At 37.0% G+C, this 72,089-nt stretch overlaps 1 long non-coding RNA gene across 1 annotated transcript; it reads right to left on the bottom strand.

Moving 5' to 3' along the window:
- Positions 1 to 18,645: 18,645 nt before the first annotated feature.
- LOC129895725 (uncharacterized) lies at positions 18,646 to 50,996 on the bottom strand. Its single transcript, XR_008767838.1, has 3 exons — positions 50,591 to 50,996; positions 20,181 to 20,251; positions 18,646 to 18,901 (listed from the first exon to the last, which is right to left on the bottom strand). It is a non-coding gene; the product is annotated as an uncharacterized LOC129895725 (long non-coding RNA).
- Between the last annotated feature and the right edge of the window lie 21,093 nt (positions 50,997 to 72,089).

Raw genomic sequence — 72,089 nt, 5'->3', positions numbered from 1 at the left:
CCTGTTTGGCCTCATAATCACTATCTCTGCTCTGGGTAAATAAGTTACTATAAGAAGGTTGTTGCCTACTATATCAAAAGAGAAAAAGTAAAAAATAAAAAAAATGGAAGGTCATTTCCTACTATTGATGGCCATTTTATGAAACCATTTGCTTAGTTAGCATAGTTTGATCCTCTTTACTTAAACTTCAATGAAATATATCCATCTATAATAGTTAGACTGATTTGGAATAAATGCAAATTAATGAAAAGATGAATAACTCTTGAAAATGAATTTTTTGATACTTCTGCTATGGAATTTTGTGAGAAAATTGATTAGGAATCAATACTGAAGGCTAGTAATGGCTACTAAACTTATTAGATTTGAGAAACAAGTTTTGAGCCGAGGGTCTTTCGGAAACAGCCTCTCTACCTCCATGGAGTAGTGGTAAGGTCTGCGTACACCATACCCTCCACAGACCCCACTTGTGGATTTCAGTGGGTATATATATATATATATATATATATATATATATATATATATATATATATATATATACATACATCTTTGCATTTATGGTCTTAGGAGTGTAATTTTTTTGGCATAACATAAGACGTCTGTCTCATTTAGATTCTCATGGTTCCAAATCCTTTGACATAAACACAACTAAATATATAAGAGGACACTAAATAAATGCCACTAGTTGAGTAGATTCTTTTCCATAAACTCATTCCTTCATGGTTGTTCCTAACATAGTGGTGCAGAATAAGGAGGACATTTGCATGACGACCAAAATATGTCTATTGCTATTTGAAACACAATTCAAACAAGTAGCATTTTTCCATTTTGGGACCCCAATGTATTCATCCAATAACACTTTTTGGACCCTAATGCAGGGTCGTCTCAACAAGATTGGGTGTCTAAAGTCAAACTTCATAGAGAGATTTTGATTTATTTTTTTAGTTGACACATATAAATTGAATAACAATAACATAGATAGTGTAATCCTACAAGTAAGTCTGGAGAGGGTAGGATGTACACAAACCTTATGAAGTAAGAGTGTCAACAATGCAAAATTTCAATAAAAAAAGTATAACATTAGAATACTAAAACCGGGTTTAAGAATTTTAGAAGTTGATATAATGATATATCAATATAATATTACGCTGAATTTGATAAATTGATATAATGATATTGAAATAGTGTTGACTTGTTGTTGTTCTTGGAATTTGAAAAAGACGCATGTCTAGGTGATAATTAGTGAGGTTGGAAAGAGTCCACAAATTTGATCTTTTGTAAACAAAAAAAAAAATAATAGATTTTGCATAATGTAGAAAATTTGACCATTTAGAAGATATCTGAATATCCAATAATAAGACTATAAAAATAGTGAAAGGGGGATGAAAGGTAAATATAAGAATAATAATGTGGGTTCATATTAATCGTTAGAATATAAATGAGACACAAAAATATGCAGTAACCTAAAAACTATTCCATTTTTTTATTATAACAATGATCCCCACATTAAATAAGGTAAAAAGTTATCCTGTATTCTACTAAAAAGATTTTTTTCAATGTACCGGTGGATGGCACGCGTGTTATTCCACCATGAATTGCTTGTTAGGGTCTATGTTTTTTTCTTCTATAACTCATGACATATACACCGTAACCCTATCCTACAAAGTGATACACAGTGTTTTGACGCTTCTTAGCAATAAGAAAAAGCATCAATATTTAAAAATGTCAATAATGAACAAAGGCCCTTGAATGTCCCATTTCTCACACCTTCCCTATCACGTTGGCACACTAGCAATCAAACAAAATAGGAAATAAAATTTGATGGCGATCTTCTTTATTCATGTTCTGCCACCTCTCTGTTCACTGCTGCTCATTCTATAAATGTGGTTATAGGTGAAACTCCTAGAGTTGATGCAACTATTGTTGATCCTGCATCAACCGTATATGATATATATTCTCCTTCTTCATTCACAAATCCCACCTAGCACATCTATGTATAAAAATGTTAATAAAGCTACACACACCTTACCAGTGTTAAAGTCATGACTAGGACTCAATCAAATGAAAATTCATATTTTTTTTGAGTGTGCCACATAGAGATTATCGCAATCCTACTAATATTGACTCGATTTAAATTATGTTCATACATAATTCTAATTTTCGATTGTCATTTTCAACTTGAAAACAAATACAATGTTTTTCCTTTTTAGAATTTCACAATTTCATGTCCAAAAGCCACGATTGATAGAAACTGTGCAAGTATATTGGGATGCCCGCATAGATAATATCATAATCCTTCTAATATTGACTCAATTTATATTATGTTCATATACAAATGTAATTTTTTGAATATCATTTTTAACTTGAAAACAAATGTTATTTTCTTTTCTTTTTAGAATTTCACAATTTTTATGTCCAAACTTCACTAATAAAAGTTGTGCGGGTATATTTGTATATTGGGATGCCCGCATAGATAATATCATAATCCTTCTAATATTGACTCAATTTATATTATGTTCATATACAAATGTAATTTTTTGAATATCATTTTTAACTTGAAAATAAATGTTATTTTCTTTTCTTTTTAGAATTTCACAATTTTTATGTCCAAACTTCACTAATAAAAGTTGTGCGGGTATATTTGAGTGGTCAACATATAGATTATAGTAATCCTACTAATATTGACCTAATTTATATTATGTTCACATACAACTCTAATTTTCGACTATCATTTTCAACTTGAAAACATATACTTTTTTTCTTCCTTTTTTTAAAATTTTGCAATTTTTATTTCCAAACACCACTTATAGAAGTAGTGCACATCTGTTAAGTGTAATACATAGACAATATCATAATGTCACGCCCCGGGAGGGTACCCTAGGTGTGGCCGGCACTCGAAAGCCATTTCTGACCTTCAAGCGAACCACCTGGTCTAGTCACACTTTCATTCAATCACATTCTCTCTGCGGAAGACTCAATCACAGGAATATTATTCATAATTTAGGGCCGAAGGCCAAACAACTATCAAATCAACAAACAGCTTTAATAGAACTACTCAAAAGAACAATATTCTCATACTCTAGTCTATGAAGCCTCTATCAACAATTTGGGAGGTGCCAATAAAAAGTCCATGGCTACCAACAATCAAAATAAAAAAGACAAAACAAAGCTGTAAGGAAGATCTCGGTATCCTCCGGAAACTAGGAGGACTCATCAACTAGCTGGGAGTGGGTAGATCTTCAACGGTGTGCCAGTTGATGATCTCTAGTACCTGTCTCTGCATCATGAAATGATGCAGGCCAAATTGGGTCAGTACATGGAATTTACGAGTATGTAAAATGGCCGAATGAAACAAACACCAAGGAAGTATCAAATCAACTCGGAATCTCGACTCAAGAGAAATAACAACTCAATCAAGTGCCCTAAGTCTAAACAAGAATATGGTTTAGACGGGACCAATCACATATCATTCAACTCAATCCGACTCAGAGTACTATCAAGACCTATATGGGAGTTTCTCTTATCCGATAACCATCACTTATGAGCCAATGATATTACAACAAACCGACGTTGTTGCCGCGTCCGTTCATACTTTGTCAGGGTATGAATGAATCAACCAATCATGGATCCAATCCAACCAAGTCTTATAATGTCAGGACCATAAATTTGGGGAAGCATTCGATTTTAACGGTTTAATCCCCTCCTATGTTTGGCGACGTAGTTATTGGATTCGAGATATTACTTATTCTTACCCAATTTGGTGCTCGATACTCCTCCCAAGACTCAATGCTCATAAAACTCCATCCAATCAACTCAATCAAATCATATCGACAAGTCTCATTTACGACCATGTCAACTCATCAACTCTATCACAATCAAACCTCTCCCAATCATACAATCCGATCAATCACAATCATATCTTTCAAGAGTAGATTAAATATGCATTTATAACAACATACAAACATATCCAATTATTTCTATATTCATTCAACACGTCTTTGGAACTCATCACAACTTCAAGGTTTTAAACCAACAATTCAAGATGAATAACATATCGAGAAAATTAACATCTTTATCATAATCAACATGGTTAAGAAAATCAATAAAGTATGTTTAACAACTCATCTCTATCAACTCATACTCACATGAAGGCTCTTTTTAGAAATTTCTTGACTCAACAACATCAACATAACAAGAATCAAATTAATAGATGACAAGACTCATTTGGATATAAGCCTATCATTAAACTCCATTCTTATGAACAATAAATCTCAAAGAAAGTATAGGGCACATGGGTGGACTCAACCCATGTTTTGAATAGCCTTACATACCTTATTGAAGACTTTGAAGAAGACCTTGATGTTGGGTCTCCAATAGAAGGCTTGAATTCTTGAAACTTTTGAAGGCACTCTTTGTTGGAGAAGGATTTGGAGAAGAAGAAGAAGAAGAGAGGGAAATGTTAAGGCTTTTAGAGAGAGAGAGAGAGGGACTGAAAATGGTCCCAAAAACGTCCCAAGGCAGATACATATATAATTTGGGGAAATTCCCAAATTGCCCTTTCTCCAAAAATCTGAAAAACAGGCTAAAAACGCTCCTGGCGCGATAGTGGCGCATCGCGCCACTGCGGCGCCAAGTCAAATAGGCTTAAAAACCCTGCAACCCAATAGTGGCGCGTCGCGCCAGGGACCAAACTACTAAGGATTGTTTGTGGCGTGATAGTGGCGCGTCGCGCCCTTACAGCGCCAAGCCTATATTTTCTAGGTTCTGGAAAATAGGCTTGAAAACCCTACACATATCGTAGTGGCGCACTACCCCAGGGACCAAACTACTGAGGCTTGTTCCTGGTGCGATAGTGGCGCGTCGCGCCACTGCGGCGCCAAGCCCAGGTTTTCTGCAGTTACAACCCAGGCTTGAAATTCCTGCAGTACCCGTCCGTCTTAGGATCGTCATATATTTTGACTTCGAACTCCAAAAATTACATTCTTGGTGGCGTTGGAAAGAAGACTCGATGACCTTTAATTTAATAGGTCGTGGGCCACCCAGATCGTCATATTTCAAATGATATGGCCGTTAGAAGTCGACCCTTATACAAACTCCCTCAACAACTTACCCAAGACGAATCCTTTTGGACTTAGCTTGGCTCTAAGGATCCCTTATGACCCCACATCACCTCTAACACTCTTTAATTACTTAGGAACTCATCCTAACTCATGCATACGTTTCACAATAATCGAATTCGATCCTACACGTATACAAGAAAGGTCCGAATCTTAGGGAAAATATTTGGGGGGTGTTACACATAATCCTACCACTATTGACTAAATTTATGTTATGTTAAAACACAACTCTAATTTTCGAATATTATTTTTGACTTGACAATCAATACTCTCTTTTTTCCCCCTTCAAATTTCACAATTCTTATGTAAAAATGCCACTAATAAAAATTGTGCACATGTATTGGGTGTGTCAAATAGATATTATCATAATTCTAATAATATTGACTTAGTACATATTATATTCATACACAAATCTAATTTTTGAGTATCATTTTCAACTTCAAAACAAATACTATTTTTTTTCTTTTTTCAAATTTCACAATTTTTATGTCCAAACACCATTACTAAAAGTTATGCACGTGTATTGGGTGTGCGACATAGAGAGAATCATGATCATACTAATATTGACTCAATTTATTTTATGTTTATACACAACTTTAATTTTTTTAATATTATTTTTAACTTAAAAATAAATACTATTTTTTTTTCTTTTTCAAATTTCACATGGTTTATGTCCAAACACCACTAGAAAAAGTTGTGCACGTGCATAGGGTGTGTCACGTAGAAAGTATCGCAATCCTATCAATATTGACTCAATTTTTATTATATTCATACACAACTATTTTGTTTGCTCACTCTCGGTTTTCCTGTTTTTCAAATTTCACATTTTTTATGCAGCACTTGCTAATAAAATTGGTGCACGGGTATCACATGTAGAGATTATTATAATCCTACTTATATTGACTCACAATAAACATATTATGCATGAATATGGACAAATAAAAAGAACAAAACTTATTTTTTTCTAGGATAGTGTAACAGAGAAAGCTCTGCTACTTGAACCAAAGTGAGAAACTGATTCTGACCCAACGAAGATTTTTGCTTGCTCTCACTTTGCTCTTTCCTCTGTTTTCAGATGGTACTAACTTTTCCTTTACCTTTACTTTTTTAAATTTTTGATCCTCCTCGTGAGTGTATCAGACTGAAAATCTGTGTATTTTGCTTGTTGTTTAGGTTGTTTTCAAATATTGTTAATTTGCACTTCTAGATATGCGTCTTTTCATTGATTTTAATTTGGACTTGCAAAAATATGGTTATGTAAAAAAATTAATGCTAATAATTGATTTGAGTGATTAATAATGAAAGGATCGTGATTGCATCAATACATCTATTCGATCAACAACATTTATTGTTTCTGCTCTTGTTTGATAGCATGTGATTTTTCAATAACTAAAGAAAGGAGAACTACACTGACTTTTCTTTTTCAAAATGATTGAAGATTTTTTGTTTTCCTGCACAAGTCATAGTGATGGCATTAGAAGCCGTTTTCAAACGTATAATACAAAAATTATATTGCGAGTTAAACCATATGATATTAGAGTATTTTATAAAAAAACATTAATAATAATGGCTAGTTTTATGTGTCCATGAGGGCATACATAACGTAAAGACATATACATGTCTGTATAAAAAGTTTTGGTGAGTTCCTAAATTTATTTTCTATATATGTTACAGAAAAATCAAATTGCATTTAATTAGTGGATTTGTTTATGTGACATTATTTTTCTATAAGTTGGTGTATTTGCATGATATATAGAACTGTTGGTGTTATTGTCACAATCCAAATATCAGGTGTGATGACACATGTCCTATCCCATCAAGACAGATCATCCTAGCGACCCTCAACCAGGGTAAATGCAAAAGAAGAGACAATATGATAAGAGTTAAACATAACTTAAACATGCGAAAAACAGAATATAATTCAACTACCTCCAAAACCTGGTGTCACGTGTACAAGCTCTAAGTATTACAATATATTTAAAGAAACACAAGTCTAAATGACTTTGTTTCTATAATAGAACAAGGATACAGTGAAAGAATCAGTGACGTCTGCCAAAATGACAAACAGTTAACTCACGAACTCTAAAGGCAAGCCTCGAACGAAGATAAGAAGGGGAAATCAAGACGTATCGGGCTCGTAACCTACATAAGTGTAGAAAGAAAGAGAGTGAGTACAAAAAACAATGGTACTCAGCAAACAACCCTATCTAACCCTAAGTAAAGCAATATTAAACACATGTATCCCTAACACACTAACCGAACCTGCACATACTATAACCTGCAGAGAAGTCAGACTACCCAACCTAGCCATTCACAATATACAAAATAACATAGTAAATATAACACATCACGATCTGTACCTCAACAAATACATATTATCATCACAAGATTTCATATTCAATAATCACAAGGTCATTACCATTCACTCATAATGTTCAAGAAGTCAAGGATGAAGTGTAATGTAATGTCATATAGAGTGATGCATGTTTGTTCTAATGATACACACCTGCTGAATATATGGCCGGGACCTATGAGAGACTTGTCCTTCTGTGCACCTACAACGGCGCGTTGCACATTTCCTCTTTCTCTACCATGGAGCATGGCACGTCCCTTTTTTCTCAATATGAATCTATCACCGCGTGTGACACGCCCCCTTTTTCTCATCACTTCCATAGAGCACATCACAACGATGTCATAGAATCAATGCAAATAGATGTGTACAAATGCTCAATGAGATTATGGTAACTTTCACACCAACAACCATTCATAATTAATCTTAACACATTATCTACAGGGAGTCAATATAACCACTGAACACATTCTTGGCACACCATACATTACTATATCAACAAATTCCTTTTTATCCCACAATATCATTACTAAGATTCAATCAACATTTAACAATGAGCATTAATTACTAAATCCTTCACCAATTCCCATTATTTCCATTCACACTAATAAAGCATACAAGATTCAATACACTTAATGAAGGGCCAAAAAGGTCCATTTACCTTAAAAGAGAAAGCTATCAACTCGGCACTTGAGTCTTCCCTCTACGATGGTCTCCAAATCAACAAAATCAAAACAATTATAGAATCCTAATAAGAAATCACTAACAATGATATCCATATTGATTATTTTGGAAATCGGGTCCAAGTCGACCCAAAAAGTCAATTACGAGAGTTGGGGGTAAATTTGGAATTTTGTGTAAAATTGTGATACCCAAAGGTTTTGGAACTCACCAATGAAAACCAATTCGGAAAAGAGTTGAAGACGACCTTGAGATTCCATAATTTTACTAAAAATTCATGTTCATGAAAACCCCTCATTTTTTGGAATTGAAAACACTAATTTGATGTTAAAATCATAAATTGATAAATGTGTAATGAAGGTTTGGAGTCAAAATCACTTACCCAATTGACAAATCTCGAAAAATCCTCTTTAAAATCACCTCAACCTGGTGTTTAAAAATGGTGAAATAAGGAAGACACCCCGACTTTTGGGAAATTTAAGTCTGCTAGGTTTGTTCTTCGAGATCGTGCCATCCCTCCACATGATCGTGAAAAGGAAGAGTAATTCAAATCAAATATTTACTTGTGCAATCGCGATCAGGGCTACATGATCATTAAGCACAAGGGAAAAGATTACGACAACCCTCACATGACCACAAGGCACACACTCACGAACACTTACGCGATCTCGGTGCACACTACTCCAGACGCCAACAACACAACAAACACCCATACACCAAATACAATGAATGAACCCTCGGGATTTGTTCGAAACCCCGTGCACACAAATCATATATGCTATTCAATATAATTTGACATTTTTGACTCAATAAAATCATCGGAATATGGATCCGAGGTCTCCTTTCCCTAGTCCCGATATAAGCCACAATTTAACTAACTTTCAACCAAAAATCAAAATCCCTCAAAACCTCCCAAAAATAAACTAAAGCTCAACCTAGCCTAAAATCAGCTCTTGAACCCAATGGAATTGACAGATATCCAATTCGAGTGTTCGAGCTCAAAATGTTGACCAAAGTCAAACTTTAGACTGACTTCCACTCAAATCACAACGCAAGGGTCCAAATCACCATAAAAAACCTGGAATTGAAGACAACCAAGATCAAATTCCACATGTCGAAGCTGATGGAATTAACATAATTTCATTTCGAGACTCATAGCTCCGGATAACGTCAAAACTCACTCTTAACAACTTAAAGGTTTTAAAAACTCTAAAACTTTCAAGAATATCAAATTTTCTATCGAATTTCAGTTTTAACCTCAGATACTGATCATACAAGACTCGGGGCAACTAACAAGAGGGGTAAAATTGTAATTTTCTAAGAATTTTCAAAAATGACATTCAGGATCATTATAGTTATATGTCGCTATTCTTATTTAAAAATTCTATGTTTGTAATATATTTTTTATTGTTGATCTTGAATTTAAGTAAGTTTCCTGACAACGTTTACTTGTTGCCATAGATAATAAATGTCTACTTCTTAATATTGTCTAGCTAATAATAAATACAAAATCATTTGAAAAGGTTATTCCATTTAGTATCAATGATACAAGCAAATATAATTCCTTTTAAGATATCTAATGTTATTTTATATGAGATGTGGAATAAAAAATCTTATTTGAAACTTTTTAAACTACTTCGGTTTGTGCCACTCTTGTTATATAGTTTTTCGCCACATGGGAAATTGGGTCCAAGAGGAAGGGCATATATCTTTCTATGATACTTTGTGCGGTTCAAGGGGTTATGTGCTCATAGGTACTACTTGTGACTTTAATATGTAGTTTGTATTTCATAGCATATGATCACGTTATCGACTAGCTAGGGAAACAAACAGAAAGTATCTTGGGAGAACAGTGTGTGCTCAGTTGATTGTTTTCCTTCAACTACTTATTTTACTTTAATCTTTTTTGAGCCTTATATAGCTTTATACTACATATCAAGATTCAATCTATTATTGTGTGGAATTTTTATTTTTTTCCCCTTTGTTAGCTACTTGTGCATTTAAAGCTCTATTTGTAGTTTAATGTTGTGTGTATAGTATAAGGTTTTGTTCGGGCCTATGAAACTAGACTACATGGGTCTATTCTTGAAAATAAAAAATGTAGTTGAAAGATTTGCAAAAGGAGATGGACAATCAAGTTGAATTTTACTAAGTTGCCTGGATAGTGTTACATCTTTTATTTTTGACATCTTAGTATGCTTTGGTCCACTATTTTCTCCATTGTTTTTATTAGTATTTATTTCTTAACTTGAATTTCTAATTGATATTTTCATATACTTTGTCGGATTTCGAAGTTGTCGGGAAAGCAAACTCTGTATAGGGAGAAGATGGAAGCATGCTATGATGAGTGCAAGAAGGACTGCTTGTTGATCAATGAAACGAGGGTTCTTTCTTTCTTTAAAGTAATGATTGAAAAAGGTTTCTCAGAAGTTCTGGTAACGTGAGATTCTTTGTGTATGCTTGTTTTCTCTACTTAGTTTAAAGTACTAGTTTTTGATGTATAGTTGGTTTGATAACCATATGCACAATTAGTTATTACAGTAGTTTATTGTCTACTTGTCAATGTGAATTTTTGTCATGACCCGATTTCTTGAGTCATGATGGCACCTACTCTAACCCACCGGTAGGTAAGCTAGTCCGTAACCCAGAACGACAAGTAATGGGTGTAGGGCGGAGACAAAATGGAAGCAACAATTTAAATACAAAAATAGGATATAAAGCGGAAGCAAACCAAAAATATATGTACAATAAGATCCCTTCCCAGAATCAGGAAGTCACAAGTACAAAGTTGCTAAATAAAAAAGTACAAGTCCTAAACGTGGACCCAAAATACAAACACTCGTCTCAAAAGGTAAAATATTAGCAAACAAAATACATACGGAGGCAGGTAAAGTCCAGAACGCCATGTGCTCACCCTCACCTCCGAATCCAACAACTATAGACTCGATATCAATACTGGTAGCTAGTGCTTGGACATGCATCACAAAAAAAGATGCAGAGTGTAGTATAATTACCAAAACAACAGGTACTTAGTAGGCATAATAGGCCGACTGAAGAGGAAAAGTAATTATAATATGAAGTGCTAGAATCTAAACACAACAAAGGTCAAAGAGAGGAATGTGAAAAGGAATTCACACGAGTATACTAAGATTATGAAAGAAGTAAGTAAAAGCTAACTAAACCTAACTGACCCTATAAAGCTAGAAGGTATACTCATGCGCAAGAAAGGACCCCTATAAGCCTGGTAGGTACACAGAAGAGTTAAGAATCACGAGAAGAATCTGAGGATACTTCCAACATTACCAATACCTTTCACAGACTCAAACTAAGTCGATTGCATGTCAGGGACTTTAACTGCGGTGAGATAGCAGCCCATGACTCTTACCAAGGTGAAGAATAAGCTAAGGACTCTAACCAAGGCAAAATATATGCTAAGGACTTTAACCAAGGTGAAAGATATGTCAAGGACTCTATCTAAGGACAAAGATAATCCAAGGACTGTAACTAAGGTGAACGATATGCCAAGAACTAATTGAGGCAAAATATATGTCAAGGACTCTAACCAAGGAGAAGGAGTTAAGGCAGGGACTTTAATCGTAACCTGGAGGAGTGAATCAAGGACTTAAACCAAGAATAAGAGATGAGTTGTCTAGATTTAGGATCAACTGATAAACGAGCATAAAGGGGAGAACCCACACCGAGTGCCATCAACAAATCACTCCAAGCCCAAACCAAATCCAACCTGAATCGACGAGCGACCTCCAAAATAAGAACCAAGTACACTACAACCGACGTAAGAAGGGGATTGTGGATAATATGTCGCAAGCGCTGGGTTACTACTTAGTTAAGGCTTAGATAATTAGACCCAAGTCTACTACATCAATCTACAGGGAGCTAAGTCATTTAAAACGACGTCAGAGCAAAACAAAGGCCTACCGATTCCAAACAATGCAAGCCTATGGAAATCACTAGGCTAAGCCGACACTAAGGCCAAACATGCTCAATATCAACCAATAAACACATATCAAACACACCACAAGGTAAGGATGATCTCAAACAACAAAGCTGATACGCTTTTAGTCTCGAAAACCTGTTAAAATAGCCTAAAACATGAGTTCTAACTAACTAAGCCTGAACAACTAGATTTTTCACCTCAAATTCCCAAAAAAATCAACATACATTTACATACTCATGTTCAATCTAAGAATAGAAAGTTGTAGCTTACCTCAAAGCAGATCGCGCGCGCTCCAAATTACAATTTTGGAATTTTCCCCTTCCATACGACCTCTTGACGCTGCCATGCTATCAAATATAGAATCACAAAACCAAGACAATCATTTAAACACCAAATTGCATTAAATGGAGACAGACCAAAATTGGAGTCTATAATGGGAATGTGGGACCCATATCAAAAATCTCAAAATGGACTCTATAAAGAGTCCTCTTTACCTTCCCAAATTTGTGTCCCAAAATGGGACACAATTCGGGGCTCAGAACAACCCAAAGTCATAACATTCATAAAATCACCATTAAAGCTAAGAACAAGAGGGCTGGCAACTCCTTCAGGGCAGAAATTATCTCAAATGAGTGATCTCTGACAATCCCCAAACACTCTCATGCTGTTACGATCTAATTTCTCAGGTCATGATGGTGCCTGCTAACACCCACCATAGGTAAGCCTAACGCTTAACCCTTATACTGGGATCAGAGGCAACGTGCTACCAAGCGGAAGATGAACAAATAAACTGGAAGGTAATAGCAATGAGAAGTAAAAGAACAACTGAGATAAAATACAAGGAACCACCTCAAGACTTGGCATTAGTCGATAATCGAGCATCTAAATTAAAATACGAGTACAAGGCTTTTATAGATACAATTATAAGTACAAACAGTCTTCGGAAGCAAGTAAAGATTGGTCTTAATCCAAATTAGATGGAAATCGGCAACTTTGAACGCCGGGTGCTCACCAAATCTTTGAATCAAGCTGCTCCACACTAATCCAAATCAATGGCGATAACCCAAACTATGATCTATAGTGGGTATAGTATGAGTACCAAATAAATAGTACTGAGTATGCATAGACCGACTGAGCTCCACATATAAAGCAAGTATAAATCACATGTAATCAAGTAAATATAACACAAGTAAGCAAAAAAGATCTAATACAAGATAAGGCAGGAAATCATAGTAAAGAGCTGGAATATATATGTATATATAAATAAATGAGACAGAGCCAAAGAACACACCTGCATGCGCAAGCCATAACCTATTTAAAGCAAGGAGGCACTAAAGGAGTCAACAAATCAAGGACGGAAGCACTGACTGCTACTACTAATCACAAAGCCACCTAAGGACTAAACCATCTGAATCTAGAAAGAAATTACCAACAATAACCCAAGCTAAGACATCCTGCAACCCAACTACAAATACGACAAGAGATAAGTACAGGTATAATCAGATAATAACTGACCAGACGCCCATACCCTTGGAAGGTACAAACAATAACAAACATACCCCTGGCCCCCATAAAATTAGGGGACCACACCATATAAATATACTAGTGATAGACGATGCTAATGAATGCAAGTTTATAGTAAAACTCAGTAGCATCATCAGTGGCTCTCAGCAATCAACAACAAGTATATAGACTCACCCGGGCCCTCAGCCACCGGTGGGACACATGCAACTCCCTCATCTAGTTCCATGGTGCACTAGAAAAAAGGGCCCATAGAGGATGCGGGAAGTTTGTATATACTGCATGGGCCTGAACCAGGTCTTACATAGACATATAGTATGCCGTAGTAGTACGGGAGAGTGAGTGTCCAAGCCGATGTAGAAAAGGGCGACGCTGTGCCGGATAATTAAGTACAAACTTAAGGCATCCCAGATGCAGCCATAGTATAAAAAGGGAGATGCCACGTTGGATATCAATAGACACTGAGTGCATTCTCAATGCCTCTGAACTATCAGTACAAAACAGTGCACGTCCTCGATGCCTCGTAAATCTCAAACCATTTTATCAAAGTAGTCTAGGTGGTATGACTCCCATTAAAAAGCAGTTTAAAAGTAGTAAAAGTATGAGAATGTCCTCTCAAAATGGTAGTGAAAGCCCATAAATAAGTTGGGATCGTACCACAAAATGAGTGAATATGCTCAATCAATGCAAGCATGCCATCACCTGTATTCAAACAAGGTACATGCGGTCTGAACAGTAAATCAAGTCATACCATACTAACAAGGAAAAGGAACTAACCTAGGGTCCAATTGCTCAACAAATACATCCTCGGTCCAAATAATGAATAATAGATAAGAAGGCATCATAAGTCTATTGCTAAAAAAAAAAGCAAAACAATCGATACATGGCTCAGAATCAGATAGGGGAGAAATATCTCTAGGATCGATGTCTTACCCTAAAATATGCCATCTCATCTCCCAACGAGCACAACTAAGCCAAACCTACGGGTACAACCATCCACAGAGGTCTCCAGCACTAGCACTAAAGTATGATATCCATAGCCCTACCGAAGTTATGCCTAGCTATAAGGGAAATAAAACACCTGCTAAAGCACCTAAGACTCAAACCTAGCCTAAGGCTATCAATAACAACCTAAACAGGATAATAATGCTAAGTCAACACTCAACCAAAGCCCATAGCCTAATCTAAGGATTTCACGGGACTATTCTTGCCGAAAGCTCACTTGGGAAACAAGAAAATGGAATAGGATAACGAGAATGCTAATATCCGCAAATACCAACCTAAATCACATGAAATATATACTTAGTAGTATCTAATAAAGCTCAGCTAAGGTGGAACACCGTAACCTACCTCGAAGCCGATCACGCATGCTTCAAATCCTTCAATTTAAGCTTTTCACCTCCAAATCACCTTCAAATGTCGCCAATCAAACAAAATATTGATCACAATGTCAATACAAACATTTCCACACCAAATTCACATTTTTCAGAGATAGACCCAAAATTGGGTCTAAAATGGGATTGTGGGACCCGCACTAGAAATCCTGAATTCGACTACATGAAAACATGCATTTGATCTTAACGAACTTGTGGTCAAACTTATAGCACGATTCAATGCTCAAAAACACCGAAATCAGGCTATGCAATAATTTCACCATTAATGGAGAATTCAAAAAGGAGTGCATTCCCTTTGGAATGGAATTTACCTCAAAAAAATGACTTACGAAGCTCCTTGAGCAATCCCATATGACACCATGACCAACACGAACCCATCCGACTTGGAATCGCTCAATTTGGAGTGTCTTAGCTCCCAAAATCGCAAGAACAAAATAAGAAGTCGGGGTGGTTCATGACTGGTCTTTATTTAAAATACCAGTCCCAACAAGCCATCCCGATCCCAGGGTCCAAGGCTTGCAATCACGGCCCACATAGGTCATAGACCATAGGATTGTGGGAGGCACCACATTAAGAAGAAGGGTCAAAAGACTTATCTCTAGCGATTGCGTAGGTCTGGATGGCTGTGCTTCGCGAACGCGACCCCTAGGGCTCGCGAATGCGAAGGGCAATGGTGCTTGCACCAACTCAAACTTGAGCTTGAAAAAGCTCCGACGGGGTGCTCAGAATTCATTTGGAATCCCGTGCGCGTAAATAGACTAAGCCACCCCATAAAAATTAACGTTCTGACTCGATAATGCACTCAGAATTTCCATCTGAGGTTGTCTCAACAAAAAGTGAGTCTCACACCTAAGTATTATTTTAACCTAAAATCTACAAGGATGCTCGGAATGAGATAGAAAGCCTTGAGAACCATACGAATGGTCATTCTAGACCAAACTCGACGTTCCGTAGCTAACCGCGCTGACGCAATTTCAATCCGAGTACATTTTCCAAGAATGTTGATCAAAGTCAAACTTTGGCCAAATTTCAAAGACTAAGTGCCAAATGGCCTCAAAATCGCATTCTAAGGTCATTTTCCTAGATTTTTGACAAAAGTTAACCATTCAAACTCTAAGGTAGGGAAATGAGCATAAAACCCAAATGAACGATCAAGCAACCGAACAATTAATGCCAATAAGTCATAAATTACTTGAGGTCACTACAGAAAAGCTTTGAACACTAAAAAGATCAGAGAATGGAGAAAATAACCCAGAGGGTCATTACAACTCCTATGCGTAGCCATGCAATTTTCGAACAACCCAGGCTTGGAATCACCCAATTAAGACCATTGTAGCACAAGATATGGCCAGCTAATGTGTTCTAAGAAGAGCGAATCACGTTTGGTCTTTTAAATAAAAGATAAGACAAAATTGACCTTCATGAACGCGGCCAGAGGAGCACGCGAATGCAGAGGATCGACACCTAGAGCTTTGTGAACGCACCGCCTGGACCATGATAAAAAAGAGAAAGCTAGACACATCTGAACGCGACATGGGCCTGCAAATGCGGAGACCAAGTTCACAAGCCTCTGCGAATGTGAAGGGCATTTCATGCCTTTACCAACTGATGCACATCAACTGGTTTTGGCCAAATCCAAATTTTTCGATGGGGTGCTTAGGATTCATTTGAAACCCCATACACACAAACGGGATATGCTACCCCAACAAATTTGATATTCTAGAATCGAGGATGATGTCAAAACTTCCAACTGAGGTCGTCTCGACAAAAAAATGGATCCCACACTCAAGCACTATTTTAGCCAATTTTCACAAAGGGGCTCGAGATTAACCAAAAAGCCTCGAGAACCTTACAAAATGTCCTTATATAACAAACTCAATGTTCCGAAGGTAATAAAACTATTAGAATTCTATTTTGAGGCCATTTACCTGATGTTTTGATCAAAGTCAACTATTCAAGTTTCAAAAGCTCCAAAAAATACAAAAACTTGCATAAAAACCTAATGAACAACAAGGCGATCAGACTGTTAATGCCAGCAAGTCATAAATAACTTAGGATCACTACAAGAAAGCTTTAAACGATGAAAATAATGTATTATATAAAAATAATCTGGAGGGTCATTACAACATCCACTACTAAAAAAGACTTTTGTCCACGACAGTAAAAGTCAAGAAGTACCTAAAGGTTTAAATAATTCAGGGAGCTACTCACGCATCTCTTGCTCTATCTCCTAGGTAGCCTACTCGACTGGACGATGTCTCCAACAAACCTTAACTACAGTAATGACTCTAGATCTCAATCGTCTGACATCTATGGCCAAAATAGCAACAGAATCCTCCATGAAGGTCAAGCGATCATCCAACTCAACTAAATCATACTTGAGCATGCGAGACTTTTCTAGAACATACCGATAAAGCATAGGGACTTGAAAAACTGGATGAACAACTGAGAATGTAGGAGGTAGGGCAAGTTTATAAGCGGCATCACCAACAATCCTCAAAATATCAAATTGCCCAATATACCTGGGGCTAAGCTTGCTCCACCTCCCAAATATTATCAGGCCCTTTATGGAGAAACTCAAAAGAATACCCAATCACCAACTCCAAAACTCAAAGGCTGGCGCCTATGATCCGCATATGTCTTATTCCTATTCTGAGCCTCTCTAAGTCTGTCTTGAATCATCAGGACTCTATCCAAAGCCTCCTAAAGAAAGTCTGTACCACTTAGCCTAGGCTCTAAAAACTCAAACTAACCGATTAAAGAGCAACAATGTTTGTCATATTAGGCATCATATAGGGCCATTTGAATACTCGAGTGGTAGATGTTCTACGAAAACTAAACAAAAGCCAAATACTGGTCCTACTTACCTCAAAAATCTAAAATACAAGCACGCAACATATGCTACAGTACTTGGGATAGTACGCTCTGACTGCCTATTGGTCTATGGATGAAAAGTTATGTCAAGATCAAAACGAGTGTCAAACTAGTCCTGAAAGGTCCTCCAAAAGCTAAAAGTGAACTAAGAACTCTTATCTGAGATGATAGACACATGTACCCCTTGAAGACGAACCACCTCCCGACTGCAGATACGATCCAATCTCTCGGCATTGAAGGAAGTTCGAATGGGAAGAAAGTATCCTAACTTTCCCAATCGATCCACGATGACCCAAATATTGTCAACACGTATAAGAGTCTAAGGCAATCCGACAATAAAGTCCATGGTGATACACTCAAACTTCTATACTGGAATGGGTAATCTATGAAGCTCACCACCAGGCCTCAAGTGCTCGGTCTTCACCTACTGACAATACAATCAATGGGATACATAATTCTCGGAATCTCTTCTCATGCTGCTCTACCAGTAATGTTATCTCATATCATGATACATATTCACTATGCTCGAATGGATAGAATATCTGGAATCATGGGCCTAATGAAGGATCAGCTGAATTAAGCTTCCAACTCTCTGAATACAGATATGACCAACTTGTCACAACCTGATTTCTTGAGTCATGATGGCACCTACTTTAACCCACCAGTAGGTAAGCCATCCCACAACCAAAAATAATAAGTAATGGGTGTTGGATAGAGACAAAATGGAAGCAAAAGTTTAAATACAAAAATAGGAGATAAAGCAGAAGAAAACTAAAATATATATAATAATATCCCTCCTAGAACCTGGAAGTCATAAGAATAGAGCTGCTAAATAAAAGAGTACAAGTCCCAAAAGTGAATCTAAACTACAAAGGCTTGTCTCAAAAAACAAAAGACTAGCAGACAAAATACAGATGGAGACAGGTAAAGTCCAGAACTCCATATGCTCACCCTCGCCTCCAAATCCAACAACTATAGGCTCAATATCAATGCTGGTAACCGGCGCTCAGACCTGCATCACAAAAATAGATTTTGATTGTAGTATGACTACTGAAATAATAGGTACTCAGTAAACATCATAGGCCGACTGAGAAGGAAAATTAAAGGTAATATGAAATACTAGAATCTAAAAACAATAAAAGTCAACTAGCAGAAAGCAAAATGTAATGCACACGAGTGTACTAAGAACAGAATGGAAGTAAGTAACAACTAGCTAAACCTAACTGGACCCCATATTGCCAAAAGGTACACTTATGTACAAGTTTAAGTAAAACACAAACGGACTCCCATAGCGCCGATAGGTACACTGCAGAGTCAAGAATCACGAGGAAAATATGAGGATACTTCCAGTATTACCATGACCTTTCACGGATTGAACATAGTCAACTTTATGCCAGGGACTTTAATCGCAGAGAGATAGTAGCCAAAGACTCTAACCAAGGAAAAGAATAAGCCAAAGACTCTAACCAAGGAAAAAAATAAGCCAAAGACTCTAACCAAGGCAGAAGATACGCCAAGGACTCTAACCAAGGTGAAAGATACACCAAGGACTCTAACAAAAGAGAAAGATACACCAAAGACTCTAACCAAAGCAAATGATATGCCAAGGACTCTAACCGAGGCAAAATATAAGAGAAGGACTCTAACCAACGTGAACGAGTTGAGGTAGGGACTTTAACAATAACCAAAAGGAGTGAATTAGGGACTTAAATCAAGAATAAAAGATGAGTTGGCTAGATTTAGAATTATTGGCCAAATGAGCATCAAGGGGAGAACCCCAAATTGATAGCCCTCAATAAATCACTCCAAGCCCGAATCGACGAGTGGCCACTAAAATAAGAACTAAGTAACTAGAGTCGACATAAGTAGGGGACTAGGGATAATAGGTCGCAAGCATTGGTTTACTGCCTAACTAAGGCATAGACTATCAAAATCAAGTCTACTATATCAGTCTACAGGGAGCTAAGCCATCTGAAACGATGTTAGAGCAAAACTAAGGCCTATTGGTTCCTGACCATGTAAGTATATAGAAATCACTAGTCTAAGACTAGACTAAGGCCAAATATGCTCAATATCAACCAATAAACATATATCAAACACACCACAAGGTAAGGATGATCTCAAACAATAAAGCTAATACACTCTCAGTCCCAAAAACCTGATAGAATAGCCTAAAATATGAGTTCCAACAAAATAAGCACGATAAATTAGGTTCCCACCCCAAATTCACACAAATCAACATAAATCTACATATTCAAGCTCAATCTAAGAAATGTTAAGTTGTAGCCTACCTCATAGCAGACCGCGCATGCTCCGCATCATAATTCTAGAGCTTTTCCCTTAGTATGGCCTCCGAATGTTGCTATATTATCAAAAATACAATGTCAAGACGGCCGTATATACACTAAAATCGCATTAAATGAAGACGTACCAAAATTGGAGTCTAAAACAAAAATGTGGAATCCGCACTAAGAATCCTAAAATTGACTCAATTAAAAAGTCCTATTTACCTCTCAAAACTTGTATTCGAAAATGAGATACAATTTGGGGATCAGAAAATCCCAAAATCAAGACATGCATAAAATCACCATTAAAGCTAAGAACAAGAGCGCTGGCAGCCCCTTTGGGGTGGAAATTACCTCAAACGAGTGATCCCCAACAATTCCCCGAACACTTCCATGCGTAGCCACACAATTTCTAAACAACCTAAGCTTTGAATCACCCAATTTAGACCTTTGTAGCTCAAGATATTGCCAACTGAAGTGTTCTAGGAAGAGTTGATCGCATCTGGTATTTTAAATAAAAGACCACAAAAAATTGAACTTCGTGAACGTTGCCAGAAGCGCCCACGAACGTGGAGGGTCGGCACCCAGAGCTCCTCGAACGTGGTGCCTGGCTTGCGAACACGAAGGAGAGAAGGCCAAAACCTCATGAATGAGGCATGGGCCCTGCAAATGCAGAGACCAAGTTCACTAGCCTTCATGAACATGGCGCATTGCCCGTGAACGTGTAGGGAATTTCATGCATGCACCGGCTGGTGCACATCAGCTCGTTTTGGCTAGTCCAAAATCTCTAACGGGGTGATCGGGATTCGTTCGAAACCCCGTGCATGCAAATGACATATGCTACCCCATCAAATTCGACATTCCGGACTCAACAACGATTTTGAAACTTCAAACCGAGGTAGTCTAGACAAAAAGTGTATCCCACATCCAAGCACCGTTTTTAGCCAATTTCCACAAAGAGGCACGGGATTAACCCATAAGCCTTGGGAGATGCACATTTACCTGATGTTTTGACTGAAGTCAATAATTCAAGTTTCAAAAGCTCCAAAGCACAGAAACTTGCATAAAAACTGAATGAACGACTAGGAGGCCGGACTGTCAGTGCCAACAACTCATAAATATCTTGGGGTCGCTACAAGAAAGTTCTAAATGATGAAAAGAATGCATTAATATAGAAATAACCCAGAGGGTCATTAAAACTTTTCAGCATACCCACTAGGTTCTGGATCATACTTCTACCATTTTCCACCAGAATCTGAAGACATCTGAGGGACTCAATCTAAAGTCTTAAGTCTTTTCCAATGAAGAAACTAGGCTACAACACCTAAGCTTAGGGAAAACATTCTCTTTTTCTCCCATAGAAAACCTTTCAAACACCGTATTTAAAGCAACCCCATGCACAGAAGACAATTATGGTATTAAAATTCATCCTTACTTGCTTTTTTAGCTCCGTAAAAGCAGTGAACTCAAAAAAAATTATAGGTTTCTTCTCAGCTAGGATAGCCAACTCTAATGAAATAGAAATACATCGTCATATTTGAAAGAAGACGTATTTTCTTCAAGTAATGAGATGAGAGTTCCTAGAGTCCATAGTACTTTGAAATGGTCAAGTGTGCAGGAATATATTGTTTAATAGAGGTGGACTTACATTGGGGTTAGGGAGTCACCCGTTAACCTTGGACATATTCCTAATTACATTTGTATATACCTTAAATAAGGTCTATATGGTATCCTGGGAACCCTGATGTACGAATGTTGTCTGGGGGCACATGAATTACAACTTCTGAAATAAATAAGTACACAATTCTTAACGAAGTAAATGTTTGGCAAGTGTCATCTTGCTCTTCATGTCCAAATAATCATGTTATCTCTAATTTCTATTACTTTTATGATCTCTTTAGGACTCATGATCACTAATCCAGTTTTAAAAGGCCACTTTCCAGTTTTCAAAGAGGTTCACACAAAGATGAAATTCTTCATGCTTGTAGAATTTAGAAAGAAAAACTGTTTATGGAATTTGTATTATAAACAATTGTACCATCAAGAACCCAAAAGACTTCCAAGGATATGGTCGTAAGCTTGTTGCTTTAGCTTAGCATGTGAGTTATGTATCAATATGTGGTAGTTTATAGTTTTAATTTCATTAAATTTTTTTCAGTTTTTCCTCCAAAGTTTGCTCAATCGGTTCCATACCTTACTGATTGGGAGACTTATTTGGAGGACTCACTGGACAGCGATGGAGGAAAACGGTGTGTAACCATAATGGTTCACTTGCTATCCGGCAGGGATGGCCTAAATTTTCATCTGAACATGATCTGGAAGTGGGCGACTTCTTGGTTTTCCACTATTTACCGGATGATCAACACTTCATTGTTCAAATATTTGGAACAAGAGGTTGTGAAAAGATCAGCTTCTGCAGTGACATTAGCAAAGGAAAACAAAGGGAAAGGACTTATCCGGAAGCAACTAACCCCCTGCTTCAAATAACATCTAGTGCACATTTAGATGTTGAAATCGACTCAGAAGAACCGTCGCCAAAGTTCGTGGCTGGAACTCATATGGTTAGTGAACTAGCAAAACAATCCACTGGCGGGTCCAAAAGATGAGAAATCAAAAGAAGCATCTCAGTTTGGTAAGCTTTCTGTTCACAACAAATTGTTAGGATTCTTTTGTTTTTATTGCGTTGTGTTGTCTTGATTATACATATTAGGGCTATATAGTTGAGGCAGTGATGAATTGGTTTCGTTGACTCTATGTTGAGCTTGACTTCAGTCTTTTGCTGGTCAAAATGTAGTCTCAGACATATCTAGTGCAATCCTACAAGTGGGGTATTGGAAGGGTAGTGTATACGCAGATCTTAAACCTACCTTGAAAGTTAGTGAGATTGTATCGATTGACACTCGGCATAAGGAAAAAGCAGTTCAGAAAAAAAGAAAATAACGGGAGTGAAGAAGTGTTTGTTTTTTAAAAGATGACGGAGCAACAAAAATATTATAAGTCTCTAAATAGCCAACTTAAAACAAGAATTTACATAATTTAAAATTAAGGAAAATAAAACATCACGAGGCTTTGCATGAGATTAGAATCAACTCATAGAAATTTGCAAGTTGGTACTGTGCTCTGACAGCCTTTGAGAATCTTCTTACTGTCCTTTTTTGTTGTTATTGTTGTTGTTGTGAGCCTGCAGATTCTGGAGATGCACTGTTCCTTAATGCAGTCATCTTTTCCTGTTTGGTCGATGTCGATGGTCAAGATTGTCTGGTAACATCTTGTTTAAATATAAATCCTTCTGTGATTTTGGTGGATTGTAATATTCTTACTATTTGATGGATTCTCTATGAATATTTATCAATACGGGCATGTACGGGCATGTCAGGTCTGCGTACACTCTACCCTCCCCAGACCCCACGATGTGGGATTTCACTGGGTTGTTGTTGTTGTTGTTAGTTTGCATGCATTTTAACATTCTTTTCGTCAAACTTTTGCATTTAATAAGATGTTATATAGGGAATATTTTTTAGGACACTTTTGGGCTTAAATACTATAAAATATTTTTGACGATTCATGATGATTATACACACGATTGGGATTAAAATTTTTCTTTTAATTTTGAGTCTATAATTTTTCTAAAATAAGCATCTCCGAGATCACACTGGACACACTATAACTTATTATTAACATGTTGATCAAGTATAACTACGTTTTAAATTTTGCGCCTTCAAAGCAGGACATGTCAACAATGACATCTAAAGTGAATGAGTATTTTTCTGATTGTGAGGTTTGATTTTCTCGAAATATATGAATCGGTTGGTTAGTTAGACCTCTCTTTGTCATACTTCTTTTTTTATCAAAGAAACAGAATGATTTCCATCAACTCTTACGTGTGCAGACATTCCATTAGGTTTCTCTTTGTAAATAAGAAATATTGCTTCTTCGGTTTATAATCTAAAGAGGAAGATTTCGTGTAGAAGCAAGATCTACGTTAAAATGATTTTTCAGAATGCTAGTCCTTTCTATTAGAGGGAGAAAACACCACAACTAAAGTTTGATATGATAATAAATAATGAAAATAAATTGGACATGAAAATTTTACATGGAAACACCTCAAACAGATAAAAGGAAAAAACCACGGGGTAGAAGGATTTTACTATTATAATATGGGAGTACACTTCTCTAAAATACAAGGAAAAAACAACAATAAGCACTTCTCTCTTGTAAAAGGAATAACTCACTAAAGAGGACACTCAAGACTACAATATTTATCTTGGTGTATAACTCTCTTTGTATTCTTACTGTTTTGGATTGTATTTTTGTGGGATGATCTAAATGAGGGAAAGATGTCCTCTATTTATAGGAGACTGAAAATGCATGAAATACGCATTTTTGTGTAAAATACACATTTTCTTGTCAAAAGTTGCTAAAGGAGTCAACAACTTTTGAAACGCGTAAAATATGCGTTTTGTTCTTGAACTGTGCATGTGCACCTTCCTTTTTGACTTTCTTGCATTCTCCCACTTGAAAATTTAATTGATAATCAATTAAGTCTTCACACCATCATTTCTACCCAATTACTGCAATGCTACGTTTCTTCTAGGCTAATAGAAGATCAACAACATATAAACTTGTTAGTGTTGATCGGTTTCGTAAACATATCTGCTAGGTTGTAATTAGTGTGAATTTTCTGAATATCCACACTAGCTTCTTCCACCTTCTCATGAACAAAGTGATACTGAACTCATATGTGCTTTGTCCTTAAATGGAATGTCGGATTCTTTGCAAGATGCAAAGGGCTCTGACTTTCACAAAACAGAGCAACCTTCTCTTGTTTGTGACTGAGCTCCTCCAGTAAAATCTGCATCCATATTGCGTCTTTGCTAGCTTATGTAGATGCTACATATTCTTCTTTCGTCGTAGATGTAGCCACGATAGACTGCAATTTTGAAATCCAGCTTACAGCTCCTCCAGCAAGAGTTAACACCTAACCTGTGGTGGACTTTATTTTATCAAAATCATCTGCATAATCTGAATTAAAATAACCTTTAATAGTAAAGTCTGATCCTCTATAACACATTGCAACATCTGAGTTACGCTTAATATATCTCAGGATCCTCTTAATAGAATTCCAATGCTCTCTACCAGGATTAGCTATGTATCGACTAACCCCTCCTACTGCTTGTGTAATTTCAGGTCTTATACATACCATGGCGAACATTAAACTTCCCACTGCTGATGCATACGGTACTCGGGACATCTCCATCCTCTGTGCTTTGCTAGGACTCATACTTGAAGATAACTTAAAATTAATAGGAAGTGGGGTAGAAATTGACTTACAGTCTTGCATCTTGAAGCGTTGCAAGATTTTCTTCAAGTAGTTCTCTTTTGAAAGCCAAATCTTTCTATTATTTCTGTCTCGGTGAATTTGAATTCCTAGAATCTTTTTTTCTGGTCTCAAGTCCTTCATTTCAATCTTCCTAGTCAAACGTTCCTTTAAATTTGTAAGACGATCTTTGTTGGGACCTTCTGCCAACATGTCATCAACATACAACAACAAAATAATAAAATCGTCATCACCAAATCTCTTGTAATAAACACAAGGATCTGAACTATGTCTGTTGTATCCAAGACTTATAATGAAGGAATCAAATCTCTTATACAACACATCGGCGCTTGTTTGAGAGCGTATAGAGATTTGTTCAACTAGCAAACTAAGTTCTCTTTTCCCTATTCTTCAAAACCTTCTAATTGGAGCATGTAAATTTCTTCTTCAACCTCTCCATGAAGAAATGCAGTTTTGACATCTAACTGTTCCAAGTATACAAGTCAAATGTAGCACACATTGCCAGGACCACTCAAATTATTTTGAGTCAAACCACCGGAGAAAATATCTCATTTAAGTCTATACCTTCTTTCTAAGCGAATCATTTTACCATAAATCTTGCATGATACTTCTCCACTTGATCATAACAATTGCGTTTGATCTTTGTTATATCTCATATTTTATACAGTTGGATATTTTAAAGTAGCTAAAGTGAAGGGAATGACCATCTTCCAAAATTTATTTTAATATACAAATTGGTTATGAATATTATTTATGAACATTAATAGTGTAGAAAGTTGGGAAAGGCAAAGGGCAAAAAGAAAAATTCGCAAAATGGCCTATGGTAGTATTGTGGAAGGCTAGGGGTAAAACGTGAATTTCACAAAGTGTTCAAGAATGTTCTTGAAAGACCAAAGTGTTCAAGAAAATTCATTTAGGGGTGCACACTTTTATGTCCATGTGATGAATATATATGAATCAAAGTGTACATGGCAAGACAATTAAGTCATCTTTATTTTTATTTTTTTAAAGAAAGTTTTAGAAAAATAGAGAAGGGGGTCATGTGTCTATATTGTTAATTGAGGGCTTTAATTATAAATATGGATAAATGTTGGAATCTATATATATATGATAGGTCATCTTTTTAATTCAAGAGAGTTCTAGAGAAAGAAAAAAGAGAAGAAACTAGAGAGAAAGAGAGAAAGACCTACAGATTTGGAGAAGAAAAGAGGTAAGTTTTTCGATTTCGTTCTATGAATTAATTATCTAGGGTATACCATGATGTTATGAAGGTATTGTTAATGTAAATTTATGGTTTGGAGAAGCCCAAAATATTACCAAACAGCCCCAAAATTTTAGCCGTGCTACGGGAGCTTCCGAGGTAAGTTTTGGTAAATTTTGAGCAAGGTAAGGTTTTCTCTTTCAATTGAAGTTTATGAGGTCGTTATGGGGTATGTTAAATGTACTAAATTATGCGGGAAGTGGAAAAAATATACAAGGATGCTTGACGTTAGAAACAACTAAATAAAAGTCGTAGTAGTTAAATCGAAGTCGCGTAGTGTGTTGTTGTTGTGGTGCTGTGGTTGCATCTGGTCGGGTTGCATTTGGCAAGGCTTTAAAGTTTTTTAAAAAGGGTGTGGGTACTTCTGGTTTCAGCCACACGACCCCCTGTTTAGTATGGTTAAATAATTTACGAAATAAATGTTAAAAACTCTATTTTGGTATCGTAAATTTTGAGCTAGTTGTTTGAAGTTGTATTGTGGAATATTGAAGTGATTTAATGGTATATGTGCTGCTTGTTGTTGTTGGATGATGGTTTTTGATATTGTGGCCGAGTTGAAATCTCGGGGATGGTGTATTTACAGGGGAAGTCCTGCCGAAATTTCGATAGACAAAATGTTAGTTTAGGATGAGAATCTTGGATATCTACAACTAATGTTTGCATTAGTTAACATTGTTATAAATTTTTAGGAAGGCCAAGAGTTAAGTGGGATTGACTAAAAAAGCGGACAAGGTATGTGAGGCTTACCCTTTTCTTTCAAGGCATGATCCCGATGTTATGGTTTCATAAGTGCTTCCATATTTTCTTTGTTTTCAAAAGCTAGGTGTGAATGGTCCCAAGGAAATGACTACTTTTCCTATAACCCGTCAATGTTTTCCAAAATGTCTATAGTTTCCCAAAACAAAGGTTTACAGTATTACAAGCTTTTATGGCAATAATGATGGATATGTTTTACAACGACATTGATGATGTCGAGGATGAGAATATGTCTATGATGGCTATGATAAGAACGGCTTCATGTCTGAAAGGTGCTTGATATGACTCTGGTCTTGATTTTTGAATAATAGTCTCATCTTATAGCAATTGTTCATTCCAGGTGAGACAAAGCGACCATGGTTAGTCCATAATACAATCGGAGGTTACCGACCTTCTATCACTCCGATAGATACATGACTTTCGTTGGGCTCTCATGCATGCTGTCTATATGTATATGTATATGGGGGATATGGGGAAGGGCCATATGTTGCGCTATAGACGCATTGTTACCTGGTCAGTTTGCGTAATTTTTATCCCGAACGCAGGATGCCCGGATGCGGGACATATATGGGCGATATGACATGTTCTATTTTCTATTATATGAAAAAGAAATATTTTTAAAGAAAAAGACTAGCATGCATGGAATCTGGCCTAAAAGGCACTCATATGTACAGGATACTCTCTTATCTCACTATATGTTCTATGATTCTATGATATGGTTGTTTATACCTTACGTTCTTTATTATGCTGATTTGCATGCCTTACATACACGGTACATTACTCGTACTGACCCTCTTTTCTCCAGGAGCTACGTTCCATGCTGCGCAGGTACACCCAGACGAGTAGAAGCTATTATAAAAGATGTTAGCAACTCCACTTGATCCTAGAGTGCTACTGAGTCAGAGTATATGCGCTATGGTGTTTCATTCGAAGTTAGAGACTTTGCAGACAGAGTCGTGGGTATAGAGTGTCAGCTTATAAGCGGCATCACTAGCCAATATGTTATTATATCGTATGTCATGAGTTTTATGGGATAATGGATTTTGAAAACCAAGATTCACAAAGCTTAGCTATGTTTTTCATTTCTTTTTGATGTACAAGTCTAAAGAGATTAAGTATGTAATATGAGGTAGCGGGTTCGCTCGGCTCCGAGCATGGGGTCAGGTGCCCATCACACCTTATTAAGATCGGGATATGACAAAATTGTATCAGAGCAGGTTGGTCTAAGGATTGTCTACAAAGTCGTGTCCAGTAGAGTCCTTGTTATGGATATGAAGCCAGACACATTTATAAGCAGGAGGTTGTGGGGTATCTAGGGATTGTTGACCTTCTTTCCATCCTAGATCGTGCGATAGAGTCAAGTCATAGGAAAAGAGATTCCCTATATGAGCCTTATACGCGATAGAAGGAGGTGAGTAGCGATATGGCGAGTTATAGAGGTAAGTCTGGATATATTTGCTTTGCTACCTGAAACTAGAAATACTGGATGCCTGGAATGTGTCATATAGCTGTATGTTCTGTGAGGTACTGTTGATGTTTGCTACGCACAGATTTTGAATAGTAGGCGTGGTGAGGAGATCCTGCCAGATTGGGTATGCTTAACATGAAGAAGAGTAGGAAGGAAATACTGTAAATAAATAATAAGTGAGATGCGTTATTTCAGATAGGTTATGGATTTGGCATGGCGATGAAGATGCGATCACTACCCTCGAGAATCTGGGAGTCCAGGACGAAAGATAGTCATGCGCGAAAGCGAAAGGTGAAGATTGAGGATCAAAAAGGGCAAACTAGTAATTGTAAAAGAAGGACGTGTTAAGAAAGTGTCTCGGAACCTGTAAGACGTTGACTTGCTCCCGATAATGTAATAATGGTCATGCGAGGGAATGGACGCGATTATATCGGCATTAATGCACCAAATTCTATCAAAGTTACGAGGTTAAACGTGCTTAGGTGGGAGCAATTTTAGGATGTGTGACCTCCCTGGAAAGGATGCAAGAATTCTATATATTCAGATGTAAGAGACAAATGAGAGGTTAGAGTAACCTAAGGAAAAACTAGAGTTTATATGGAATGGCTGGAAACCTTAAGAGGCCGTGTAAGATGAGGTAGACTAGGCTGGTGAAGAGACAGAAAGTGCATCACAGCTTTGGAATAAGAATATGCTCGAATAGCGTTTGGAAGTATTTTGTGGGCTAGTTGATAGTAAATACATACATGTACATATGAATGTGTAGGATGTCCCACATACGATTGTATCGGTGAACATGTGAGTTCCAGCAATTGGTGTCACGGTAAGGAAGGCATTAATCACACAAGGGTACCGAAGATCGAGCGACACCAAGAATAAAGGGTACAATTGTTGCAACGTACGCTACTATTATTTGACTATAGGTTAAGATTGAAAATTCTAGTGGAACGATATTTGGAAAATAAAGAAAGTAAGTGGATAGAAAATAAAGAGATCAAAGTATTAGAAGGAGGTGAAAAGTAAGGAACCCTCAGTAAGTGAAACTTCGGAGAAAAATCACCGTCAAAGCGCGAGACCATATTATATTAGGCCAAAGAGGGATCACAATATTATCAAGTACCAGAAAAGGAAACCCATAACATGGATGAGGACTCGTGTAAGACCTAGGAGTTCGAGTATAAGGAGAATGGAGTACGGGAGAAGGAATGGGCATGAAAAAAAGAACAACAATAAGGTCAGTTGAACATTCAAGGACGAATGTTCTAAAGGGGGAAAGATGTTATATCCCGTATTTTATACAGTTGGATATTTTAAAGTAGCTAAAGTGAAGGGAATGACCATCTTCCAAAACTTATTTTAATATACAAGTTGGTTATGAATATTATTTATGAACATTAATAGTGTAGAAATTAGGGAAAGGCAAAGGGCAAAAAGAAAAATTCGCAAAGTGGCCTATGATAGTATTGTGGAAGGCTAGGGGTGAAACGTGAATTTCACAAAGTGTTCAAGAATGTTCTTGAAAGACCAAAGTGTTTAAGAAAATTCATGTAGGGGTGCACACTTTTATGTCCATGTGATGAATATATATGAATCAAAGTGTACATGGCAAGACAATTAAATCATCTTTATTTTTATTTTTTTAAAGAAAGTTTTAGAAAAATAGAGAAGGGGGTCATGTGTCTATATTGTTAATTGAGGGCCTTAATTATAAATATGGATAAATGGTGGAATATATATATATATGATAGGTCATCTTTTTAATTCAAGAGAGTTCTAGAGAAAGAAAAAAGAGAAGAAACTAGAGAGAAAGAGAGAAAGACCTACAGATTTGGAGAAGAAAAGAGGTAAGTTTTTCGATTTCGTTCTATGAATTAATTATCTAGGGTATACCATGATGTTATGAAGGTATTGTTAATGTAAATTTATGGTTTGGAGAAGCCCAAAACATTACCAAACAGCCCCAAAATTTTAGTCGTGCTACGGGAGCTTCCGAGGTAAGTTTTGGTAAATTTTGAGCAAGGTAAGGTTTTCTCTTTCAATTGAAGTTTATGAGGTTGTTATGGGGTATGTTAAATGTACTAAATTATGCGGGAAGTGGAAAAAATATATAAGGATGCTTGACATTAGAAACAACTAAATGAAAGTTGTAGTAGTTAAATCGAAGTCGCGTAGTGTGTTGTCGTTGTGGTGCTGCGGTTGCAGCTGATAGGGTTGCATGTTGCAGGGCTTTAAATTTTTTTAAAAAGGGTGTGGGTGCTACTGGTTTCAGCCACACGACCCCCTGTTTGGTATGGTTAAATATTTTACGAAATAAAGGTTAAAAACTCTATTTTGGTATCGTTAATTTTGAGCTAGTTGTTTGGAGTTGTATTGTGGAATATTGAAGTGATTTAATAGTATATGTGCTTCTGGTTGTTGTTGTTGGATGGTTTTTGATATTGTGACCGAGTTGAAATCTTGGGGATGGTGTATTTACAGGGGAATTTCTGCCGAAATTTCGATAGACAAAATGTTAGTTTAGGATGAGAATCTTGGATATCTACAACTAATGTTTGCATTCGTTAACATTGTTATAGATTTTTGGGAAGGCCAAGAGTTAAGTGGAATTGACTAAGAAAGCGGACAAGGTATGTGAGGCTTACCCTTTTCTTTCAAGGCATGATCCCGATGTTATGGTTTCATAAGTGCTTCCATATTTTCTTTGTTTTCAAAAGCTAGGTGTGAATGGTCCCAAGGAAATGACTACTTTTCCTATAACCCGTCAATGTTTTCCAAAATGTCTATAGTTTCCCAAAATAAAGGTTTACAGTATTACAGGCTTTTATGGCAATAACGATGGATATGTTTTACAACGACATTGATGATGTCGAGAATGAGAATATGTCTATGATGGCTATGATAAGAACGGCTTCATGTCTGAAAGGTGATTGATATGACTCTGGTCTTGATTTTTGAATAATAGTCTCATCTTATAGCAATTGTTCCTTCCATGTGAGACAAAGCGACCATGGTTAGTCCATAATACAATCGGAGGTTACCGACCTTCTATCACTCCGATAGATACATGGCTTTCGTTGGGCTCTCATGCATGCTGTCTTTATGTATATGTATATGGGGGATATGGGGAAGGTCCATATGTTGCATTATAGACACATTGCCACCTGGTCAGTTAGCATAATTTTCATCCCGAACGCAGGATGCCCGGATGCGGGATATATGTGGGCGATATGACAGGTTCTATTTTCTCTGTATATGAAAAAGAAATATTTTTAAAGAAAAAGACAAGCATGTATGGCATCCGGCCTAAAAGGCACTCATATGTACAGGTTACTCTCTTATCTCACTATATGTTCTATGATTCTATGATATGGTTGTTCATACCTTACATTCTTTATTGTGTTGATTTTTATGTCTTACATACTCGACACATTACTCATACTGACCCTCTTTTCTCCAGGTGCTGCGTTTCATGCCGCGCAGGTATATCCAGACGAGTAGAAGCTATTATATAAGATGTTCCAGCGGGGTTAGCAACTCCACTTATTCCTGGAGTGATACTGAGTCAGAGTATATGCGCTATGGTGTTTCGTTCGAAGTTAGAGACTTTGCAGACAGAGTCGTGGGTATAGAGTGTCATCTTGTAAGCGGCGTCACCAGCCAATATGTTATTATATCATATGTCACGAGTTTTATGGGATGATGGATTTTGAAAAGCAAGATTCACAAAGCTTAGCTATGTTTTTCATTTCTTTTTGATGTACAAGTCTAAAGAAATTAAGTATGTAATACGAGGTAGCTGGTTCGCTCGGCTCCGAGTATAGGGTCGGGTGCCCATCACATCCTATTAAGATCAGGGTATGACAATCTTGTAGACCCATTTGTTTCTAATGGAATTCCTTCCTTGTGTTAATTGAACAAGATCCCATATTTTATTTTTATGAAAAGCTTTAATTTGTTCTCGCATTACTGCCATCCACAGAGATGATTCTTGACCTTTCAAACCCTCGTGAAATGTTGAAGTCTCTCCATCCTCTGTTAATAGATAGTATGCAACATTGCCCTCCATAGAATAATCTGAGTGCCAAGTTGGTTCTCTTCTGTCCCTAATTGACCATCGAACTTGTGGAGTTTCGATCTCTGCCTACTCTTGTTTTTCGTGCTCTGGTGCTGCTTTAGAAAAAACTAAAACTTCTTCTATTTCTTCGATTTCAACAGTAGTAGTCTCTGATTTTTCTTTCAAAGTGATACCTTCTTTTGCATGTATTTTTTTTTCAACAAATACAACATCCCTGTTGATTACCACCTTGCGGGCAGTGGGATCCCACAAGCGATACCCCTTGACTCCATCAGCATACCCTAAGAAAATGTATTTCCTGGAATTTGGATTCAACTTTGATTTTTCTTAGGTGTTGTACATAACATAAGTATGACTTCCAAATATATGCAATCAAGAATAATCAGCTGGTTTTACTGTCCACATCTCTATTGGCATTTTCAGATCAATTGTGGTTGATGGTGACAGATTGATCACATAACAGGTGATTTTGAATGCTCCTTCCCAGAATAATTTTTCCAATCTTGTAGTTTCCAACATAGCTCTTGTCAGTTCCAACAAGGTTCTGTTCATCCGCTCTGCTACTCCATTTTGTTGTGGAGTATATGCCACTGTGAACTGCCTTTTAATATCTCTTATTTACAGAAATTATCAAATTCATCACCAGTGTATTCTCCTCCATTACTGTCCTCAAACACTTGATCTTTTTCTCAGATTGAAGTTCCACCCGCGCTTTGAACTCTTTGAAAATCAAAACAAAATCTGTCTTTCTCTTGATTGGATACACCCAACTTCTCCTGGAGTAATTGTCGATAAATGACACAAAATATTTCACTCTTAGGGACTCCACCAGGGCTTTCCAGACATCAGTAGTTTGATCCCTGGCGCGATGCGCCACTATTAGATGTGCAGGGTTTTAAGCCTATTTTGTCTTGGCGCTGCAGTGGCGCAACGCGCTACTATAGCGCCAGCAAGATTTTTGCCCAGTTTTCCAGATTTTTGAAGAGGGGCTACTTGAACTTTTCCCCTAATTATATATACCCTCACTTGGGACGTTTTAGTCTCATTTTTCCAGCCTCCTCACCTCCAAAGAAACCCTAACCTTCACCTTCTTCTCTCAAATCATCTCCAACAAGATTTGCCCTAAAAAATTCAAGGATTCAAGCTTCTCATTGAAGACTCAACAACAAGGTTTCTTCAAAATCTACTCTAAGGTATGTAAGACTAACCTAAAATATGGATTGAGTTCTTCCATTTGCCCATAGATGTGTTAGGTAGAAGTTGTGAAAGATTTGAACCTTTTATGAAGATTTTTCTTGAAATTTTTCTAAATTCTAGAATATTTTTATGTACTAGAAATTGATTGGCGATTTTCATGACTTAAAATCTTGAATAGTTATCTTTCATATTATTAACTACAAATGAATTTTTGTATATGAATTTATATGTATTGATGGTGTTCTTGAATTGAGTTTAGTTGAGAGTATGGATTCATGTATTCATTCATATGAACCCAAGATGAGATTTCTTTTTGGTCATAATTTGTCTTGAGTTTGAGATGGATGGTTTGTGTATATGTATTGATTGGAATGAAAAGAATGAATTGGAATAGTTATGAATGATGATGTTGGATGATGATGTTCGAGGTGAAGTGGATTGGAGTCTAATGTGATTATGTGATATGTGATTTACATAATTTGATTTGATTGGAGTCTTATGAATATTTTGAAAATAAATGATCTTTTGAGAAGGAGTTTTAAATAAATGATTTGTGAACATTTTGCATAAACTATTTATACACTATTTTTGAGTTTAAAGAATGAGTATTTTCATCTATGATTTAAAAATAGTTTAAGCATGAGTTGAATTTGAGAAGTCTTTTAATTATTTTTGAACATGAGTATTTTGAGTATAAACGAGTTAAGTATTTTTATATAAAAATGGTTATTTTGAGTTTGAGTTGAGGAGTTGAAATTATGTTCTAAATGCATGCAATATTTTTTACATCCATTGAGTTGAGATGGTATCAAATTTAAAGAGAAGAGTTTGATGATTGAGATGAGTCGATTGTGAAAGAAGGTCCAATGAGGCCAAAATTGATTGAGTTTTGAAAAGAGTCCAATGAGACTAAATGAGTTGATTTGAAATTAAGTCCTAAGAGACTAAATGAGTATTTTGAATATTTTACTCACTTGATAGATATGTGCGTATTGAGTCTTGAGAGGAGTATTGAGCATCGAATTGGGTAAGAGTATATTCCATAGTCGAATCCCATAAACTTCGCCGCCAACGTAGGAAGGGATTGTACCGTGTCAGATTTTTCCCTATTTTATTGTCCTAAAATAATAGGATTTGATTGATTAACGTATCCATGATTGGTTGATTCGTTCATACCCTGGCAAGTATGAACAGACGTTGCAACGACGTGGCTCGTTGTGCATCACCTACTTATAGGTGGTGGAATTGTTGTCGGTTAGATAAACTCCCAAATTGAGTGGATTGTACATGATATGATTGGTTTGATTGAGATTGTTTGATGATTGAGTTGGATTGTGTAATATTTCTAAGTTCTAATTTGCATATTTATTTAATTGAGTCCTTTGAATTGATTGTTGAATTGATTGCATATGATTGGATTGGATTGGATACGTGATATGATTGGATTGGATCAGATTGTACATGATTGGATGAGATCAAATTGTAAATGATTTGATTGAACTGTATTGTACATGATTGGATTGGATTGGATTGTATGATATATGATTGGTCTTTGTCTAAAATGTATTCTCACTTTAGACTTATGACACTTTGATTGAGTCTCTTTTATCTTTCTGGTCTTGAGATATTTGAACCAACGTTATTCTTCCTTGAGGTATGTTTCATTATGTCATATTACATACCCGTTCATTCCATGTACTGACGTCCATTTGGACCTGCATCGTTTTATGATGCAGAGACAGGTTTAAGAGATCGTCAATAGGAGCACCATTGAGGATTCATTTACACTCAGCTTATTGGTGAGTCCTCCCCTACATTCGGAGGACACCACTTATGTTATTCTTGCGTTGAGTTTAGCCCTTTTCATTTTGATTTGAGGTAGCCATGAACATGTCATTGGCACCAATTAGATAGTAGTGATAGAGACTTCATAGACTAGATAGTGATGGATCGATTGAGTATTTTCTTTCCTTGAATTATTCTTGTCAAACTATTTTAATGACGAATATTGGAGTTTGATTTGTTGGCTCATGGCCTTTCTTTCTTGAGTTAGATCGTTGATTTGGATTGCCCGTCAAATTATTTCTTTATTTTAAACTTTCCGCTAGTTGATTGATATTGAACGGATGGGTGAATGGACCAAGTGATTCGCTTGGGGACCAACAATGGTCCTCGAGTGCCGATCACGTCTAAGGTACCCTCTCGGGGCGTGACACTTGGCCTCGTACAATCCCGTAAGAGTATCCATATTTCCTTCATCGTCCGTTTTTCAGCCATAGTAGATAATACTTCATTAGCTAGTGTCAAGCGTCGATCAACAACTTCATTGCTGTCTATGTCGTTCCACTTGCTTTCATCAGTAAAGTCTGTGAGTTTGCCTTCAATTGCAACTAAGCAATTATCTTTTCTCGATATCGCTCTTATTTTTAATTTTCACAATGAGAAATTAGTCCCATTGAATTTTTCAACGTCAAACTTTATTGTACTCGACATTGTTATTTGCTTCACACCCTTCTAAATTATTTCTGAATATTTTTGCAAATAATCATGACAAACTGTACCGTCATTGAATTTACTATTCATGTGAATAATACTTTTCACCAAATTTTACTATTCACAGATAGTACCTTCGCATAAAACAGATAAAACAACCAAGGGTTCTGATACCACTGTTAAGGGGGAGGAAGCACCACAACTAAAGTTTGATATGATAATAAATAATGAAAATAAATTGGACACAAAAATTTTACGTGAAAACCCCTCAAAAAGATAGAGGAAAAAAACCACGGGATAGAAGGATTTTACTATTATAATATGGAGTACACTGTTCTCAAATACAAGGAGAAAACAACAATAAATAATTTTCTCTTGTAAAAGAAATAACTCACTAAAGAGGACACTCAGAACTACAATATTTATTTTGGTGTATAATTCTCTTTGTGTTCTTACTCTTTTGGATTGTATTTTTGTGGAATGATCTAAATGAGGGAAAGAGACCTTCTATTTATTGGAAACTAAAAATGCATAAAATACGCATTTTCGTATAAAATACGCGTTTTCTTGTCAAAAATTGTTAAAGGAGTCGACAACTTTTGAAACGCGTAAAATACGCGTTTTCTTCTTGGACGGTGCATGTGCACCTCCCTTTTTGACTTTCTTGCACTTTCATCACCTGAACTTGCACTACATTTTTGTTATTGAGTTCCTTTCTGCTCTACGTTGCATTTAGTTTCTTGTACTTGGTTGAGATTCTCTTTGTTTCCCGATTTCTGTATTCCTTGTTTGTCTCATTGAATCTAGACCTCCTTTATGCCTGTGCAGGAATTACCAGAATACTGGAGGAAAAATTTATTGGAAAGGGAAAAGCTGGGAGAATGGATTATTTATCTATGAGGACCGGATAAAAGAATCTGGCCTACCATTTATCATAGCAGATCAGGTTTTGATGCTTTGACATGTGGATGGAAAAAAGTTACTGAAGCTTATGGCTTGAATGCTGGAGATAGTTGTCTTTTTCAACTTGTAGATCAGCGGGGACGTCTATTTGATGTACGTAAAGTCTGAAAGTCCAGAAGTAATTAAGATGCCAAAAGAACTACTTGGAGTTGACAGTTACAAGGGGAATGAAGAAAAAGGAGCCATGCTAGTTTATCATTAATGATTGTTGAAAAACATTTAATTGTTGCCTTGTTGGGTCATATATTTTGTACTATCATTTTGAAGCTGCACCTTTTGTGCAACTATTACGCTAATACTCTTCACAAATTGTCATCTCATAATAGACAAACGTGGGATTTTCAATCTCAATTAAGTTCGGTACACGATCATGGGAACTTATTCAAAACTTTTCGCAACTCAATTATAGACGTCTGCAATATTTTGCGACTGAATCTTTTTGAGTCTAGTTACATGTTTGTTTAACTTTGTTTTCTGAGGTCCAATTTCAAGGAAGCATGTATTGCTTGTTAGGGTCTATGTTTTTTTTCTCCTATAACTCATGACATATACATGGTAACCCTATCCTACAAAGTGAAACACATGAGTGTTTTGACGATTCTTAGTAATAAGAAAAAGCATCAATATATCAAAATGCCAAAAATGCACAAACACCCTTGAATGTCCCATCTCTCACACCTTCCCTATCACGGTGGCACACTAGCAATCAAAGGTGTGAAAAACAAAGACAATAGGAAATAAAATCTGATGGCGATCTTCTTTATTCATGTATGGCCACCTCTCAGTTCAGTGATGCTAATTCTACAAATGTGGTTATAGGTGAAACTTCTAGAGTTTTTTTGGCAATAAATATGAAATATTTTCATAGACAAACCAAATGGTTACACCTAAGGAGGACCTAATGATCATACCCACCTTTTAGGAAGAGTAATATGATTAAGCAGGCCTCTAAGCAAAAACCAAACTAATTAGACAAACGTTGAATCAAAGACATTTAACAACTTTTTTCGATCCCTGGACTACTGCTATTCTTTATATAACTTCTTTCCTAATTTGCGACACTATAAAACTTCTATGTACAACTTCATTTCTAAAAAATTTCTAGCTCCTTGCACGCCATATGTGGTAGATTGTAGCCCCCCATACTGCAGCAACAACTTCCTTGTTGAATTGCCTCCACCTCTTATGTTTAATCCATTCCAAGCAGCTCCCAGTTTCCTGTTAAGGAATGGATACACCAGTCCATAAAGTAGTGTTTTCTTTTACTTCTTTAGTCCAACTGCAATCAGAAAATATATGCCCATGTGCATTGAGTTAATAATTTGCATCAAGTCAGCAACAAGTGCTTTAGTGAGCATGCCTTTCAGAGCAACATAGTTGTTACCCACAGAGATGCACCATTCGGAGTCAACAAATAGTGGTCATTCAGATACCAAGTTACCATATCAGTTTTAAGTGCATTCAAACTCTTCCAGTACCAACTGCAGTCCAATGGAAGGTGGTGTGTCCAGATATCAGGTTAGTTCTTCAAATAGAGCCCATGGACCCATCTGACCCATAGTAATTCTTTCTTTAAAGCAAGTTGCCAGAATAATTTTCCCACAGAAGACATATTCTAGCATTTTCTACTTTAAATGTTGAGTACGCCATATTTCTTTAGAACACATAGCTTGTACCATGCTACCTGTGACACCCCGGAAAATCTTTCGCAAAGAATCAAACCTTTCTTCACGTGTGAGTAGACTCGGGCCGGAGGACTTTTAATTCTACATGTGATTTAGGATTAATTCATAAGTATTTGAAGTGTGATAGATGTGTTTAGGGGTCATAAGGAATCTCTAACACCAAGTCGAGCCCAAAAAAAAATAAAAATCCAATCGATTAAGTTTTTGGACGAGTTAGTATAAAGGTCAACTTCAAACGACCATATCTCCTAGGATTTAATGAACTGGGTGGCCCACGACCTACCAAATTAAAGGTATTTGAGTCTTCTTTCCAACTCCACCAAGATTGCAATTTTTGGAGTTCGGAGTCAAAAGTTATGGCCATTTTACTACGAACTAGCACTGCAGGAATATTCAGGCCTGGGCGAAATATAGGCTTGGCGCCCCAGTGGCGCGACGCGCCACTATAGCGCCAGAAAACAGCCTCAGTAGTTTGATCCTTGGCGCGACGCGCCACTATTAGATGTGCAGGGTTTTAGGCCTATTTTGGCTTGGCGCTGCAGTGGCGCGACGCGCCAGCAAGACTTTTGCCCAAATTTTCAGATTTTTGAAAGAGGGGCAACTTGGACTTTTTCCAAATTATATATACACCATCTTTGAGCATTTTGGACCATTATTTTCAGGTCCTCTCTCTCTCTAAAAAGCCCTAAATATTTTCCCTCTCTTCTTCTTCTTCTTCTCCAAATCCATCTCCACCAAAGGGTGCCTTCAAGAGTTTCAAGGATTCAAGTCTTCCATTGAATACCCAACATCAAGTTCCTTCAAAGTCTTCAAACAAGGTATGTAAGGCTAACCTAAAATATGGATTTAGTTCTTCCATATGCCCATATATGTGTTGGATAGAAGTTGTGAAAGAGTTGAACCTTCTAAGAAGGTTTTCTTGAAAGTTTTCCTAAACTATGAAATGTTTTTAAGTACTATTAGTTGACTGATGTTTTTAATGACTTGAGTCACTAAATAGTTATCTTTCATATTTTTGGCTATAAATGTATCTTTGTATATAGATTTATAGGTATTGACGATATTCTTGGGTTGAGTTTTGTTGAGAGTATGGGTCCATGTTTCATTCACATGAACTCAAGATGAGTTTTCTTGTCATAAATGTCTTGAGGTTGAGATGGATAGTTGTGTGTATATATATGTATTGATGGGAATGAAAAGAATGAATTGATTAGTTAAGAATGTCCCTTTCGCTTCTATAAAATGAACATAGGAAAAAAATAAGGATTTTGGAGTAGATGTTTGATGATTGATGTGATGATGATACTTGATACTGATGTGATGATAATGTTTGATGATGATATAAATGATAATATATGATGATGATGTTTTGGTGATGATGTGAGTGATGATGTGAATGGTGCTTATTTAATATATGTAGAATGGTTGACGAAGAGGTATATTGATGAGGATGTTATGTGATGAAGTGGATTGGAGTCTAATGTGAGTTTGGGGTATGTGATGTGCATAATTTGAGTTGATTGGAGTCTTAGGAATGTTTTGAAAATAAATGATCTTTTGAGGAGGAGCTTTAAATAAATTAATTGTGAACCTTTTTGCATAAACTACTTATACACTATTTTGAGTCTAAAGAATTATTATTTTTATCTTTGATTTTGAAAAGAGTTTAAGTATGAGTTGAGTATGAGGAGCCTTTAAATGAGTTGAGTATTTTTACATTAAAGTATCTATTTTGAGTTTGAGTTGAGGAGTTGAAATTATATTTTTATGTACATAATATTTTCTGCAATCATTGAGTTGAGATTGTATAAATTTTTAAAGAGAAGAGTTTGATGATTTGAGAGGAGTCGATTTGAAAGAAGGTCCAATTAGACTCGTCATTATGACCTAATTGAGTTGAAATAAGAACCGAGTTGATGAGGTGGCAATGTTCCACATGAAACTAGCCGTGAGGGCTTGTTTGAGATGATTAGAGGAGTTTTTTTGAGCATGGAGTCATGGGAGGAGTATCGAGCACCAAATTGGGCAAGAGTATAGTCCATACTCGAACCCAATACCTGTGTTGCCAAACGTAGGGGGGATTGAATCGTTAAAATCGTATGCTTTCCCGAGAGTTTTTGTCCTGACATTATAGGACCTGGTTGGATTGGATCCATGAGTGTTTGTCGTTCATGCCCTGGCAAGTATGAACGGGTGTGGCAACGACATCGTTTCGTTGTACCTTCACTGGCTCATAAGTGTTGGTTATCGGTTAAGAGAAACTCCCATTTAGGTCTTGATAGTACTCTGAGTTAGTTGAGTTGAGTGAGTTGCTCTATGCTTATGAGCTAGTCCTATCTAAACTATTTCTTGTTAGACTTAGGACACTTGAGTGAGTTGCTACATATTTATTGAGTTGAGTCATTTGAGTTGAATTGTAAAACGTTGCATAATTTAATTTGCATATTTACCGAGTTGAGTCCTTTGAGTTGATTGTTGAGTTGAGTGTATATAATCGGAGTGTACATAATTGAAAGGGATCGAATTGTAAATGATTTGATTGAACTGTATTGTGTATGATTGGATTGGACCGTATGGTATATGATTGGTCTTTGTCTAAAAATGTATTATTACTTTAGACTTATGATGCCTTGTTGAGTCTCTATCATCTTTTCAATTTGAGATATTTGGACCGCTGCTATTCTTCCTTGAGGTATGCTTCATTCTACCATATTACATACCAGTACATTCCACGTACTGACGTCCATTTGGACCTGCATCGTTTCATGATGCAGAGACAGGTTTAAGAGATCGTCATTAGGAGCATCGTTGGGGATCTATTCGCACTCAGCGTGTTGGTGAGTCCTCCCCTACATTCGGAGGACACCGTCTGTGTATTCTTGCATTGAGTTAGTCCTTTTCATTTTGATTTGAGGTAGCCATGAACATGTCATTGGCACCAATTAGATAGTAGTGATAGATGCTTCATAGACTAGATAGTGATGAGTCGATTGAGTTATTCTTGTCAAACTATTTTTAAATGACAAATATTTTAGTTGATCTGTCGGCCCATGGCCTTTATTCTTTGAGTTGGATGGGTGATTTGAGTTGCCCGCTAAATTATTCTTTATTTTTAAATTTTCTGCTGAATGAATGAATGAACGGATGTGTGATCAGGCTATGTGGTTCGCTTGGGAGCCAGAAATGGTTTCTGAGTGCCAGTTACGTCTAGGGTACCCTCCCGGGGCATGACAAACAACATGGTATCAGAGCACAGAGTTCAAGTGTCCTAGGGAGTCTATGAAGCCATGTCTAGTAGAGTCTTGCTTATGGGTGTGTTGTGCACCACACTTATAATCAGGAGGCTATAGGACATTAAGAATTTGTTTCCCTTCTTTCATATTCTGAGTTCGTGCGATAGAGTTTAACTCTATGAATGTTCCCTTCTAATTCATGCATTGCTCAAATCCATTTGACTACCCCTCATACTCAAGGTAGTTGAAACGGTAGATATGAGGTTCTTGTTGATGAGTTAAGATAAAGTCTTGAGGAAGTGAAGAGACTACACAAGGCTTGAGAGGAGCCGATTGTGTGCTTAACTTTATTAATCTGGGAAGATGTATTCTCATTCATATGTATCGTGCGTTGAGCCAGAGCGAGATGTATCCTAGAATCTTATCCCTACATCTTGATTTGAATGTCACCTTCGAGGGGGAAGTTGTGTATCTAAGTGATAAGTGTCACCATCCGATGGAGTGTAATCCTAGGCATGGAGAGCTATGGTTGATAGGATGATTGTAGAGTTAGAAAGAGGGAGTTAGAGGAGTAGAACTGAAGTAGTAAGAATGGTGGTTGATTGGGGTGAGTAATGAGGTGTAATAAATAATTATGATAGTTCTAGTTTTAAGATTTTATTTAGTAGGCTTGACATGACGTATGCGAGAGATTAAGATATTAAGTTGCGAGGAGTGTGTGTTATGAATGGAGGGGTTATGTGACCCTCAGAGGTAAATAGCGAATTGAGTCTAAGTCATATGGTGAGAAGAGGCTTAAGAGGTGTATGTGAAACAGTATAGAGTTATATGAGGTTCTAAATTTTGAGTTGCTCTAAGTGACTAGTTAGTATTCTTTAGTTGATGCCTTTAAGTTAAGGGGGAGATGATAGGGTAATGAGCCAAAGTAAGTCTTGAGCTTCCGATAGTGATGAGTTGGCCAAGATGATAGTGGACGGAGTTGAGCGAGAGTAGATGAGGAAGAGTGAGTGCTTCCCGATTGTGATAGTTGTGTTGTACTTGTCTAAGTCGAGGATAAATATGTGGAAGAGGAGTGAGACGAGACCTTGTGATGAGCAATAGATAGGTAAGAGTAGGTTAGTGTGTCTTCGGGAAAGAGCTCATACAATGATGAGGGTATAAGTGTTGAAGTAAGCTCGGGAACTCTTAGATATGAGTGAGGTAGTTAGAGTGATAAGCTTGAGTGAATAGTTGTCACTGTGAGAGTGATGGTAGTAGGCTAATGATCACATTTGGGGGAACGATTGGAGGTACGTGAAGGGTGTTATGAGGCTTGGAAAGGAGGGGAGGTTTGGACACCAATATATTGACCTCATGAAATGGTGAAGAGGATTGGAAATGTCACTCGTGAATTGGAATTCTACGGTTGAGGATGTAGATATTTGAATGATTCGGTTGATGGAGTTTCGATGTTCTATTCGTGCCAAATGATGAGAATGATGGAGGTGATGTCCCTATTCTTGAGTTGAAATGATTTGTCTATTCTTGAGTTTGAATAGCCAATTGTCTAAATTGCTCAATTGGTTGATTCGATTGAGTATCGATTTTTATTCGTGCCTCGAGTCCAACATTGGTTTAATCATCATTCGAGGACGAATGATCCCAAGGGGGAGATAATGTGACACCCCGGAAAATCTTTCGCAAAGAATCAAACCTTTCTCCACATGTGAGTAGACTCGGGCCGGAGGACTTTTAATTCTACATATGATTTAGGATTAATTCATAAGTATTTGAAGTGTGATAGATGTGTTTAGGGGTCATAAGGAATCTCTAACACCTAGTCGAGCCCAAAAAAAAAAAAAACTCCAATCGATTAAGTTTTTGGACGAGTTAGTATAAAGGTCAACTTCAAACGACCATATCTCCTAGGATTTAATGAACTGGGTGGCCCACGACCTACCAAATTAAAGGTATTTGAGTCTTCTTTCCAACTCCACCAAGATTGCAATTTTTGGAGTTCGGAGTCAAAAGTTATGGCCATTTTACTACGAACTAGCACTGCAGGAATATTCAGGCCTGGGCGAAATATAGGCTTGGCGCCCCAGTGGCGCGACGCGCCACTATAGCGCCAGAAAACAGCCTCAGTAGTTTGATCCTTGGCGCGACGCGCCACTATTAGATGTGCAGGGTTTTAGGCCTATTTTGGCTTGGCGCTGCAGTGGCGCGACGCGCCAGCAAGACTTTTGCCCAAATTTTCAGATTTTTGAAAGAGGGGCAACTTGGACTTTTTCCAAATTATATATACACCATCTTTGAGCATTTTGGACCATTATTTTCAGGTCCTCTCTCTCTCTAAAAAGCCCTAAATATTTTCCCTCTCTTCTTCTTCTTCTTCTCCAAATCCATCTCCACCAAAGGGTGCCTTCAAGAGTTTCAAGGATTCAAGTCTTCCATTGAATACCCAACATCAAGTTCCTTCAAAGTCTTCAAACAAGGTATGTAAGGCTAACCTAAAATATGGATTTAGTTCTTCCATATGCCCATATATGTGTTGGATAGAAGTTGTGAAAGAGTTGAACCTTCTAAGAAGGTTTTCTTGAAAGTTTTCCTAAACTATGGAATGTTTTTAAGTACTATTAGTTGACTGATGTTTTTAATGACTTGAGTCACTAAATAGTTATCTTTCATATTTTTGGCTATAAATGTATCTTTGTATATAGATTTATAGGTATTGACGATATTCTTGGGTTGAGTTTTGTTGAGAGTATGGGTCCATGTTTCATTCACATGAACTCAAGATGAGTTTTCTTGTCATAAATGTCTTGAGGTTGAGATGGATAGTTGTGTGTATATATATGTATTGATGGGAATGAAAAGAATGAATTGATTAGTTAAGAATGTCCCTTTCCCTTCTATAAAATGAACATAGGAAAAAAATAAGGATTTTGGAGTAGATGTTTGATGATTGATGTGATGATGATACTTGACAATGATGTGATGATAATGTTTGATGATGATATAAATGATAATATATGATGATGATGTTTTGGTGATGATGTGAGTGATGATGTGAATGGTGCTTATTTAATATATGTAGAATGGTTGACGAAGAGGTATATTGATGAGGATGTTATGTGATGAAGTGGATTGGAGTCTAATGTGAGTTTGGGGTATGTGATGTGCATAATTTGAGTTGATTGGAGTCTTAGGAATGTTTTGAAAATAAATGATCTTTTGAGGAGGAGCTTTAAATAAATTAATTGTGAACCTTTTTGCATAAACTACTTATACACTATTTTGAGTCTAAAGAATTATTAGTTTTATCTTTGATTTAGAAAAGAGTTTAAGTATGAGTTGAGTATGAGGAGCCTTTAAATGAGTTGAGTATTTTTACATTAAAGTATCTATTTTGAGTTTGAGTTGAGGAGTTGAAATTATATTTTTATGTACATAATATTTTCTGCAATCATTGAGTTGAGATTGTATAAATTTTTAAAGAGAAGAGTTTGATGATTTGAGAGGAGTCGATTTGAAAGAAGGTCCAATTAGACTCGTCATTATGAGCTAATTGAGTTGAAATAAGAACCGAGTTGATGAGGTGGCAATGTTCCACATGAAACTAGCCGTGAGGGCTTGTTTGAGATGATTAGAGGAGTTTTTTTGAGCATGGAGTCATGGGAGGAGTATCGAGCACCAAATTGGGCAAGAGTATAGTCCATACTCGAACCCAATACCTGTGTTGCCAAACGTAGGGGGGATTGAACCGTTAAAATCGTATGCTTCCCCGAGAGTTTTTGTCCTGACATTATAGGACCTGGTTGGATTGGATCCATGAGTGTTTGTTGTTCATGCCCTGGCAAGTATGAACGGGTGTGGCAATGACGTCGTTTCGTTGTACCTTCACTGGCTCATAAGTGTTGGTTGTCGGTTAAGAGAAACTCCCATTTAGGTCTTGATAGTACTCTGAGTTAGTTGAGTTGAGTGAGTTGCTCTATGCTTATGAGCTAGTCCTATCTAAACTATTTCTTGTTAGACTTAGGACACTTGAGTGAGTTGCTACATATTTATTGAGTTGAGTCATTTGAGTTGAATTGTAAAACGTTGCATAATTTAATTTGCATATTTATCGAGTTGAGTCCTTTGAGTTGATTGTTGAGTTGAGTGTATATAATCGGAGTGTACATAATTGAAAGGGATCGAATTGTAAATGATTTGATTGAACTGTATTGTGTATGATTGGATTGGACCGTATGGTATATGATTGGTCTTTGTCTAAAAATGTATTATTACTTTAGACTTATGATGCCTTGTTGAGTCTCTATCATCTTTTCAATTTGAGATATTTGGACCGCTGCTATTCTTCCTTGAGGTATGCTTCATTCTGCCATATTACATACTAGTACATTCCACGTACTGACGTCCATTTGGACCTGCATCGTTTCATGATGCAGAGACAGGTTTAAGAGATCGTCATTAGGAGCATCGTTGGGGATCTATTCGCACTCAGCGTGTTGGTGAGTCCTCCCCTACATTCGGAGGACACCGTCTGTGTATTCTTGCATTGAGTTAGTCCTTTTCATTTTGATTTGAGGTAGCCATGAACATGTCATTGGCACCAATTAGATAGTAGTGATAGATGCTTCATAGACTAGATAGTGATGAGTCGATTGAGTTATTCTTGTCAAACTATTTTTAAATGACAAATATTTTAGTTGATCTGTCGGCCCATGGCCTTTATTCTTTGAGTTGGATGGGTGATTTGAGTTGCCCGCTAAATTATTCTTTATTTTTAAATTTTCCGCTGAATGAATGAATGAACGGATGTGTGATCAGGCTATGTGGTTCGCTTGGGAGCCAGAAATGGTTTCTGAGTGCCGGTTACGTCTAGTGTACCCTCCCGGGGCGTGACACTACCAATGTCACTTTCCTCTTTTCAATGGAGCTTCCCCATAGATAACTCCTACATTTCTGATCACTTCCTTCGGGATGCTCTGAGGTAGAATGAAAACAGCCCCCCAAAAGTTGAATATAGAAAATAACACAACATTTATCACTTGCATTCTACCAGCATACGACATATTTTTTGAGTAGCTAACAGTGATCTTATTAGTAATTTTCTCCACAAGTTGGTGGCATTCCAACTTACTCCACTTATTTGAGGATAATGGGAGGCCTAGATACCTAATAGGAAATGTACCCATGGAAAATCCTATCGTATCTAACAGAATCCGTTTCGTAGTATCATCCATTCCAGCTACAAATAAATTGGATTTATCAATATTAGCCATTAAGCCAGTGGCATGGGTGAAATGGTCCAGGGCTTCCATTACTCTCTCAACTGACCCAATATCTCCCTTACAAAAGATCATGAGATCATCATCAAAAATGAGATGCGTAAGTCTAACAACCTCCCACATGGGATGAAACTGGAAACTTGGAAGCTCAGACATTTTCTTTTAAATTCTTGAAAGGTACTCCATAACTAATACAAACAGCAAGGGGGAGATATGATCTCCTTGTCTGAGGCCTCTTCTACTAGCAAAGTCCCCATACCCCATCCCATTGACTTTAACCAAAAACTTGGAAGAATATTATGGACCAAGGACTTCCCTGCAACAGCTGCAGCTTGGTTTTCTACTACCAGAAGACTAATCGCCCTTCTTTAATCGCTTACAAATCATCTTAAAAATGCATTTATAAACAACATTACAATAAGAGATGGGTCTATATTGACCAGCATTTTCTGGAACCTTAACTTTAGGAATCAGAGTGATCATTGTAGTGTTAAATTGAGTCAGAAGCTTACCATTATTGAAAAAATATAGAATCGCACAAGATATATCTTCACCAATCATATTCCAAGTTGTTTTGAAAAACCCACTTCCATAGCCATCTGGTCCTGCACTTTTATTACTATCTATCTCAAACATAAAAGTTTTGGCATCCTTAGTTGTGTATAGTCTCAGTAGTTTGACTTGTTGAGCTACTGAGAGTATAGGTTCATTCTGTAGTACCCCCTTATGAGCTGCACATCCTGATTCACATTTCCTACCCAAAAGTTCTTCATAGTAGTCCACAAAAATGCTTGCCACAACTTCTGGATCAGTTTGCATCACATTATGCTTATCATGTAACTGTATGATAGCATGTTGCAATTTCCTATGCTTGATAACTGAGAAAAATTATTTGGTATTGTCTTCTTCAAGTTTAATCCAGTCGACTTTACTCTATTGTTGCCAAAATATTTCAGCCAGATATGAAGTTTTCCTAAATGCTTGGTATTTAATCATCTCTTCTTGTTGTAGCAATGGGTCTTGTAAATTGACCTGAAGGAATTTTTGAGAATGAAACAAAACCTTTCTATTCTCTTCATTCTCTGTTATCACATTCCTGAAGTACTGGCCATTTAATTCTTTCAACTTCCTCGTTAGTGCTTTCATCTTCCAATCTGCTTGCAGCATTCTGCAGCCTTCAAGTTGTACTCTCCAAACACTTTTCATTATCTCTAGGAACTGAGGATGATTGGACCAAGAATTACAGTACTGAAATGTCTTATTTACTTTTGGGAGGGCATTTAATAGAGAAACTGTCACGGGACAATGATCACTAATCCCTTCCGGCAGAAAGGTAGCAATGTAATGGTTCATAATATCAATCCAGGCACTATTCACACCCAGTCTATTTTAGAGAAAACTCTATCATTTTATTTATATGTCCAAGTATACCTATTCCCATATCGTGGCAATTCATTCATACCGCAAGCTTCCACACATGTACTGAAATCCACCACCTCAAACAATGTAACTGGATTTCTCCCTATCCTGTCTTCAAGGTGAAGTACAGAGTTGAAGTCATCTAATACCATCCATAGGGTACTACTCCCCACCCTTTGATTCACCAAATACTCCCAAAGATCTTTCCTGTCACCTCTCTGATTGTAGGTATATACAAATGTCACCCAAAATGTAGTCTGTTGCGGTAGATAATGGACCTCACATGTCACTGCTTGTGCTGATTTTGACAAAGTTCTAAATTGATAAAGGTCTGGCCTCCACATAATCCATATCCGCCCATTAGGGTGTTGCTCAAGGTTAGAATGTATTCCCATCCTCCAAACATTACATTATCTATATTACCAATCCTACTAGCCTTCACTTTTGTTTCCAAAACCCCTACCAAACTAATATTGTGTTCATTGCAAAGGAGTTTAGCCTCCTTTTGCTTATTTGGGGTATTAATTCCCCTCAAATTCCAAGCAAGTGGACTAATCATTACCAGATTGAGGTAAAGGTCTCCCTTCTCCATTGCTGGCAAAACTTGGGTGGCTTTTGTACTGTAGGATCCGGCTTCTCTAGAGCCTGAAAAGAATTTTTCGCAGCCAGTTGTTGTGATTGCTTGACTGTTAGCCTATTAGCATTTACAGGTGTAATCCATCCTGATTGCCCTGTAGTAGTTTTACCACTATGCTCACTTGTATTCATTGCAACTTGCTTAGCCTTTGACTCTTCAGCAACTACCATTTGCCCTCTTTGACGTCTATTCTCAGTATCCACCTTCTGTACATTTGGTACCTTCACTTGTATTTCAACATTCTGTTCATTATTCTTATTCTGTTGATCCAACTATTGTTGATCCTGCATCAACCGCATATGATGTATATTCTCCTTCTTCATTCACAAATCCCACCTAGCACATCTATGTATAAGAAATTTAATAAAGCTACACACACTTTACCAGTGAAAGTGACTAATATTCAGGGAGCCAGCCGTGGACTCTAATAAGTGGTGAAATTGCCACAAATTTTTTGCCTTTTTCTTACGACTTTGTGTCTTTTAATTATCAAAAGAGACTACCTATGTGTGTTTTATTCTTATTTCAGGTAAAAAGATGTGAAAGAAGGATTGACGAGGAAAAGAGCAAAAAGTAGCTGAGAAGAGGAGTTTTTACTAGAAGTTCATTGCCAGGTACCTCGCACATGCGAGAGGAGGCTCTCGTCTGTGAGCCCGCACCGGCGAAAGAACAAGTGCACCAGTGAAAGAGCATTGTTCCACAGAAGCTGCACCGGCGAACAAAAAGTCGCATCTGCGACTCCACTTCTGCAGATCATTTGCCGCGCCTGCGAGAGTCAAGAGTCAAAGGCCTTTCATGCCTACGAAGAAAATGGCACCAAAACGACTCCGCTGCTGTGAACCTAATGTCGCTCCTGCGAGTGACGGTATACAGTAAAGCCCAATGTTGTCTTTTCACACTTTTGGAAACCCCAATCCGGATAAAAGGCATCTCAACCCTAGTGTTTATCATGAATCTTTCTCCGATTCTTGGTTTTATTTGCTTATATATAGTTTTAGTGTGTATCATTTTCAGACTTAGATATTGTGGATTTGAATCTCCTTATGCTTTTGCAATTTTATCAAATATTATCTTATTTATGATATGGGTCTTTGATTTTCGAACTAATTTTATGCTTCAACTATTTAAAGGAGTAATTAATCCAAGAACTTGCTTGTGTGCCTCATTCTTGCTTGGAAAAGAAGATTTGAGTGTAAGAAAGATTAGTTAGCACAATTTGAATTGTGGTTGGACTATTGGACTTGAGCTCGGGAGAGTCTAGATCTAGGTCTAATTTCTCCTAATGGGTTGAGCTAGGAATAGATATCCTAGAGTTGTTATATTGCTTGTTTATTTTGCTACACTTGCTAGATTTGGAAGAACTAATTGCAATGTAAAGTTGACTTATTCATATCCATCTTGATATTGTTTGGTTAATTGCAATGGATCGTTTGAACTTGATTTGAACCCCTGATACCAAATCTATTTGCTATCCTCAGGTCTAAAGGTCCTTGATCACCCTATCCTTTTATATTATTATCACAGCTTAGTGCTTGTTCCTTATTGAAAAAACCGCTAAAAATTAATTGTGTCTTTTGTGTTTGGATTAAACTCGTGGCTTGTAATTATTTACCTTTTCGATCACCCCTAAATTTTTTCTTGTGGGATTCGACCCGACCTCATACCTTGGGTATTATTTTGCATACGACTGCCTACTTTCCTAATTTGGGGAGGTAGTTGAGCATCATCAAAAATGACACCGTTGTGGAGAAACAATTTGGTTTATTGAATTGGTTTAGAATTTATAGTTTACTTGTTTATATCCATATATGAGAATTTTTTTTTCTCCTTTGTTGTTTCTGTTGTTCTATTTTTGTTCCTATGACATCGTGTATTGGACCTAATCTTGGGGGTTGCAATCCATATAATGACAATCCTTGTTTCTATTTTTGGGGATCTCATAATGAGTTAATCTTTATAGAGGCTTCTCAACAAGAAAATATGAGTGACACAATGGAAAGCATGAGTAAAGCTTGGCTCATGAGTTTAAGCCTACGTCTTGGTTCACAAAAGTTAGCACGGGGAGACTTGTTTTTATGGAGCGAAAAACTTCGTCACTTACATCCTCGCCGATGCCAAGACGTGATCCAACTTGGGTTCCAACTTAAGACCAAGTTCCAAGCATATAATGCTCTTCCTCAAGTAAACTAAAAATGATGGAGAAAATTTGGATATTGAAGAAGAAAGGGTCGCGCTAAACATGGATGAAATCTTGGACATTTGCACCCCTTTCGAGCCAAAGATCATCCAAGATGCCGAGATCTAAGGAATGCTACTAGAGGTGCAAACAAAGATCATCAATATCCTCTCTAGTTCATTCGAAAGTGAGGGCATTCCTCACTCAGTGGCCAAGCAGTGCATGATCCAATATCAAGGAAGCGTCCTGATACTAACCTCCTATTTGCCTAAACTTCCGCAAAGAAAATTTGACGTGAATTTAGGCAAGAAATTCAAGTCTTTAAAGTAGAAAGATAGATTTGGAAGCATGGTATGCACACTCTTATCTCCCTACCCTAGATGGAATGTCGACTTGAAGTTGGGGAGAAGATTTATTGCTTCAAAGTGGAAGCATAAATGGTTATGCAATGGTGTTGCGCCGCGATGGTAAATTGAGAGCTTGATATGAGGCAACCCATCGGTTTTAAATTTTCTACAATCTAGTCAATTTTTATTCTTAGTTATATTGTAGTATTAGTTTTATTTTTGTTTGCACTAATCCATAATCTTCTAGTGTTTCAAGTTGAAGTTTCTGGTGAATTGGCAAACTCAAGTGCAGGGGAACCGCCCTTGCAAAATTCTTCTGCAGGCGCAAAGCTGCAGGTGCGAGATTTCTTCTGAACCAGCGAAGTCAGGCAGGTCAATTATCATAGGAGCAACTCCTTTTTTGCAAATGCAATGCCGCAGTTGCGAGATCAGGATCTCTAGAGAGAGACTCGATTGGAATTCTATTTTTAACAGGTTCATGAATGAGGGTTTTGGCCAAACTTTTCATTCTCCAATCTTGAGTAAGATTCACTCCCTTTTCTTTACAATTAGGTTTGTCAAATTTTCATCACATTCACACATTACACATCCTACAAAAAGAAAAGAATCTATCTCCTCCAAATAACCAAAAAGGATTTTCAAGAACTAAACTTTTCCTTTGCTCAAATCTCTCCAAAAAGTAGGTATGAACTTTAATGTAATTGTATTTTGTCTATGTTTATAAGGTACTTTACCTCTTTAATGATGTTGAGAGTCAAAATATGTTTGAAAATAGTTTTCAAAATGGAGATCAAGCATGAGTAAAATTTTAGGATTTAGAGTTTAAAATCTTTGATTGATTGTGTTTGAGCATGAATCTGTGTTGAAAATGAGGAATCGGAAGTCTGAGTACAATTTCTTACAACCAAAAGTTGAAATTTTTGTGTTTTAGGCTGTTTTGACTCAATGGGTCATAATGTTGGAACCGACAAAACACCACTTAAATGCCGAATTTATTGAAAAATTCTGGATGGCATCTGCGTTTGAGGTTGGAGCCTTACATTGGTTAATCGGCGGCAGTCGATGGAAACGCCAGTGGCCAAAGATCTAAAAGCCAATTGATGAAGATGAGGCTGCAAGAGTGAAAATTCTTCCACACCTGTGATGCCTCTCTTGCGACTTCGAGTCTGTAGGAGCGAAGCTACACTATAGAGAGAGTTTGCTGCTGTGATGATTTTCTCGCAGGCGTGACTCTGCTGCTGCGGAAGTATCTGCTACATGAGTGAGACCATTGTACACTGCCAAAACTAGTAGGTTCGCACAACCTTCATGTTAAGCTTTTTGGCTAATTTCTTTTGCTCATTTGCAATGAATTAAGATGCTCTATAAATTGCCATGCCCGTTTAGTATTGTTGATTATATTTAGGTACTCTCCAATATAATAATGTCTCTCAACGAAGAACCACCCGATTGGTGGATGATAATGAGGAGAAAGTAGAGGAAACTCCATATGACTATCAAAGATTCATGTTGGTAGATTGCTCATGCCAATATTATAACAACCTTCCTATCAAAAAGATAAAACTGGAGAGAGGGATAGAAGAAATGAAGTTAGCGGAAATTCTTTTAGATTTCTATGGAATGTTGAAATCTACGGGATGGACATGTTTTGTGCTTACACCATGCAAAGACAATGAAGAATGGATGAGAGAGTTCTACGCCAATCTCAAGTAGACGGACTTCAATCATTCGAGAAAAAGTAGTGCACTTCATCCTGGAGATCATCAATGTATTTTATGGGCTCCAAAACCATCCACTCGAGCCAATGCAAAGCTCTGATATGAGCTCTAGAGAATGATTAGCATCAAAGTTGTGTCCCATAGAGAGTAGCATCAACTGGGCACAAGGAAAATGGGGAATAGTGGCTAGTGACTTCACGGCCGAAGCAAAGATGTGGCTCAATATCATTTGTAGCCCCATGTCCCCTTCATCAAATGTTACCGATGTTCCCTTGCTCCGATCAAAGATGATTGCTTGCATACTTGAGGCATTCCCGTGAATGTCGGGCACTATATAGTGCATGATCTTAAGGAGTATTTGCATCAAGATAGACCCACTTTGATGTTTCCCTCTTTGATTACAGAGATTTGCCAATTGGGGGGGGGTGTTGAAATGAGGCCTAACGATCTTTTCTACAACTGAAAAAGCGATATCATCCCTTGAAGGTGAAAGGCGAAGGTGGTGCTTTGAAGAGTAAAAACGGAAGTTGAACATAAATATATACCAAGCTACTTCTTCCCAAAATCCACCTTCAAAAGGGCTCTTTGGAGCATTCTCGTCTTAATTGGATATCATTAAAGATTTGGTGTCTAATTTGTCAAGCGGTCTTTCACAAGCAGATCACTTCACCAAGGAAGAAATGAAAGTCTTTTTTGACATTCAAAATAAGCAAGGTGAAGCAATCACCAAAATAAAATCTTCTTTGAGCACACTTGAAACAGCCTATGTAAATTCGGCCAACGCACATGCTGTCCTCTAACAAGAATTCACAGCGGAGAAGAAGAAAAAGAACATGAAGAGAGGGAAATTCATGGACAAGATGTAGCATGGTATCAAAGTGATATTAAATGGGGGCCAACCGAGCAAGAAGATTCCCACCGCCGATGCGGATGACAGTGAGGAGTATTCCTTCCATCTAAGGAAGAGAATGATGATGATGAGGCACACTTTTCGGCCTAGATGTGCACCACATTCCAAGTTTGCTAGTCTAACGCAAACTTCAGGGAGCCCCTTTTGTATATTTTGTCTCTCTTTCTGCTTCGTGCATTGGAGACAATGCATTACTTTAAGTTGGGGGTGGTTGCATTTGGTTGTCTTATTTAGGTTATGGATTATTATTCCCTTGTCGGGTTATTTTGATGATTTTGTTGGATGTTGTGCCCTTGTCGGGCTGTTTTATGGTTATGGATATGTTGGAATAGTGTTATTTTTGTTATTTTAATTTTTAGTTTTTATTTTTGTTTAATAGCTTCTTATTTTATTTTATTTTAGTTTGCAATGTTATTGAGTGGCCGTGCCCAATGATAGACAAAGTGAAAACTTTGTTAAGTGCATGACCGTCTTGGGGTTGAGAAAGCACGCATGGGGTGTTTGTGTAGTGAAGTTTGAGTAGCCATATCTCGAAAGGATGTATGAACTTGACCAATGATAGAGAGAGTTAAACCTTTCTTACAGGTAATATCGTCATCTTTTTAGGAGGATGTGACTTGCTTAGTACTACCAAAGTTGCCTTGCAATGTGAGTGAAAAAATTGAGTACCCCTCAAATTTTTGCAAAATAAATGCATTGATAATGATTTTTTGACAATTCTTAGAACTCTTTTTGTGACTCGTGACTCATTGGTAGTAATATAAGTGATGCTTTGTGTTTACTTGTGTTATCTAGAACTTGCCTGGTTAATCTTTTAATGTTGATATTGCTTACTTTTGATTGGAAAAATGAACTTAGGCCTTCCTTTGTGATTTATGAAAGCCCACTTGACCGAAAAAGCCTACCACTGGTCTAAAATATATCCCTAATGTCCCCTTTTGATTCTAATACCGTTCTTTGGCAACCAAGTTACAAACCTTACCACTCTTGAAAACTCTTTTGAACCCTTCCCTCTTTGGACTCTAAAGGAAAATTGAAAGTGAGTCTAAAAGCCTAAGTTGGGGGTGTGCTAAAAATAGATGAAAGTGATGCTAACCACATAGTGGATTGAAAAGTAGCAAGGAAAGAAAGTAAAATAAATGAGGAATATGTGCTAAAGAAAGAAAGAAAAAGAAGGTTAGAAAAAGGTAAGAAATGAAAAACAAAGAAAGGAAAAACATAAAAAAAAGAAAAGAAAAGAATTCCTCCATGAAAGTACTAGTGTTATATGTGTGTGGGGCATCTAGTATGAAGAGAAAAAAGAGAATGTGATGTGAAAAGTGAAGAAAAATTGGTGAAAAGGCAAGTGAAAAGCATATGTAGAGTTCAAGGAAGGTGCAGTCACTTATACCCAAATGATATCCTATACTTCACTAAGACTCCATTACAAGCTTGAGAAAATCCATTTGTGATTCTCAATTGATTGTTTTGAGTCACTGTTGATTGAAAATAAGGGCAAACCTATGGTTTGATACTTGTAAGCATGAGAAGTTCTTTGTGAGTGTGAGTGTTTGTGTATTCGTCCCTTGTTTTATAAACATCATGTGAGTGTTTTTGGGACAATCATTCTCGTGAGGTCATGTGAATTATGATAGTGGTGATGTTGAAACTCCTTATTTGAGCCAAATGCGAATGAAAAAAAAATTAGTCAGTGTGAGTCATTTCTTGAGAATGAGTTATTGTCTTTTGGTTAGTCTAGTTCTAATTTGGTGCATTGTTGAAAATGAGTTTTGAAAGAAAGAAGGGAACATAGATAAAGAAGCTTGCATGCATGGGCTAATTGATAGTACTAAGCAAAAGTCATGTTGCATGTGCTTAATTGTTATTGTTATGTGTGAAAATAAAGTTGTAATGATAAAGTGTGTACTGAAAAGTTTAAGTCTCAATGTGCTTTGATTTTACTTTGCTTGAGGATAAGCAAATAATTAAGTTGGGGGTGTTGATAAGTGGTGAAATTATCACTTATTTGTTGCCTTTTTTTAATGGCTTTTTGTCTTCTAATTATCAAAAAAGACTACTTATGTCTGCTTTATGCATATTTCAAGTAAATATATGTGAAAGAAGGATTGATGAGGAAAAGAGACAAAAAGGAGTTGAAAAGAGGAGTTTTTACTAGAAGCTCACTGCCAGGTACCTCGCACTTACGAGAGGAGGATCGCGTCTTCAAGACCGCACCTACAAAAGAACAAGCGCACTTACAAAAGAGCACTGTTCGTAAGAAGCCGCACCGGTGAACCAAAAGTTGCGTATGTGACTCCGTTTCTGCAGATCATTTTCCACTCCTGCGAGGGTCAAGAGTCAAAGGCCTTTCGTGCCTATGAAGAAAATGGCTCCACAACGAATACGCTCCTGCAAACCTAATGCCACTCCTGCAAGTGAGCTACAGTGAAGCCTAAGGCTGTCTTTTCATACTTTTGGAAACCCCAATCCAGATAAAAGGCATCTCAACCCTAGTTAAAGACCAATTGAGGACCTATGCACGACTTATGTTGGAACTTAGACTTATTTTAGTGAGGAGAGAGCCTCTACTCAACTTTAAGAGTGAAGATTGTTAGCTTCAATGTGTATATCTTGAATCTTTCTCCAACTCTTGGTTTTATTTTCTTATCTATAGTTGTAGTGTTTATCATTTTCAGACTTGGATATTGTGAATTTGAATCTTGTTATGCTTTTGCAATTTTACCAAATATTATCTTGTTTATGATATGGATCCTTAATTTTCTAACTAATTTAATGCTTCAATTGATTTTGAAGGGAGTTATTAACCCAAGGACTTGCTGATGTGCCTCATTCTTACTTGGAAAAGGATATTTAAGTGTAGGAAAGATTAGTTAGCACGATTTGAGTAGAGGTTGGACTATTGGACTAGAGCTTGGGAGAGTCTAGATCTAGGTTCAATTTCTAATCTAATGGATTGAGCTAGGAATATGATATCTTAGTGTTGCTATGTTGGTTGTTTATTTTGCTGTACTTTTTAGATTTGGAAGAACTAGTTGGACATACTTACTTGGGATTTTTTATTAAAGATGACAAAAAAGTTTCAAAATTAAGAAAGAGTGACACAGGTCTTAATTATTGAGTAGATGTGATAATTTTAAGATTAGTGTTAATGACACTAATTTTAAAACCCTCTAGTTTTATTATTTACATAAAGGCCCTCCTACCCTACCCCACCCCCTCCTCCTCTGCCACCAACATCATTTCTCTTTTTTGTTAAAATTCAACTGTAAAAATGTGTTACATGAAGAATTTGGAAACCGCCGGTGAAAACCATTTTGAAAAAAAAGTTAAAATCAGTTCATAATCTCTTTTTTGTTAAAATTCATATTCTTGAGAAGACCCACAATATTTGGAATCAAAATCAAAGATTCTAGGTTGAAATCACGATTTAATAAATGGGTAATGAAGAATCTAAGTTAAAATCACTTATCCAATAGTTTTATCTTCAAAATCCCTTTGAAATTGCCTATCTTGTGCTCTAGATTTCAAAAATGGTGGAAAATGGGAGAAATCCCAATTTTGGGCTATTAAATCAACGGCAGGTCAATTACCTCTTAGAGAATACAACCTTCTTCATCAATGAATGTAAAGGTCACTGCCCTGACCCTTCGTGAATGTGGGAGGGCATCCACAAACATGAAGGCCACAGAACTAGCCTCACGCGAACGCAGCAAGGACCATGTGGTGGCAGAGACTACGCCACGCTACCCTTTGTGAATACGGTCTAGGGACCCATGAACTTGATAGAGGCTTCAAGTACTAGATATCAACAACACTTAAAATACCAAAATTCACCAAAAAGACCCTTGGGATTCATTGAGAACCCCATTGTAATGTCCCAAACACCAAGAGCACAACTGACACTTAGTGCCAAGACTTAGGCCTGATCCGACCTTATTGAACCATTTGCTACTAGTGCATAGCAGCCACATGCAATAAAGAAAAAAAAAGTATTTCTCGACTTAAAAATAAGCCCTCGGCCGACAAGGCCCCTATCAACAGCTCTATAAAGGAAACAACTACTCCCAATAGTTCTTATAAAACCTAGACAACTAGCACACAAGTCCTGTTTGGGCCGTCGAGGCCACTATGATATATAAGAAATGTAAACACTATATGGGCCATCAAAGCCACCTAGGTCTCTATACAGAAACTGAAAGCATGTATATTACAAGAAAATACATCAAACAACTATCAAGCCTCAACAAACCAACAAACCAACAAACCAGACCTATATGGCCATTAATATAGCTATACAACTCATACGCTAGTCTGCAAGACTCTAGGAGTAGTAAATCTTGGTGGGTGTAATGACCCTGCAGGTTATTTTTGGTAATTTTTGCAAAATGATAGTTTTACCCCTCTCGATAGTTGCCTCGAGTCATGTTTGATCAGTATTCAAAGTTAGCTTTGTGAAATTCTTTGAAAAGTTAAGGATTTTTGGAAAGATTTGAGTTTTGAAGGCTTAAGTTGTGAAATAGTGGTATTCGATGTCGTTTAGAGTTCTGATCCTCGAAATGGAATTCTTTTAATTTCATCAGCTCCGAAATATCAAATTTGGTCTAAGAAAGGTTACAGAATTAGTTTCGGGGTTATATCGAGGATTTGAGGTCCTAAGTTAGAATTTCTTGAAATTTTGATCATAGAGTTGACTTTGGTCAACATTCGGAGTTTGGATGCTCAGAATTAAATTCTAACAACTGCGTTGGATTCGATGAATGATTTTAGGCCTAGGGCAAGTTCCTGCGTATTTTTTGAAATCCCTAAGAGCGATTTGGTCTTTTTGAGGCTTAGAGTTAGTTTGATTGTGACTTATCGAGTTCTGGGTCAAGGAGACCTCGAATTTGAATTCGATATCAAATCGTTCAATTGAGTTTGGAACGTCAAAATTAGTATGGTAGCTTCTATGGTTTGGGTGAACAGGATTTCAAATGAATCTCGAGGGTGTATTCCAGAACTTGAACATTGTATGTTTGTTGTCATATACTATCTAGTACCTCTCTTCACCGCATTTGTGAAGTAGCTATCCTCTTCGCAGTGGTAGTGTACACTCCTCATTACAATCGCGAGGTACTCATATGCGTTCGCATGGAGTCGTCAGTCTGAGCCACCACAATCATGTGAGTTTGACCGTAATCATGTAGTCAATTTAATGAGTTGACTCATTGCTTCTCTGCGATCGCGAGGAGGTAATGCCGCGATCATGAAAGGTAGTACCTGGGCAGACTAAAAATTCCAAAAAGTTAGATTAGCTCATTTTCACCATTGTAGGGCATTAGGATCTCGAGAAGGGATGATACCAAGTGAAATTTCAAGATAAAGCGATTGGGTAAGTTATTTTGAACCAAAACTTCATTACCCATTGTTTATTTACAGATTTTGACTTTTAATTGGTGATTTTGGAACTAAAGAAATAGCGATGTTGTTTAAGAACTTGGGGGTTGATAAAATGATGATTTTAAGTTGATTTCAACTCCGTTTTTGAAATGATTTTCACCAATGAGTTCTAAATACTTCAAAGAACATTTTTGTATAAATATTTCTAGATTTAAACCCAATTTTCAAAATTGGTTTTTGAGCTGTTTTGATCTTTTTTCTTGAATTTCATGTTTTAGGTGTAGTTGGACTCGATTTTTTTTAATGTGGGTCATAATTTGGCTAGATTGTGGTGTGTTGGAGGCTATACAGAAGGGAAAGGATCTAATATGTGATTGATCGGATATTCATTAATGCAAGTGAATAAGGTTTGGGATTATAATCATGGGAATTGTGCCTAATAAAATATCAGAGTAATAAAAGGACTATATGTTCTATGATGTTGATCGGAAATGTGAACTCCTTGACTTAAACTTGATATGAACTTGATGAAATGCTATGATAACCTAAATGTTCTTTTGAAATTGATAAAATTTTCATTTTCTGCTTGTTGATTATAGGAGATGACTTGGACATACTTGCTCTCTAATTAATATTAAATATGGTAAAGGGGTAATGAAATGTAGACTTAATGACTCATAATAATACAAATGATGTACTTGTTGATGTTGATATATTATTAATAGTATGACGTGAATTGCATGGATATAAATTATATTGTGACTGTGGACACTATCATTCATTCGTTATTTGTATGAACATGCTTATTTGCATTAGTTTTGAAACACTGTGATGAGACTCGATTGATATTTATGCCGATGAGAAATAGTTTTTGTAGATTGATACTTATGCTGATGGGAAATGGTTTTGGTGAATTTATTTTGAGAGAAAATAGGGATCAGGACATATATTTGAGGTGGAATTATCTATGAGAGAGAAGGGATCTAGCCATGCATCTATGGTAGGTACATGGTCTTAGAATCCCTCATGGGTTTCAAACTGAGATTCAACGGATATGTACTGATAGGACAGACATGCATCATTCTATGTGATATAATTTTGCATTACATGGTATCTTATCTATAATTGTGAAGTTGTGTATATGTCCCTTGTGTTTTTGTGATTGATCTAGTTGGAACTAATATGACTTGTTTGGTGATATTGTTGAAATATTGTTGATTTATTTGGGTTGATTTTTGTGTAGGTTGTAGTTGAGGAAGTTCGATTGGGAGGAAAGAAGTTCTAGTAATTGTTAGATTTACTTTGCTTTATTTGTTGGATTGCTTAATAGCATATTTTTTTAGTACTCACTCCTTTTTATCTATACTTATGTAGGTTTTGAGCCCGGTCAGTGATTCAGTCTTTCATTTCCTTCATCCAAGGCTGTTAGAGGAGACTTGAAAGGTAGTTGTTCGATGCCGGAGATCTTATTTGTCCCTTTTATTATACTTTGTTCTATTCGAGTTATTATACTTTGTTCTATTCGAGTGACAAATATATTTTGTACATGTGAAAACCAGTACTTTGGGGGTATTGTAATTGACTAAGACTTCCGCTTTTGTATATTTATCTATCTAATTAAACTGCTTCTGCATTATTTTTCATAATTATTTGGGTTTAGGCTGACTAGTCTGGTGAGAAAGGATAAGTGCTATCACACCCAATTTCATGTCATGAAAAAATGGTATTATAGCCCCAGATTCATAGGTTTTATGTGTACAAGACAAGTCTAGGTAGAATCTCGAGGATCGATACGGAGACGTTTGTACTTATCTTCGAGAGGCTATGAATACTGTTAGAAAACTTCCTTTATTTATTCTTTCTTATCATGCGTGGTTATTATCGTTAGTTCTGAGTGTCGCATGTTGTTCTAGAAGGGGCTGAGCACCTGAGTTTCAGCTTTAGGTAGAAGAAAGGCAGTCCCTGAGGTAGTTGATGAGATCCCAACTAGGGTTAGGGTAGAGATTGAGGTAAATGTCATTCCTGAGGAGCGACACTAGCTCGAGGTCATGTTAAAGAGGCTTACTAAAGCTACTTATTGAGGTTGGTGAGGACTCGGTTCCTCCAGGGTTCACAGAACCATTGTTTTAGGAGACCTTATTTAGGAGGCTTGGTGTGTTAGGGAGTTTTACTCAGGGTCCTGTAGGTACGCCACAGAGCTCATAGCCTAGAGTTGGGAAATAGACTCTAGAGCAATATCAGGTCCCAGTTGTTCAGGATATAATGGGTCAGCCACCATTAGTTCTTGTACCAGCTGTCGGTGCACAGGTTATTCCAGATATGGTCATGACAGTAACCGATCAATAGTGTTATGTGAGGTTTTAGAAGATGCAACCACCCTAATTTCAAGATGGTAGGAGCAAGGATGCTCATGAGTTCTTGATGTTGTGCCATAAGATGCTTGATGCAGTGAGCATGGTTGATGCTGAGGGTGTTCATTTCACCGCACTCTAGCTTTGTGTATCAGCCAAAGAATAGTGGAGGACCTTTATAAGGTTTAGGCCAGTGGGATATCCTCTAGTAGAGTGAGGTGCTTTTGCTAGTACTTTTGAGGATTGCTTCATTCCATAGAGTGTACATGAAGAGAGCAGATTGAGATTTGAGGGTTTGATTCAGAGTGGTATGCTTGTTGCCGAGTATGAGGCACAATTCTGCCAATTATCTAGACATACCATGGTGTTGATCCCAGATGAGGCAGAAAGACTCTACAGGTTTGTGAGCAGATTAAATTTCTATATTTGATCGTATATATTTAGATCAGCCCATGAGGGGGCTTTCTTCTAGTCCATCGGGAGCACTGCAAGGAGGTGGAGTTGATGGTAAGAGAGGAGTTTGGGGACCCAAGATGGCTTATTCTAATGGTCAATTTTTAGGCTCCTCGTATGGAGGTAATGGTCGCATAGAGGTGGTAGTGTTTTTTAAGTGCTAGAGACCCATTCATGCTTATATGACAGTGGTCGAGGGTGGAAAGGTAGCTTGAGTGTCCTATAGTTTGGGTTGAGGTGGTTATGTCATTCCATCAGGTTCATCATAGTAGTCCTTCTACTCAAGATATTATTATACTTGTAGGGATCTGAGTTATCTAATGCAATAGTGCCCTCTGCAGACTCATTCAGGGCTTTTGCGCACTTATTCAATAGTTCTAAAGAGAGATTCGGTGCCTCCGACTAGAGGTCGACAAAGGAATTAGCTAGGTAGAAGTGGTAGATCCTCTGGTGGTGGTGTTGTGGTTCTGTGAGGTAGAGGTATGGTATAGGCTGGTGGTGGTAGGGGAGCTTAGTGCTATGATTTTCAGGGGAGACCTGAGGCTGAGGCTTCCAATGCAGTTATTACAAGTATTGTCCTAGTTTTTCATCGACCTATTTTTATGTTATTTTGTCCCGAATCTACATTCTTTTAAGTGTCTACCTATTTTCCATATGGATTTGATTTGACTTATGATCGCATGCCCGTGCATGTTTATGTTTCTAAACCTGTGGTGAGCCCTTAGTGGTAAATTAAATGTATCGATCCTATCTTGTTTCTTTGGCCAGATATGATATTTGGGTAGACATGATAATTTTGGGGATGGTAGACTTTGGTGTGATAGTGGGTATGGACTGACTTTCTCTTTATCATGTTATTCTTGATTGTTATGCTAAAATTGTTACCTTAGCAATACCAAGTGTCTCTAGGATTGAGTGGAAGGGTAATAGTAGTTTTTATTCTAGTAAGGTCATCTCCTATATGTGTGTTCAGAGGTTGATTGATAGGGGGTGTATGTATTATTTGACTTTTATTCAGGACACTAGCACTGAGTCACCTACTATGGAGTCTATTCCTATTGTTAAAGAGTTTGCCGATGTGTTTCCTAATGGTCTTTCAAGAGTTCCCCCTAATAGGGATATTGACTTTGCTAGTTACTTGGAGCCTGGAACAAAGACTATTTATATTCCTCCACATCTTATGGCTCTAGTTGAGCTAAAGGAGTTGAAGGATCAATTGCAGGTTTTGTTGAGTAAGGGGTTTATTTACCTGGTGTGTCACCTTGGGGTGCACTAGTTCTATTCATGAAGAAAAAGGATGGGTCTATGAGGATGTCCTCTTCCCCGTATTGATGATTTTTTTGACCAGCTTTAGGGAGCGGCTTTGTTCTCTAAGATCGACTTGAGATCTGATTACCATCAACTAAGGATTAGGCCATCGGATATTCCTAAGATAGCCTTCGAACTCGTTATGGCCATTATGAGTTTTTGGTTATGTCTTTTGGGTTGATTAATTCCCCAACTTCATTCATAAAGTTGATGAATAAGGTGTTTTAGCCTTATCTAGACTTTTATGGTTGTTTACATTGATGATATGTTGGTTTATTTCAAGAAAAAGGAGGATCATTCTTTTCATTTGAGGTCGGTCCTTCAAAAATTGAGAGAGAGGAAGTTATATGCAAAGTTCTCGAAATTTGAGTTTTGGCTTGATTTTGTGGAATTTCTAGGACACGTGGTGTCCAAAAACGGTATTAGGGTGGATCCAACCAAGATTGAGGGAGTTAGAGGCTGGACTAGGCCTACTTCCCCTACTGAGATTTGGAGTTTTGTGGGTTTGGCTGGTTATTACAAACACTTCGTGCAAACATTCTCTATTATTACGACTCAATTGGCAAGATGAATCAGAACGTAGTATACTTTCATTGGTCTGATGAGTATGAGGCGAGCTTTTAAAAGGTCAAGACTTTATTTAATTTGATGCCTATTTTGGCCTTATCGAGGAGTGTGTGGACTTTACCTTGTATTTTAATGCTTATGGAGTTGGGTTATGTGGAGTGTTGATGTAAAAAGGGAAGGTAATTACTTATGCTTCTAGACAGATGAAGGCTTATGAGAAAAACTACCCTACTCATGATGTGGAGTTAGCGGCGGCGGTGTTTTTATTAAAGCTATGGTGTCATTACTTATATGATGTGCATTGTGAGGTATTCACTAATCACCAAAGTCTTCAATACATCTTCAGTCAAAGGGATCTGAACTTGAGACAGTGCAGATGGCTTGAGCTACTAAAGGACTATGACATAACTATCTTGTATCTTCCAGGGAAGGCCAATGTGGTGTACCATACTTTGAGTAGGAAGGCTCCTAGTATGGAGAGTCTCGCCGTAATTAGTATTGACAGGAGGCCTTTGGCTAGGGATGTTCAAAGGTTACCCAATAGCTTCATCCGATTGCAGGTTTCCACGAAGAGTGGAGGTTTTATTGCTTTCATTGAGGCTCGCTCTTCATTAGTTGAGCATATTCGACAATAACAGTTTGATGATGAGAAGTTATGTATCATTAGAGACAAGGTGTTGAGGAATGAAGCCAAAGAGGCTAGACTTGATTCGTGTAGTGTTATGAGAATCGAGGGCAGGATTTGTGTGCCTAAGGTGGGTGATTTGATCAGATTGATTCTAGAGGATGGTAATTATTCTCAATATTCTATTCATCCTGGTGTGGAAAAGATGTATCATGACCTTAGCTAGCATTATTGGTAGTGTGTGGTGAAGAGGGATGTCTTTGAGTTTATGTCCAAGTGTTTGACCTATCAACAGGTCAAGTGTGAGCACCAGCGACCTAGAGGATACCTATTCCTACTTAGAAGTCGAAGCGGATCACCATGGAATTTGTTGTGGGTTTTCCTACCACCATAGGTCGTTATGATTCCATTTGGGCAGTTGTTGAAAGACTAACCAAGTCTTCCTATTTCATTCTGGTTCCGATAAAGTATTCGATAGAGAAGCTAGCCTAGTTGTATATCAGTCAGATTGTTCGTCTTCATGGGGTGCCTGCATCTATTATTTCTGACCGGGGTTCATTATTTACTTTGAAATTCTAGAGGGCATTGCAACATGGTTTGGGTACTAAACCTGATATGAGTATAACTTTTCACCCAAAAACTGATGGACAGTTAGATCGGACGATTCAAGTGTTGGAGGATATACTTCAAGCCTATGTTATTGATTTTTGTGCTAGGTGGAATCAACATTTGCCCTTAGTGGGATTTTCCTAAAACAACAATTATCACTCCAGTATTTAGACTGTCCCATTTGAGGTGTTTTATGGTAGGTGGTGTCGATCTCCTATTGGGTGGTTTGATTTAGCTGAGATGGACTCTTTAGACACGGACTTGCTAAATTTTCCATGGAGTAGGTTTGTATGATTCAGGATAGGATCTTGACAGCCCACAATAGGAAAAAAAGTTATGCAGATAGGAGAGTTCAACTATTGGAGTTCATGGAGGGCAACCATGTTTGGCTCTGAGTGTCACCCATGAATGGCGTAATCCCATTCGGGAAGAAGTTCACACTTATCCCTCGGTTCATTGTCCCATTTGAGATTTTAGGGTGAGTGGGAGATGTGGCTTATATGTTGGCCTTTCCACCTAGCTTATCAATGGTACATCCTATTTTCCATGTTTCCATGATCCGAAAGTATGTTTCAGACGAGTCCCATGTGATCTCCCTTGATTGGGTAGAGTTGGATCCAGATTTGACATTTGAGGAGAAGCCCATATCCATTTCGGATATACAGGTCCATAAGCTTAGGACCAAGGAGATTGCTTTAGTGAAGGTACAATGGAGACATCATTTAGTTGGAGAGGCGACTTAGGAGTCAGAGGATGACATACGTGCCGTATATCCCCAACTTTTCTAGGTTCTAGGTACTTTTCTTTATTTTATGTTCGAGGAGATAAATGATTTTTAGTGGTGGATTATATAATGACCCTGAAGGTTATTTTTGATTATTTTGTAAAATGACCATTTTACCCCTCCTAATAGTTTCCTTGAGTCGTGTTTGATCTGTATTCAAAGTTGTTTTTATGAAATTCTTTGAAAAGTTAAGGTTTTTGGAAAGATTTGAGTTTTGAAGGCTTAAGTTGTGAAAATAGGAGTATTAGGTGTCATTTGGACTTCTGTGCCTCGGAATGGAATTCTTTCTATTCCATCAGCTCTGGAATGTGAAATTTGGTCTAGGAGAGTTGACAAAATCAATTTCGGGGTTATATCGAGGATTTGAAGTCCCAAGTTTGAATTTCTTGAAATTTTGATCATAAAATTGACTTTATTAAACATTTGGAGTTCAAATGCTCGGAATTGAATTTTGATGACTCTGTTGGATTCGGGGGATGATTTCTTGTGTACTTTTTGAAATCTTCAAGGGTATTTTGGTCTTTTTGATGCTTAGAGTTAGTTTGGCTGTGACTTATTGAGTTTCGGGTCAAGGAGACCTCAATATTCGGATTCCAATAGTTCCATTGAGTCTAATATGTCGAAATTAGTATGGTAGCATCTATGGTTAGTGCGCACCTAATTCTTAAAAAATCCTGAGGATCTATTTGAGGACTTGAACTTTGCGTGTTTGCTGTCATCTGTTGTTTGGTACCTCTATTCATCACATTTGTGAAGTAGCCATCGCGTTCGTAGAGGTAGTGTCCCCTCCTCATTGCGATCGTGAGGTACTCTTCACGTTCGCGTAGAGTTGTTAGTCTGAGCTTCTGCGATCGCATGGGTTTGACCGCGATCGTGGGAGTCAACTTTATGAGTTGACTCATTACTTCTTTGCAATCGCGAGGAAGGAATGCCGCGATCCCGAAAGCCAGTACCTGGGCAGACTAAAAAATCCCATAAGTCGGGACTAACTCATTTTCACCATTGTTGGACCTTAGGAGCTTGGGAAATGACGATTTCAAGTGAAATTTTAAGATAAGGTTAGTGGGTAAGTTATTTTGAACCAAGACCTTCATTACCCATTGTTTATTTATGGATTTTGACTTCAAATTTGTGATTTTGGAACTAAAGAAGTTGGGGTTTTGTTCAAGAACATGGATTTTGATAAATGATGAATTTAAGATGATTTCAACTCTAATTTCGAAATGGTTTTCTCCAATGAGTTCGAATAAAATTTCCAGATTTTGACCCTGCTTCCAAAATTGAATTTTGAGCCATTTATACCCTTTTCCTGAATTTTATGTTTTTGGTGTTGTTAGACTTGGTTTTTGATTGTGAATCATAATTTGGCTAGATATTGATGAGTTGGAGGCTATTCGAAAGGGAAAGGCTCAAATATGTGATTGATCTGATATTGATTAAGGCAAGTAAACTTTTAAAACATCGTAAGTCTTGTAGATTACTAGAACATGATTTTGTATATGTGTTGGGGTGAAATGAGAATAAGGTTTGGATGATAATCATGTGAATTGTGCCTAATGAAAGATCGGGGTAATAAAAGGACTATGTGTGCTATGATGTTGATCGGAAATGTGAATTCCTTGATTTGAACTTGACATGAACTTGATGAAATGATATGATAGCCTAAATGTGATTATGAAATTGATGAATTTGTCAGTTGTTCCTTTTTTATTATGAGAATTGACTTGGACATACTTGCTCACCAATTGATCTTAAATTTGACAAAAGGGTAATGAAATGTAGACTTGATGACTCATAATGATGTAAATGATGTACTTGTTGATGTTGATGTATTATTGATAGTGTGACGTGAATTACATTGATATGAATTGCGTTGTGACTATGGACACTATCATTCTCTCATTATTTGTGTGAACATGCTTATTTGCATTGATTTTGAAACGCTGTGATAAGACTCAATTGATACTTATATCGATGGGAAATGGTTCCAATGGATTGATACTTATGCCGATGGAAAATGGTTCTGGCAGATTAATATTGAAAGGAAATAGCGATCGGGCAACATGTCCGTGGTGGAATTATCTATGAGAGAGAAAGGCTTAGGCCACATATCCTTGGTGAGTGCATGGACTTAGAGTCGCCCATGGGTTTCGAGCTGAGATTCAACGGATGTGTATCGATAGGAGATATATGCATCATTCTACGCGATATCACTTTGCATTGCATTGCATTTTATCTGTCATTATAAAGTTGTGTATATGCCCCTTGTGTTTCTGCGATTGATATATTTGGAATTGGTATGACTTATTCGGTGATACTATTGAGCTATTTTTGATCTATGTCCTATATAAACTATGTAGAGTAGATTAGGCTAATTTTTGTGCAGGTTGTAGTTGAGATGGTTCATTTGGGAGGAAAGTAGTTATAGTATCTGTTAGATTTACTTGGCTTTCTTAATTGTCTTGCTGAGTACTGTGTTGTTTGGTACTCACTCCTTGCTATCTACACTTGTGTAGGTTTCGAGCCCGAACAGTGACTCACTCTTTCATTTCCTTCATCCAGGCTTTTAGAGGAGACTTGAGAGGTAGTTGTTCGATGATGACGATCTTCCTTGTCCTTTTTATTATACTTTATTCTATTCGAGTGATAAAGATATTGAGACTTGTATTTATTTCCATTTCTTTTATATTAGAGGCTTGTATATATGACACCAATCCTTTGGGGATATTGTACTTGACTAAGACTTCTGCTTTTATATATTTATCTATCTAATTAAATTGCTTCCACATTATTTTCTGTAATTGTTTGGGTTTAGGCTAACATGTCCGGTGGGAAAGAATAAGTACCATCACGCCCTGTTTCGGATCGTGACTATGGGACAGGGAACCGGCCCACCCAAAAATATATACAACAAAATCCAACAAACCTCCAAACTCTAGCAGCTCCAGATAAAAAGGGCTAGCCAACCAGATAGAAGTTAACCGTGCTGCTGAGGAGGTCTATCGAGTCATCTGTCGGGACATGAAGGCATGATTGTGAGGCCAAAAATACATATTTTTTTAGAATTAAAATGACGCGAAAATAAAGAAATTTAGAGCCAAAACGAATTAAGAATGAAAGATTATATAAGAAAAATCAAGCAGATAGCTTAATAGATTAAATTGAATATTATATTTATATTATAAATATATACCGCACTCAGCAAATAATTGAAATCAAATTGCATAATTTGACACGTGTTGATCAATGAAGATACCTCCAAATTAAGGAGGCAGCGCAACATCAGTTATCCAGCAAACGTGCGCATACAGTAACCCAATTCCACGGGTTCTGGGTTTCCAATTAGTTTTAGATTTAGTTATTTTATTTGGGAAATATATATATATATATATATATATATATATATATATATAAATAGTCCATAAAAAATAATTTTTAGACAACCAACTTAGAACAAGAAATAACAAATAGCATAGGACTTAGGAATTTATAGATTGTAAACTTTAGAAGAGCGTCGTGGAGGCCGAAATATTTTGGTTTATTCTTTTCTTCTCATTTATTATTTATTTATATACTTGATTTTTGGAAGATCTTTCAGCTATTATTCTTGTATTTTCATGATTGACACAAGCAAGTTTATTTTTATAAATATTGATTGTGTTTTTACAACAATGAGTAGCTGAATTTCATAATTAGGTTTGTGGAACCATGATGAATTATCAAAGTAAGTTAATGTAAAAAGTGATTCTTGAATGGTTTTTATGCATGTATTATTTTTTCCTTCATTTTGATTGCTTTTTAACGAATGCACGCGTTAGAACTCGTGTTATCCTTACTTTCTGGATCAAGCAAGTAACGGATGGAAAAATAGATTATACAACAAGATTTGAGGCTATCAACCTTTATCTAATAGTTTGAACGAATCAAGGAATAACTAATTTGGGATCACTAGTAAGGGTTAGTAAAGCATAGACCCGTAGACCAATCAAGTTACATAGTGATAATCACTTATTTGCTGGATCAAAGACTTAGGTAAAATTAACTTACCAATCTTGCATGCTAAGAACTAAAATAGATCACTAATACAATATTCTAGTTGGGTTATTAAATCATGGGGAACACATTCCAAGTTACTTCTAATAATCTAAATACAAATAAATATTTAGTTCCAATCTGTTGTTATTCTTTTTATTTTTGTTTCAATTTAACCCCCTCCCCCTTTTAAAATAAAGACCTCAAGTTAAATTTTGCTATTGATAATATTCTTCCATATTCTCTGTGGGATCGATCCTGACTCATAGTTGTGTAAATATATTGCAAACAATCATTTATATTTCTTTTCCTGAAGTATATTTGGACTTTATCAAAAAATGGCGCCATTGCCGGGGAATGTGGCTTGTTTATTTATTTTTAATTTACTTTTCTTTATTTTATTTTTTACTCTTCTAAAGATGTCATCTGAAAAAGTATGTAATGTTAAGTGTTAAGCGACATCGGGGAAAAACTAATGCCTATCGGGTCTGAATCATGCATTTCTATAGCAAGCACTAGTAAAACCTAGACTAAGACCAAATATGCTCCCAATAAATAAGAAACCAAGTATTCACATATACCACAAGGCATGGGTGATAAATACAAGCAAGTAGCATGCTCATAAGTACCCATTAAATTCCAAAATAAACCTAAACCATGATTTCTAAATGCCTAAGCATGCTTCCATAGCTACCCAACCAAAATTTCAACTAAACAACAAACATTCACAATATTATACTCAATCTAAAGAGGGGGAATTCGTAGTCTACCTATAGGCCGATCATGCACACTTCAAAATCACAGAATCGGAGCTTTCCCCTTCTAAATGGCCTCTGAACGCTGTCACGGTATCAATTATAG

The sequence above is a fragment of the Solanum dulcamara genome, chromosome 7 (genome assembly GCF_947179165.1).
Source record: "Solanum dulcamara chromosome 7, daSolDulc1.2, whole genome shotgun sequence".
NCBI lineage: Eukaryota > Viridiplantae > Streptophyta > Magnoliopsida > Solanales > Solanaceae > Solanum > Solanum dulcamara.
This window is presented reverse-complemented; position numbering and strand designations above follow the sequence as displayed.